Source organism: Lissotriton helveticus, chromosome 7 (assembly GCF_964261635.1).
Source record: "Lissotriton helveticus chromosome 7, aLisHel1.1, whole genome shotgun sequence".
Lineage (NCBI taxonomy): Eukaryota > Metazoa > Chordata > Amphibia > Caudata > Salamandridae > Lissotriton > Lissotriton helveticus.
Genome location: NC_136068.1, coordinates 1,243,040,962 through 1,243,113,050, shown reverse-complemented (window position 1 = coordinate 1,243,113,050; position 72,089 = coordinate 1,243,040,962).

Below are 72,089 nucleotides of genomic sequence, written 5' to 3'. Positions count from 1 at the left end.
TGGAAGCGCTAATTAGGGTTTCTGTATGAATAGTTGAATAAATGATAGCAACGAGTTCGCTAATGAAATTTCAGTTGTGATATAACCTAGTAAGGGTCACATGAGAAAGGAGTAGTAGGTTCATCGGAGCTTGAGTGATAGCAAAAGAGTTCACTAGTAAAACTTTAGACTTAGTATATATCCCGAAAAGAGTGAATGCGTCGAAGAAGTAGCAGGTTCTCTAATGCTTGAGTGAAGGGTAGGCAGAAGAGATCTATCCGTAGGGTATGAAAAGTAGACAGAAGAGGTTTACTTGCAGTAAAACAAATCTTTCCTTTCTAGACACTCGAGTACAGTGGCGAATGTTTTACGTTGTAAATTAAATAAAGCACTTGCAGTTTAAGAAAGAAATCAAGTTTCCGTTACCTTGTGAAGGAGGGAGTCAGTTGCGGAGCTGCTCTGACGTCACTGCATGCCGCCCTGGTATTGGTAGAGACAGCGGGTGGGTAGCGGAGCTGGTATTGTAAAGGAGGGGTGAGCACAGAACCGTGAGAACTTGTCTCACAAAAAGGCCGCGCACCCATTGGTCAGAAAATTTTGCAACCACCGTGGTGATTGGTTGTTGAAGAATAAAAGACGCATTTGGATTGGGAGTGATTTTGTAAACAAGGTCGCTAGTGGAAAAGTATATGTGGCATTCGTATCCTCCGGAGACTAGACCGGATCCAAGATATCTAGGGTTTGGAAAAGATCAGTGGAAAGGTCGTAAAAGCGTTATGTACGGAGAAAAGAGGAAAATGACCTTATTAAGCAAAGTGAAAAATTATTTCAAAAGAGACAAGCCTATAAAAACTAGAGAAGGAGTTGTCATCCCACCACCTAATACTCCCGCATCTTTTATGATGTTTGATAAAGGGTACCACTCTTGTGTATGGTTGGAAAATTGGGTGGAATACACGAAGAATGACAGAATTTTGGCATTTCCGTTAGATGGTACATTTAATAGCAGGATTCTATTCAATTTGAGAACCCGAATGAATGATTTGCATCCCAGACCCAGATTGACACAGTACGAAGCCTTAGAGGAATGGGAGATAGAGGCTTTTGAGCGAGACAAACCTAGTATGGACAAAGGGTTAACCAAATGGTATCCTAAAGTGAACCAAGAAACCCGAGAGAAAAGAATGAAACAATGGAGACAGAATATGATAGTAGAAGGACTGTACCCTATGATGGCACTAGGAGAACCAATGGGAGAGAAAAGGACAGAGAAAACAAAACATTTGATGACCAGTGGGGATTCAGATGACGATTATTTGGAGGAATTGTTAATGAAGAATCCACCTCCTTATAATGAAGGACCCAGATCCTCCAGTGTAGGGGATGCTTGCCTAAGACCCCCTTACCAGGAGGGATCAAGACCAGTAAGTGTAAGAGACGGCAGTCAAATACCTCCTTATCAGGAGGAGCTGAGACCTTTAACCACAGGGAACCCATTCCTGAAAGCTAACTATGGTGAGGGACCCAGTATGACGCATCCAACTGCCCCGACTTATGCCCCAACCCTGACTCCGCAAATAGTACATGAAACAAACCTGGAAAGAGTACTGCAGGAAAGAGAGCGAGAGGCTATAGCTAAACAGAGAACAGAATTCATTCAGAAAATTTCCCAACTAAATACAAGTCCTGAAGCCTTGACAATTCCAGTAACTATTGGACCAGTTGTTCCTTTGTATGGGGATAAACAGGGGTGTCCAAAGACTCCAATTATTACCCCAGCTGTAGTGCAGCCGAGAAAAGAGCCCTTAATTGTAGATGACCAAGAAAGTGAATTGGAATCTGTAATTTCCTTAATGGATTTACCGATAAGGGAACCAGAAAGGGGTTCAAGAAAGAAGAACACTCCTTTCAGTTCAGGAGAAGTACAGGTTGAGTCAGCTTCTGGTACTAGAAGTGCCACCTTAGTGACTCCTGAAGAAATCGAGAGATAGAGTCGAGAATTAGAGAAACCAAATCCTCAGCCGAAACCATTAGATATTTACAAATTAAGAATAGAATTGGAAGAACTGCTGGCTGGAAATGTGGGTTTAGACAGACTAAATACTTTTTCAGAGGAAGAATTGCTGTTTATCTGTAAGAGTATCACCCGTAATACTAGAGTATTCCATGAAAATTTAATGGATACCGCGGCTAGTATGGGAATAGATATTGGGAAATCTAAAACGTTGCAAAAACCTACAGAGCAGAGTTCTCAGACAAAGATTTAGAAAATATGAATGTATCAGGGAAAAAGGTACAGATCAGAGAATTATTGAACCTGTTGCAAAAATGGGGAGAAATAGAAAAATGGAAAGCCAGATGGGCAAAGAAAAAGGAGGAAATTAGATCAAAACAGATGGCTTCCGAGTATGTCTTAAAAGAAGCACAGAAGGCAGAAAAATTATATCCTATGCGAGAGGTGCCAGGTGGAAAGTATGTGCATGTTCCATGGTCCCGACAGGATATTGTGTCCTTTACCAATGACTTCCCGAAATTACGAGAAAAACCTGTAGATTGGTACAGACAGGTAGAGAGGTTTATGAAGGTACAAAAATGCCTTTGGAAAGATTTGGATGGTTTCTTCGATATTGTAGTTCCCGTAGATGTGTGGACAGAATGTAAAATTGCTATTGATTGGCCTAGTGAGGAATTCCCGAGGGACCCTAACACAGGGGCTCCTTCACCCGATGTAATGAAAAAGTACAATCAGGTAATGTTGCATCTGAAGGGAAAAGTGCCTGCAAAAGAAACTGATTGGACCTGAATAGATAGAACTACCCAGGATAAAGATGAAACTGTGCATTCCTATTATGAACGACTGTTACAGGTGTTCAAAACGTACAGCGGCCTAGATAACATTGAGATGAAGGACATGACCCATGTCATTTAAATGTTTGTAACAGGTTTAAGACCTGAAATTTCCCAATGGATCAAAGACAATAAAATCTGTTGGCAGTCTAAATCAATGGATGAGGTTTTAAAATACGCCAAATATTGTGAGGATGAGATGGCTGACAAACGAAAGGCATTAAAGGAAAAGGTCATGTGGGCACAAGTAAAATTAGCAGAACAACAAGAAAAGCAGTTGAGTAAAATGAATAGTAATACCCAAAATCAAGGTTCTGGGGGTGGAGGTAAGCCCAGAGTAAAAATGAGCCGAGAGGAGGCCAAAAAGAAGTTCCCCTGTCACGGGTGCGGACAGATAGGGCACTGGAGAGACGAGTGTCCACATGCACAGAATGGTAACGTCCAAATTAATGATTTAAATCCACAGGCGCAGAATGAGAAGCCAAGAAAGACCCAGCAACAGGTAAAACAGAATCAGTTGCCCCATGCACCTATACAGAATTTTAGGGGCAAAGCACAGCAGGGTGAAGACATCGAGGTATGGGAAGGAAAGGAGGGTAGAAATGCAGCAACTTCACAATTTTTGTTGAATGATACCTTCCTCTGTGATGAACCTTACTGACGGTGCCTGAGGGGGGAGGACGAGGAGTGCGTGGTTGGCACCTCCTTGCCGGTGGACCAGTCAGGGCCATACATTGAAGGAAAGGTTGAAGGAACTGATGTCACCTTTCTGTTGGACACTGGGGCTACCCGTTCTACTGTGAGAACAGCAGACGTTCCAAACCTACCCCTCTCAGGAGAAGCAATCCAAGTAGTGGGTGTATCTAATCAATTGATTAGTACCCCAGTTACCGAGCCCATGGAGATTACAATAGGGAATTTCAAAGAAATGCATAGATTTGTTGTCTGTGATTCCAGTCCTGTAAACCTATTGGGACGTGATTTGCTGTGTAAAATGAACTGTACCATCTTTTGCACACCAAAAGGCGTCGAAATTCAAACCCCAGACGAAGATGGAATATACAAATTAATGCTAATAAGACCTGACTCAGAAATTAAAAGACTGACAATACAAGACTTACCTGAAGAACTCCAACCGACAGTGAAACCAGAAGTATGGGATTTTACTGGAAAAGATGTAGGATTAATGGCAAATGTTGACCCTATTAAAATAGCCATAAAGGAAGATGCAGTTTACCCAAATACTAAACCATACAAAATGAGTGCAGAAGTGAAAGCAGGAGTTGCCAATGAAATAAAAAGATTGCTAGAAGCAAACATCATACAAGAAGTGTTGAGTAGTCCTTGCAACTCCCCGATAATTGGCATCAAGAAACCTAGTGGTAAGTACAGGGTAGTGCTGGACCTGCGCAAGGTAAATAAAATCGTTATTCCTTGCTGTCCTGTTGTTCCGAACCCTGCAGTGATTTTGTATCAAATTCCATGGAATGCTGAATGGTTCACCGTTATTGACTTGTGTCACACATTCTTTTCAATCCCGTTGCATACAAACAGCAAATTTCTTTTCTCATTTGAATTCGACAATCACGTGTACGTCTGGAATCGTGTCCCTCAGGGGTATACAGAAAGCCCCTCAATTTTCAATCAGATTCTTAAAAAGTGCCTTGAATCCTTGGTTTTACCTGGAGAATCAGTTTTGGTGCAATATATAGACGACCTCTTGGTGGCATCTAAAAGTCAGAAAGACTGTGTTGTTGACACCATTGCCTTACGGAACCACTTGGGTGAAGGAGGACATAAAGTATCACCTGACAAACTACAGTTCAGTACCTCTTCAGTAAACTATCTGGGGCACCAGATAGAGAAAGGTATCAGGAAAGTTACTCCAGAAAGAATTAGAATAATTCCAAACATGCATTTACCCAATACTCAAAAAGAGATCAGAATGTTCCTTGGAGTTGTAGGATACTGCAGACAGTGGATTGTGGGATTTGTAGTCCTAGCAAAACCTTTGATAAAAATGACAAAGAAAGGAGCAAAAGACCCAGTGGAATGGAATGAGGAAAGCATGACAGCTTTTACAAAATTACGAGAATGTCTGTTTACAGCTCCCGCATTAGGAATGCCTTATTACTCAAAATAATTTGCACTGTTTTGTGATACACGAGACAATTGTGCACTATCAGTCCTAACTCAAGAGCATGGTTTGACTAGACGTCCAGTAGCATATTTCTCTGCTACTCTGGATCCAGTGGCTGCTGGATTACCTGGATGTCTGAAAGCAGTAGCTGCAACTTGCATGAGTCTTGAACAGAGTGAATCCATCATTATGGGACATCCTGTAACTGTGTATGTTCCACATGCAGTTGTAATCCTACTGACCAGAACAAAAACCCAGTATCTCACACCTAGTCGGCTGACTAAGTATGAGAGAATCCTTGTGGGTGCAGCAAATGTAACCATTACTCGATGTAAGATACTGAATCCAGCTACCCTATTACCAAATTCACTGATTGCAGAAGCAAAGGGAGAGGTCGAGCATGACTGCATTGACCTGACTGAGTTTAGTACCAAACCACGCCCAGATATCAAGGAAATGCCCCTGCCTGTAGAAGATTTTGAGCTGTTTGTAGATGGCTCATGTCTGAGACATGAGGATGGAGGCCTAAGTGCTGCCTATGCTGTAGTTACAATATCACGTGCCATAGAAGCATCCTATCTATTTGGAGTAAAGTCTGCACAAGTAGCCGAATTGATTGCATTGGCAAAAGCCTGTAAATTTGGGAAAAATAAAAGAGTAACCATATATACTGATAGCCAGTATGGTTACGGAGTTGTGCATGACTTCGGCCAATTATGGCTGCAAAGAGAGTTCCTGACTTCTTCAGGTACTCCTATCAGAAATGGGAAAGTGGTACAGGAATTACTGGAAGCAATCCAGTTACCAAAAGAATTGGCAGTGGTCAAGTGTGCTGCTCACAAATCTGGCGATGACAATGTGACATTAGGTAATCGATATGCTGACCAACTGGCTCAACATTGTGCAAGACATAGAATGTCAGTCAATATCAAATTGGGGGGAAGCGGAAACAGCTGCCAACTTATGGTGTACAAACCTGGGAGGAATTGAGAGATTTACAGAATGCAGCAGGACCAAAGGAAAAGAGAAGATGGAGAAAGTTTGGTTGTCAACATAGGAACGAGGATGGTGTCATTGTGTTCTCTGATGGTATGCCTGTATTGCCTGATAGCTTTCTTGCTCCTATGGCCCGGCTAATACATGGAGATGCGCACATTGGTAGGGATGCCATGGTTCGTGTCTTCAGACAGACATGGTTCAATTCAAAATTCAGGAAAGTTGCAGAGGCACTCTGCCAGAGGTGCTTGACATGTCAGCAATACAATGCCGGGAAGAAAACAGTAGTTTCACTGGGTAAAATTGGGAAAGCAGAAGGTCCTTTTATAAGGTTACAAATTGATTTTATCCAGTTACCCCCTTGTAAAGGAATGAGATACGTCCTTGTTATTGTTTGCCTATTTTCAAAATGGGTAGAGGCTTATCCTGCAAAGACAAATGATGCCATCACTGTAGCCAAATTGTTATTGCGAGAACTAATACCTAGGTACGGTTTTCCAGTCACCATTGCATCAGACAGAGGTGGGCATTTTCAGAAGGAAATAATAAGTCAAATCTGTGAAGCATTCAAAATTACTCAAAAACTGCACTGTTCATATCGCCCAGAGGCTTCTGGAGTGGTGGAACAACTGAATGGCACTATCAAGTCGAGACTAGGAAAGATGTGTGAATCTACTAGCATGAACTGGATAGACGCTTTACCACTTGTCCTAATGGGAATCAGAAGTATTCCAGACCGAAAGACAGGCCTAAGTCCCCATGAGATCCTGATGGGAAGAGTAATGCGACAAGCATGGGTACAAGGACACAAACTGATAAGCATTTCTGATGATTTGGTACTAGAGTACTGCAAGCAACTGGGTGACCAAGTGCGTTCTATCTCTCACCAGATTGGGGAAGACGCCGTCGCCAGGCCAGTAACTCCAGTCCATAATCTGAATCCGGGTGATTGGGTGGTACTAAAGAAACACACCCGATCAAGTTGCCTTGCACCAAAGTGGGGAAAACCAAGACAAGTAATTCTGGTAACCACAACAGCGGTGAAGTGCGCAGGTGTGCCAAAGTGGATCCATGCCAGCCATACGAAAAAGGTAACTGAAGACGAAGAAACTGACGCTGAAGGTTGTCCAGCTGAGGGGTCTCCAGATGTTGGTCCTGAAGTAGCTGATGACGAACAACCAAGCACCAGTCAAGATGAATGGATCCCAGTAATTGACCTGACATTCGATCCAATAAGAACCAGAAGCCAAACATACTCAGATAGAGAGTGGGATAGTGAGGAGGAGACAAGAATAGAAGGAGATAATCAGATCATCGAAATCCATGTCAAATCTGATGAGGAAGAAGGTCATATAGGGACAAAACAGGCTATCGACACACCTCCAAGAACTCCTGAGACTGAAAAGGGACAGATAGAAATTAGGGCGAAAGTTCAAACGGAAGAAAATCAAAGGTTTGAAGTGCTTGAACAGGATCAGATAGAAATAGACGAATGTGTTCAGGACACAGAAATTGAAACGTTCAAAAGTCAAATCCAGCCTACACCTGAACAAGGCAAGCTTAGCAACCAGGCAGAAGAAGCTGAAACAAGACCTGGGACTAGTCAGACAGAAAGGGAAGAAGCAGACGTTGAAGCAGAAGTGCCACAACTGAACGAAAATAAAAGAGCATTAGAAGAAAGTCAAACAACAGTGCCAGTTAAAAGATTCAAGAAAAAGAATAGAGAACCAAGGTACATCAAAAGACTGAGACTAAGACTGAAAACAGTAGAGGAGAAGTTTGAGCAAAGGAAACAAGGTTCCAGTAAAACAGAGCAAACTGAAGAAAACTCTAAGCGAAGAAGTGCCCGAATAAAAAGACTGAACAATAAGTATCAGGATCCTGAATGGACTTACCTGGTGTTGGAGGAATTCGAGGATCTTGATATAAGTGACGAAAGTGATGAAGAATTGACTGCTGACCAGTCTACTGAAGAAGAAGAACCAACCTGAAGTTGCCCTGTGTAAGCAACCTGTGCAAAGTTACAAAGAGGGGTTGGAAAGCTTCTTTTGAGCGAAAATGTCTGATTCCAATGTGAATGGAAGACCTAGACGCAATTGTTGTAAAACATGCTGCAAAGTATGTGTATGTAGTGTAGCTTTAGTATTAATATTATGGATAGGACTAACAATTACTATTCCTTATATGATGAGTAAAGATACTAATTTTGACTCTACACAGACTGTGACAAAGGACATAGAAGAGCTGCAAACGAAAAATACACCACAAAGTGTAGAAGGACATGAGAAAGCACTTAGCATTAGACAAACTAAAATGGACTCAGAAGCACCAGATGAGGAAGGACTACATTATTACAGAATCAAGAACAGGACTCATTTAAACGTATTCGCAAACCTTTTAGTACATTATGTAGACGCCATGGAAATAGAAGACTGTTATGTTTGCATGAAGCTACCTACTTCTGTAGCTGAGGGAGTGACCTACCATCACTTGCCACTAACATATGGAATTTCCTGTAGTATTTTAGCTAGCTTATTCTATAAAAGAGGACCGTTACAGTACTATTACTCTAACTCAGACGTGATATTTTCTGAACTTCCTATATGTGGAAATCTGAACCCTGTACATACCAAAAGTGATGTAACACGTTATATGGGAGAATACTTTCTGACTATAGGTACCATAGATTTAGGTGAAGCACATAGAGATAACTTGACCTGTTCATTACATGAACAAGAGAAAATGTTTCTAAACATGGCAGAGAAAAAAAGAGAAAGTTTCCAAAGAAAGGCGAATGATAAAAGACAGAAAACTCCTAAGTGGGCTGAAAACATGGGAAGCACCTCAAATGGTGGAGCTAATCCTGCTTTGTTGCTGGATTTTGAAAGAAAGGGGAAACTCTGTCTTCACAGAGAAAAGACTAGTTATAATATTAACATTTTCATTGGTTCCAGTCAATGTGAACACAATTACAAGGTAATTTGAGGTTGCGGTTTCAAAAATGGGTCAGAACCTGTGTTTCCCGGAAATAATTACATATGTGGAAACAAGGCTTATTTCAAATTGCCGGATCACTGGTATGGAAGCTGCTATTTTGGAATTGTCTTCCCAAAAATATACCATGTGAATGAAATTGCTGGAAGCAATGAAAACACTAATGAATTAGTGCGGAGTAAAAGAGAAAGCGTAGGAGAAATACTAGGTGATATCTTTAGTGCATTGACACCAGCAGTGGGAGTGACTCTGAGCACACACAGAATTTGCAAATTGTCAACAGTAGTGGATCGGTTATCTACTGACACTTCTGCAGGTTTCCTGATGGTCAATACCGAAATGGTTGCGATCAGATCTATGGTTTTGCAGAACAGACTTGCTCTTGACACCTTATTAGCAAAAGAGGGCAGAGTCTGTAGAATGTTGAAAGCGCAACATTGTTGCACTTACATACCTGACAAAAGTGTCGAAATCAAAAGGTATGTGAGGAACATTACGAATTTGGAAAAAGAGATCAAACCAATGGAGGTTGACAGTGCCTGGAAGAGACTAACTGATGGTCTCTCATCTGTAGGTCATTGGTTTTCTAACATAGGTAAAAATCTAGTGAGTAAAATACTGATGCCAATAGCAGGTATGGGTTCAATTGTGCTAATTGTCGTAATCTGCTGCAAATGTCGAAAACACAAAAAGAAATATGCTATGAGTAAAAGAGGAGTGAAACGGAATGTGGATGAACTAGAATTGGAGGAACTAAATAATCAAATTTACAAAAGGGTGAAGAATTCTCACCCTAACAAAGAAGTAAAAGAAAAATTGAATCGAATGTTTGAAGAAATAGAATTGGGAAAGCTGTGAGAAGTTGGCATCTGGTTCCATTAATAGTGATGATAGTAAATATCATCAAAGAGGGGATTGATGGAGCAAGGATTTGCACGTTACGCGACTTGCTTGTACTCATGAACCTCGAATAGTGTTAATAGTCTAATGAAAATGTTTGTCTTACTAATATTGCACATTTTACACTACACGGGGTGTCCCAGTGACGCTTGCCTATGTGTTTACTAAACAATAATATCGCTTGCCACTAAAATGGCTGCCTCTTCGCGGGAATTTAGTCTGCGCATGCGTCGGTCATAATCACGTGACGTGACGCACTTGCAGTTCTGGTGGGAACTGTTTGCTCATGCGAAATACTGCTAAAATGGCCGCTTTGTTTTCTCATATGCTCCGTGCTTGCAAAGCTGCTTTCGCAAAGCCGTCCATTCCACACTTATCCTAATGCTATAGTTATTAGAAAGTAAGGGGTATAGTGTAGCTATTCATGGTATACAGTGTATTCATTTTTTTTGTATTTCTAAATTGTTTTTGCTTACTTTTCATGTACTGCATTCTTTGGGGCCTGAGGAACACTCGTGACTCCATCTTGAAAAGCCTTTCTGGTACTCGTCACGTGATGAGGGAAAGAACCTCATGATGCAGTGGAGCCCAGCCAGCTGGCAGCCAAAGCCAAGATGCTCCTGGGAACCTGAACTGTGACCCAGCTGCAGAAGCCGACTTGTACCTAAACTGTTACAATTGTATTTCACTACTGTATACTCTATTGTATTCTGTAAATCTAGTGTCATGAGAAGATAGAACTTAAGGGGTGGGTACGAAAAATGAATATTAAGTCTGGGAAAGTCAAAATCTTAGGTAAATGGTGACCTAATCCCCTCCGTTGTCCAATCAGAACTTGGGGACCCTTTCACTTGCAACATTAGTGGGTGGTACACTGACCCGAAAACAGTATAACTAGCCTAAGTTTAGCTAGAGAATTTGTCCGACTTGTCCGAATAGCTGACCTGTCACTGACTCAACGAACTCTATAGGTGATTGATACAGAGAGCTGTGGAGCACTCTGTCCGTAATTTCCACAGACTCAATCGGGGTTTGGAAACCTTAAGTGCTGGCGAAGCACTTTGCTGGGAGATTCGAGAACCCAATCTGGGTTATTGGCAGATTCCTTGCAGAGAGGGAGTAGCGCAGGCGTTCCATCCGAAGCTGCAGGTGTTGGTCGTACCCTTAGACGAATCCGGTCCTGACCCAAATCCTGGGGTTATCCTGTCCAGACTGTCCATGAGCCGTACCTGTTTGCCTACCGGCAACCTAAGTCCTTGAGGGTCCTGTCCCCGCCTTTCCCACTGACCCGTGGCCAGGGTTAGTTCTTCAATCTGTCCTAGGTAAATATAATCCATGTGGGTGTCCGTCATTCTAAACTCTTTTCTATTGTCTTGAACGAAGTATACATTTACAAATGTCATTTAACCTTCTCTCCTTAAATGAGATTTTCCATGTTTTATTAGCGTGTTCCATATTTTTCCCTTACCTTTAGTAAATGCTAAAACTGTTTGCATATATGTTTGTTCCATTCTTTCCCTTCCTATAGAGAATAAGCATATCTGGATAAATCAAATAGTCTGAGTCTCATTTCCTCTGAATTGTTAGTGAGTTTTGAAAGTCTACTTTGATTAGTATGTTCCCTTTCTTTACCCGCCTTTAGTGAAGTTGTGAAGTTCTGTTTATCTAAAATAGCGTGTTCCTTATTTTTCCCTTCCTTTATTTTTCATGATTCTAAATGTTTCTTACTCTCATACATAGTTATACAATTGTTATGATTCTCGTGATAGATAGTTTGATTGGGGTGAACCTTTGGCTCATGACACTAGAAGATAATGATGATTAGATAAGGGTCTTGAAAACTTCCCGGGTTCGTGGTTATTTACGAGTACAAAAACATTATTCAACAGTATATGGTATTTTTGTTTTGCTTACTTATTTTCACAGCTAGCTCCCTGATCCATTGGGATCATAGGTACCCGTAACAGTGGAGTGGTAAGTCGGGTACATTGGAAATACAATAGGAAGGAACAGGAATACTGGTAGTAGAGTGTAAGGTTACCCGATTGATAAATATGGAAGATTGAATTTATGGGCCCAATACGTATATGGTAAATTTGTGAGTTGGGTGACCTGCGCGCTCTATCAATAGCACCTAAAGAAATCTTGCAAAACTGTATAATTTTGAAAACTTGAATCTTAGGGGAATGCGTGGTGAGTAGACATGAGTGGGTCTCAGGAGGTAATTCTAATCAGAAGCCTTTGCTAACCTGAAGCTTTGATTAAAACCAAACATTTTCTACACATTTCTGCAAAGATAACTGCTGGAATCTGTGGGGAGCCACATAGTTCCTACCACTCAGCATATCCCCAAGACTTTCTAACAATATGCTACCTCACTTGTTGCACTCTAAACACTATTTTTTCATTGCGGGTAGGTGTGAATTTTAGGCCTTAGCTCAGCTGACACTTAGGGATATCTAGCAAACCTGTGTATTTTTTAATACTGGACAACCAGCGAAGTCCAGGGGAGTATGACTTGCATGCCTATTGTCAGGCAATTTCAACCAGAAGCCTTTGCAAACCTCAAACTTCAACTAAAACACACATTTTCTACACCTTCCTGCGGGGAAAACTTCTGGAATCTGCAGGCAGCCGCACATTTCCAACCACCCAGCATTCCCCCAAGTCTCCCAATAAAAATGCTACCTTACTTATGTGGGGTGGCCTAGTGCCCACAGCAGGAAAGGGCTGAAAAATGCAGCATACACACTTCACATTTTTGCACTGATAATGCACCCAACGGAGCTAGGACCAGCACCTATACCCACCGACCACAATAGAAATCTGGAAATCATCCTGGACAACAATTTGAATATGACAAAACAGGCAATTCAGCGAGCTCCACCTGCTGCCACATCCTGCAGATGCTGTGAAAAATCTAAAGTGGCTTTTCTGCAGAACACCAAAGGCGCCATCATGCAAGCACTCATCACAAGCAGGCTCAACTACAGCTATGCACTGTACGCTGGGATTTCCAAGCAGCTCCGGAGCATCCTTCTAACTATTCAGAATGCTACAGCAATACTCAAAATCAGCATCCCCTATCGCACCCACATCATACCCTCATCATACCTCACCTCAAGGATTTCACTGACTACCCATTCCCAAACGCTACAAAGAGCTAAACCACACTGAACCCGCATACATCAATGACCACATACAGCTTCACAATGCATCCAGACACCTATGCTCAGCCTCATTCTCATTTGCACACAACTCCCCTTTCGAAAGACCAGAGCAGAAGGTTGCTCATTCTCCTACATCACACCCAAAATATGAAATGACCCCCACAGCACATCAGAGCCTCCTCCTTGCTAATGAAGTTTCACAAGAAGTAGAAGGCCTGGCTCTTCGAATAATGCTGCAAGGACCACCTGCCTTCTCACCTGCCCATGCACCTGGATACCCTCAAGGGTGATTAGAGTGCTCCACAAATTGACATGCCATACTATACCATAACACAACATACATAACATAACATTACATAACATAACATAACACAACAATATAACAGCTCAACAGCTCATAATAGCTATGGCACAGAGAAGTCAGACTTAATTAAGAGGCAAAGTGTAAAGTATTTATGTAGTAGCAAAGTAAGTTATAAAGTAAAAATACCACACAACAAAATTCCCAAATTAATTTAGAAAAATAGTAATTTTCTCATTAAAAAAATAGCACAAAAACTACCAAAAATCAATTAATGAAACTGGATTTGTGATTTTTCAAATTTTAAATATAAAATTAGCACCAAAAAGCATTAAGTGCCAGCCACAGTCATGTGGTTGTGCTTGACTTGTATCCAGGTGCAAGTTCAGGCTGATTGCAATTGAGCAAGGGTCTCGTACAGAAACCAGGTTCAACACTGTCATAAGTTTTAGGTTCAGACTTGGTCTCTGAAATGGAAGTCAACATTTGTACGTGGGACAAGGCAATAGGTTATGGCTGTGGTAATCTGGTTTTGCTTGACTGGTATCTATGGGCATGGTAAGATTGACTGCGGTTGTGCTTGGTTCAGGCACAGAAACCAGATTTAACCCATTTGGATTTTTTACATTTGGACTTCGTCTGTGAAATGGAAGTCAAACATCCTCAATGAGACAAGACAGCAGGCTGTGGCCAAAGAGGGTCTGACTCCTCTTAAGCGCTTTGGCGGCAAACCGTTTTTAAATCCCATGTTTCGTGATATGTTAGGAGTACACTTTGACATCAGCCAATGGTTAAGGACCTTGGGGACAACACTTGTGCTCCAGCACTCCAGAAGAGGCTAGTAGCAGGGTCCAGGGCCCAGGGCAGTCCCAGTTGGAAGAGGTTAGCTGGGCAGTTGCAGAAAAGGATTCTTGTAGCTAGTTGTGTCCCTGTAGCTTGAACAGGAGGTCAGCCTTATGACCAATGGGGCCAACTTAATTGTCCTCAGTACAAGAGACAGAGCAGGTCCAGTCTTCTAGGCTATTCTATGGTCACAGACAGGAGGTCCAGTCCTCTTCTGCTCTTCCACAGCTCTAGAAGGTGTTTTCAGGAGTGTAGTGTTGTAGAGATGCCATATGTATGCATGGCACCAGCTTTTGTATCAGGCTGACAGCTGGCTCCTCCCTAACAATGGGATAAATGTTCCCTGAGGTGACTCTACCCACCTTTGCAGGAGTTCCTCATGCAGACAAAGCCACAGTGCCACTCTATACCTTAAACCAAGATGGCAGAACCTTCCTTTCTTTGGTCAGAGTTCCTGTGCTAAACTCAGGGATATGGCCAGGGAAATTAGCAATCGCTCCTCTGCAATCACTCTAAACCAGTTCTCCCACTGGTTTTCATGCTTCACTGACTGGGGAAAAATAGTCAACTGTGCCCAGATGTTAGCTAACATTTGCCTGTGATAAGGTAGGCCTCTTTCAAGTGAATCAAGTGCCTATGCACAACTAACACAACACCTTCCCACTTCCAAGTCGTTTTTCATAGCTCAGTGAACAAGTTCACACCTCATCAAGGGGGCTATTCAGCTCCAAGATGACCATTAGAAAAATCTGCACATGGGCCTTCAGAGGATTTAGCAGGGAAAAGATAACTTTCTAAAATAACCTTATCCTTCACCAGTGAATTGGGCGTGTAATAAATATTTCAGAAAGACAAAGATTAAACTATGTAGGTGTTTTGTAGCTGGAGATAGCATTAATAAATATAAAATTATATTCAAAAGCTATACTATGTAACAGCCGACCCTGCTTCAGTGAAAATATCTTTTGGGGCCATTTTACTGAAATGAAATGTTGAACACTGAACGTTTACAAGTCCTACCAGGCACCCTGCCCTATGTAAATTCTACTTAGAGATGATGTATTTACATTTAAATGGAAATATTAGCTCTGTCAAACGACGATATTTTGACAGATCAAACTAGCAGTTTAAAACTAGGCCTGGGCATAGTTTTAATTTCACTTCCTTTTCTGGCGATTTTCAGCAGCAGTAGCAGTGGGGGCTACGAGGGAGGAGAACCATGCTCGCGGGAAACACTCGCACCAGTGCCTGTGACCAGGCTACGATTAGGTGGAGGACTACGCCACCCAGAATCCAGCGGGGCAGAGAGACACCCTCCCGCAAAACACCTTGCCCAGGTGTACTTAATCGGTCTGCTAGTCCCGCCTCGCGGGACGCGCACGGGACGAGCCGGGCGAAGCCCGGGCAAAGGGCGGGCCCTCTGAGGCCCTCAGAGACCAGAGGAGTCCAGGCCTGGCCCGGTCCCCCTTTAATCAACTGCCCGGAACATCAGGCTACTTATAAATTAAGGTACTTTGACCCTTGGATTTACCATCTATTGCCTCATTGTTTATATTGTCTCTCGTTGTATGTACTAGCATTGCTCTGGTACCCATTTCGCAATTTAATATTAGAGTACCATCGGTCATGTCCCAGAGGGGTGCTAGGGATATCTAGGGAAGGAAATCCCTACCGGGAGGGTCCTTGAGGGGTACCATAGATCAATATATTACAAAGGCAGCCACAGCGCTGGAAAATAAATTGCTAATGCTGAGCGCCGTCTCTCCACAGAATTGCAAAATAGGCGCTCCTCGCTGGGTTTAATACAACAAGCCACCACTCCAAATACGACAAATGAGAAGGAAAAACTCACAAACAGCGACATTAGCATTCCTTCTTTATTTCTTGAAACCACAACAATATCTGAACCCAATAGGGCCGATACTAGCAGGGACACCACTACAGACCTTGTCTTAGAAATAATCCCCGAAGAATCCCTGATGCTTCACCCTCTAATGTCCAGTCAAAAGAACAATCCCCAGGCCCCATTACCACCTAAAAGGCCCACATTAAAGAGAAAAGGGGGTAAACAGTCAAGAGGGGAGGCAGGCTAAAATACCAAACATCTCCCGATTCCACCCGACTACTAATACTACAGGAATAGAGATTATAGCCTCAGGGCAGCCGTCGACCAGACATCAATATCCAAATCAAGATCTAATGGGGAACATTAAAGTGTTAGTAAAATCCCTATTGTTGCCCCTTGTTGAAAGAGTCAAAAGGCTGGCAACTCACCTGGGGTCAATAGAGGAAGCCATCACCACAAATACAACCCTAATGAAGGTTCTAGTAGAAGACAACAGAAAACTAACATTAGTTGCAAACCCTGGGTTGTGTGACTCAAACAAAGGAAACGAAAGACCAAATACCAAAACCGATACCTCCACTAACGGAGAAATCAATTCCCCCTATGAAGCCAAAAAATCCCCCGAAATCATCTAAGACTTCCACGGTGAAAGAAACCATAGAACACCTAAATAACCCATTGGATGCATATAGAAAAGGTGAGAGGGAGAGGCAAAACATCAGGAATTTAAATGTCCCCAAGAAGCAGCCCCCTACGTTGCAATACTGACAGGGGTTCCAGAATTGAAAACAGAGAAAACTGAGGGGTACTCGGACCTTAAAAACAAGGTAATATATTGGTTAGGGAAGAATTGACCCTTACCCCCTAATATTAACGGGGACATTTTAAATGTGAGAAGGCTAGACTGGGTAGGGCAGAGGCCCAAAGACACACAAGGTGACGTGATAATCATTATTTTCAGAGATCATAGGGTTATCTCGTTCATCAATGATTGGTACCACGAGAGTGGAGGGGAAGGGGTCAGGATACATGACCTGAGCTATTTTTATCCCGGGTCACTACTCCCCCACCAACGAAGACCATTTAACCCAAATTATAACACCTTGGGGGGCTCAGTCTTTGACATCCAGACCTCAAACAGGTTCACTGCCCTTACCAGCTTAGACGGGGTAGACTGACTTAATGATGCTCATCCCATGTCCATATGTCCATCAAATATAAAGGTTCCGCTAGACATCCACACGGGACCATTATCAAGTCTGTCAGACTTAACAAACTCAAAGTTTATTGGAGATGGGGGAGAGATATCAGGTGAGGGAGAGATTGAACAGATTTACACAGTCAATATACCTAAGATAATACCTTCCCCAACAAATTCTAAAGTGTCAATTGAACCTGATAAAGGGAGCACAACGTTGGATAGTATCTTTTGGAACGTAGCTGGACTTCAGAATAAACTCACGAACATTAACTGGAGTACAGAGGCAACACTACATAATATTATTGCTCTGCAGGAAACATGGCTGTGTACCCCAGTTCATTTGCTAGGCTACAAGACCTACTTTTCAAAAGCCATTCCATCAATATCTGGATGAGCAAAGGGGGGTTTGATAATATTTGTATCTAATACCCTAGTTGCTGACAAAATTGAAGTCTTGAAGCTGGGCTCCAATTATCAGGCTTTAATGATAGTACACAGGGCCTCCACTATTTCTGTCATTATAAATGTTTATAATAACTTGAATATGTTAGATTTAACAGAAGTTTTAAATGAGATTTCTTCCTTAATTCAGAATCTATCTCAGAAACACATCAAAAGATCGGTAACATTAATATGGGGTGGTGACTTCAAATTGACCCTGTGCAAAGATAGCGGCTTTGAAAAATGTGGCATTGAGGACGAGGATGGGAAAAATCCGACAAACTTTACACATACGAGGGACGGAGAGCACATGAACAAAATTATGGCAGCTACAAATCTAGGTTTTGCGAATGAAATAGTTGACCCATTGGTTCCATTTTCTAGAACTTTCAATGGAAGAGGCGCCAACAGTATAATTGATTTTATACTCACATTAAAAACCAATACGTCAAGATTAGGCAAATTTGAAAGTACAACGAATGCAGTTAGTGACCACTTTCCAAATACGTTTTCAGTGAGTATTCGCTCTGCTATCGCAGAGAAAGCTTATTGGAGTACCCTAGACCAGCAATCTCTCCACCTAGATAAACTAAATGATTTCTCATTAAAATGGGGTAAGATTGATAAGAACATAATAACGAGCAATGTGGTAAAGAAAGCTCTCCCCTTGCTTTTTGCTTGTTTAGATTCGTCTACTACCCCTGAGTTGGTACGGTCCAACTATGATTCCATCACTAAAATCATAGGAGATGAACTACTATGTAAAAAGAAACCAAAAGGGTCTGAAAGGAAGGGTTGGTTTAATACAGACTGTAAAAAAGCCTATTCAAAATTAAAGGTAGCCTTAACAGGAGATATAAGGCCCAGAAATGAAATAGTGGAATTAAGGAAAAGATACAAGTTAGCCCTAAAAAAACGCAAAATACAGATTAAGGACAATTTATGGAAACAATTACATGAGAGCTGCCATTTGAAAGATAACACCACATTTTGGAGGGTAGTTAAATCTCCCTTTCTTTGTGATGGTTATGATCTCCCGAAGTTGGAAGTAGCGATAGAAGCCGCCAAGTGGGTAGATCACTTTTCAAACATCTTTAAAAAGGATGACGACAACCCACTAGGCTCGAAAGAGTCCTTGAACCAAGTCAACTATCCATTACAAATAAAAATTGCACATAAAGAAGTCATCACCACACTAAAAAATCAAAACCCGGAAAGACACCAGGTCCGGACGGGGTTCCGGTAGATCTTTTTAAATATGACTTAGACCTGTGGTCCCCCATTTTAACAAGGGTACTGGAGGCAGAAATTAGCATAGGATTGGTTGAGTCATGGTCTACGTCCATTGTGGTTCCAATTTTTAAAAAGGGCGACCGTGAAAGTCCGGCCTGTTATCGGCCTATATCACTTTTGGATTCCCTTGGCAAAATTGCCGGACGAATCCTTTTAGATCGTCTTCAGATTTGGGCCTCCGATAATAAGATACGATCGGACCTACAGTATGCGTTCCGAGAAGGCTTGGGCACGGTGGACCAGGCGTTGAACCTCACTTTATTATTAGGGAAGTATGTTTCAGCGAAGGGAGGAGCTATGCACATGGTCTATGTAGACCTAACTGCAGCCTTCGACTGTGTTAATCATTCAAAGTTATGGGCAATAATTTTAGACATGGGGTAGATTCCCAGTTGGTGAACTTTTTAAGAGAACTTTACTCAGAAGCATCCGCAAGGGTTAGATATGGGGTAGATGGAGAGCTGACTAAGCCATTTAGTATAGGAAGGGGGGTCAGGCAAGGATGTGTTCTGCCCCCCTTTCTATTTACACTATATACTAATGGGCTGGAGCAGGAGATGGCCAGAGAGAGTCGAGATTTACCATAAATACGGCGCCGTCCTATACCGGCACTGTTATATGCCGACGACGCCGTCATACTGGCCAGAACCCCTGTACAGCTACAGCGCTCGCTAAACACATATTGCAAATTTATGCAGTCCTGAACCTCAAAATTAATATCAAAAAGACTTTTACAATGCATATGGGTCCGGGAAGAAACACAATTAAAAGCAAAGCAATATTTGTTAACAACTCAAGTTTAGAGACCACTACTTCTTACCCCTATTTAGGGATCTTAATTGACAATAAGACAAGCTGGGTAAGGGCAATTCAAGGTAGGAAGCTATCATTCTTAAAACCCACAAAAGCATTAGTGGCTTTTGCACAAAAGTTAGGCAAGAGATCGCCTGAAGAGATGCTAAAAATATATCAGTCCAAATGCATCAGTGTGGCAACCTACGGTTCAGGGATATGGGGTTACCTTGAAGTGTTACAGAAGGTAGAGAATTATTTTATTAGATACCTTTTGTCAGTCCCCCAGAGTACAATGACATATGGCTGTCATTTAGAATTAGGACTGGACTAAATAGTAGATATTATAAAGATCCAGCCCATAATGCTATGGCGGCGCATATGGACCACTGAACAGTGCATCTTAACCCGCTCTCTTATAGAGGAATGCATGCAACTTGACAATAGTAAAGAAATCAGATGGTTAGCGCATGTAAAGTCCTTTTTAGTGATTTAGGTCTACAGAGATATTTTACTCATCCAACCACAATCTCTGAAATACCTAGAAAAGACCTAAAAAAGATTTCACTTCACCATTTGGGAGCCCTTCGACTGGTTGAAGAAATAGAAAAGTGCTCAGTTCAACATCTGCTGACCATTCAAACCTCCTTTTCAATCCAGCCATATCTAAAGTACAAATTAAACCAATATGAGAAATTCTTGCTTACCCGTCTTAGACTAACCATATTTCATAGGCTGATCTCGTTCCCTATACAGAATGACTAGACTAAGAATCTACCACTGTGCCCGTGTGATAATATTTCACCTCAATCTTCAATTCACGTGTCCTTGTTCTGCAAATTCTACGAGGCCCCACGTAGACGATGGATTCTCCCATTACTGAGACAAAGGGAATTCGAACTTGCCGACCAGCATTCCTAGCACTTTTGATGGGCGTACTTGTGGGAGAGGCCATTCAGCTTGTAAACTGGACCATCGTCCTTTAGTAGACATTCTGTCAGGAAGGAAACTGAAATGTACAACTGCTCGAATCACTAGACTGTAGGCTAGACTCTTAGAGTTGACATTTTCTGTGGAATACATACATGTTGGGATAAATACCAGAGCAGATTGTCTTTCTAGGCTGCCTATTGAAGACCCCAATGAGTATGAATGGGAGATGGAAATTAATGAGTGTTTTATTGTCCACATCGGTGATGTTACCATATATAAGAAGGAGAGTGAATGAACAAAAGCGGTGGACGATGATGTAGTGTTAAAAGAAGTTATGCATATGGTTGAATCAGGTGGGCCGAAGGAGAAAAATTGTCAGTGGAGAGTGGCAACCTAGTGCATGCAGATAAATTGATACCCCCCTTTGTGTCTGCCAGCATATAATTGAATGGATGCATTCAGGTCATCTGGGTTCTACAGCTACCAAAAGGAGAGTTAGAGAGGATTTCTGGTGGCCAAAAATGGATAGTGAGGTTGAAAGTTTTGTTAGAAGACGTGAGAAGTGCAAAGTGAGAGATGAAGTGTTGAGAACTGAAGCTACAGTCGAATCAGCTGTAATTTGCAGCATGTGTGTGTGGATTCTCCAGGACCTTATCATGTCCTTCCCAATTGCATAGATATTTCATTGTCGTGATAGATCATTTATCCAGGTGGGTGGAGGTCAAAGATGTTAATGAACCTACAACCAAAATGTGATCAGTGTTTTCCAAGATGTCTTTGTCAGAGAAGTAATTCCTGGGGAGATCATGACTGACAATGGAGTTCTGTTTACGTCCCTGGAAATGGTATCTTTGTTGGATAAATGTGGCATTAAACATATCAGGACACCATTATATCACCTTTAGAGCAATGGTAAAGTTGAACGTTTTAGTAGAGTATTAGTTGAATGTATACAGTCCACACTAAGGGCCATAATATGATCTTGTTAGGAAAGCCCTCTGTACGACTCTGATCTGAAGTGCTTTCCAAGTGAATTGCACTGTGCGAGTCCAACCGAACGAGTATGATGCAGCCGTTTGTTGACGAACTTGGTTCACTCAGACTCCCATTGAACTATATGGTAGCCCGTGTACAGATGCATACCCAGGCCCCCTTAGCAAAAAGGGATGGGTGAGAAAAAGTGTTCCCCCTGGGGCGGGCACTCCATATTGCCTGCCACAGTGTGCATGCATGGATCAGGGGACCCATGGGCAGCCCCCGTGACCGATTCGAAGGGCTCCGGGTGATTCCGACAGCCGTTTCATCTCCCGAGACCGAGGTGATACAGCTGACCAAATCGTGCATAAAAATCGCTCAGGACAGGATTGGGTTCTGGAAACGATTCGGTTAACGCGGACGAGATCTTCGCATCGTACTTGGCCATTTGGAGTGGGTGAAGACTCGGTTGGAAACATAGGCGCCGAATCGGATTTGCACGTTCTGGTACCTGCCAGGAGGCCTTCCTAATGAGATCGTAATCTCGCCATAAGAGGCAACATGAATGTTGAGAAAGCAATTACAGAACTGATTGGGTCTCGAAGAACAACACCTCACAGTGTCATGACTAAGACCCCTTTTGAATAAATACGCAGCACGAAAGCTACCACAGAAAAGCATCCTTTTTGGATGGTTAAGCTATTCTCAAGAGACACAAATGTGGGTGAGTTATGGAGATTAGCGGAGAGCAAATCAAATGTATCCAGTTCCAAAAGAGTAGAAGTTGGAAGGAGGAGTGTGAATAGATTAAACATTGGAGATTGGTTACGTATTAAAAATCCCAGTTTGGTTGGGAAAGGTTCTTCTAGGTTGAAAGAACCGACACAAGTATGTGATCTAAGAAGGAACTCAGCCAAACTATCTAACGGGAATTGGTGGAGTACTTCTCACATAGCATTGGATCCCAGTGCTTGTAATGATGGCAAGTGCAGTTGTAAATGGTTGCATAGCAAAACCAATGTGAGAAACATGGCCAAAGTTGTGAGAAGGGGTGTTCGTCCTAAGTTTGCACCCCTTAAATGGCAGAACTTTGTTTGTGATCAAGCTTATCTTGCTGTATCTAGAATTTGGAGGCTTTTTGGGCCCATCACATTTTTTTTCCTTTCAATTTTGGAGGGGTGGGAAGGTGTATTAGTGTTCTAGCTCTTAGGTATTTTGCACTGTTATTCTTTATTCATTATTCCTCCATGTATTCCTTCTGTCATATTTATCCCATTTTGTCCAGTTCTTGTAAAAGAGATCTTTGAGCTGCATTGTTTAGTTATTACAATTGTTAGCCTACAACAATTGTTGTTGGTAATTTTCTTTCATTTAAAAAGAGGAGTGATGTAAGCTTAGAGTGCTGTGCCATCATGGAATCCTATGATGACTTAGGATTCCATGTACGACAGTTGTCTCTGGGCCCCTGTTAGAAGAGACATGACTCTCTCTATAATAAAGGAGTTCAGACCCTACCAAAGTGTGTCAATATTATCTTAACATTTTTATTGCTACCTGAAAGCTGGACCCACAATGAACTCTGTAGGTGCTTCTAAATCATAAGTTATTGGTAAACACAGAGCCCTCCCTGAGGTCAGTGCCCACATCCAGGCCAGTGCCCAGAGAGGCCAAACCAATGTCACCTCCCTAAAACCAGCCCTGGATAAACAATAGAACTTGCAAGGCACAGGGAATGACCTATATCAACACTGTTGTTTAATATCCACAGGGAACCATCACCCAACTGCCCTGTGAATCACTGTCTACTTTGACTGAACACTCCAGAAAGCCCATAGTCAGAATTGATGTGCTTTTCTGGGCTAGTGACACACAAAAGTAATAAGCTTAACAAAAAAAACATTTTTGATTATATTTGTGGTGCTACCATTGTTAAATTTCCTGCAAGAGAGCAAAGAATTATGGGTTTATAGCTATTGACTCATTTTATGTTGTTTTTTTTCTTCTTAATCCCGATGTACATCACGATGCAGATTATCTAGTGAAAATATGAGCGTGGAGAGCAAAAACCTGCAACTAGATAGACACTAGCCTCTTGATAATGGTTAAAGGAGGTATTGGTCAATTCTTCTTAAAAATGATGGAAAAATCTCTTTTAGAAGAAGCCCTACCTCTCACACCCATATTAGTGTTATTAACCAATACACAGATTTCTGCACTCATCACTGAAGAAGTGCAAAATAATGATCTCATTTTGTGAAAAGGAAAATTAATCTATTATATGTGGCTTACACTCTTACAAAGTTACTGGCAATGATAGGTTTACTGTCAAATGATACAAAACATTTTTGGTTGAGTAGTGAGGCCCTCTACCAAATTGTGTAAGGCTATCTTAGCTGGCAGGTTTAATTTCATAGTGGTATTTTAGCTAGTTTTCTAAAACTATAGAAACATCTTTTAGATCACAGCTCTCACTACCTTATTACGCTACTGCATTCTGATTATAACATGTTAGCTAAACTTAAACTCTATGGAAGTTCCCTTGCAGCCACAGTGGAATGTTTTCCTTCTCTGTATTGGAACACAAAGTTTATAACTGAAACCGTGTTTATCAAGCACACATTTGTTAGTATTACTGCTGGTAATGTCAATCTTTTTGCCTAGTGTACTGTGACTGTATTTTCCGGCTGTTGAAATTGGTGCACTTTACCCATACATGCCAGGGGTAAGGTGCCCGTGCTCCCCCTTTCAACATGCTGAAATAGGCATACTCCTGATTGGCATATTTAACCTACCCATAAGCCCCCAGTATATGGTTCAAAGTGTACCCAGGGCCTGTTAGTTAAAAGCCAAAAGTGTTCTGCAGAACTCCTTGTGCCATGCACCACCGTGACGGCATAAACATGTCACTGGATTTGCATGGGGAGCAAAAAAAACAATGGATTTAGGCCCAGATCTCTGTACTGGGGCGAATGCATGACATTGTTCTATATGGGTCCCCTTCTTCCAAATTAAATTGTTCTGCATTCTGTTCATCAATTGTTCTTTATGCATGTGTCATCCCGAGTAGGACGGGTATGCCAAGATGTGGGTCCTGTCAACTCCATGCCACTGGAGTCAAGCTATCCTGGCTGATGAGGGGTGAAACCCTGAAACTGCTTGCAGCTCAGGGAAGACCGTGCCTGGCAGTGTGGGCTGGACTATTCCCATTGGGCGGAGGATGATTTGAATATGGCTGGGTTCAAACTGGAATGGCATGGGAAGCAAAAAAAGTTGGATTTAGACCCAGATCTTTGTATCAGGGTGAATGTATGACATTGTTCTGCATTCTGTCATCAATTGTACTTTTTGCAATATAAACATGACAGCAGGCCTACCATTTGTAGCCTGGCAATGCAGTTTTAAACAGTGGTGGGTGTAATTTGAGTTATTCATTCTAGTTTAGTCATTCAGAGTTATCTAAAACATCTGCTAGATTACGCATAGTTACACAACAAGAGTAATTCTGCATTTAGCACTATTTCCTAAAGCAAAAACAGGCACGCAAAACACCCACTTGTGTCTAAAGTGGGCACGAGAAGGCATTTTACGCTAAGTAATAATGTTAAATGTGCTCCTGGGGTAGGATTTTCTCCCCAACGTAGTCCCGAAACTTAGTTCTATTTTCTTAGCGCAAAATGCACCCTTGTATCCAAAATGATATCAGGATTCAAAAGCGCTAAATGTATCAGGACATGAATATAGACCATGAGCGGTCACCCCCCACCTCCAAATTACTCTTAATTATGTGAGCAGAAATAGTTGCATTATTATCTGTAATTCCCAGTCAAAGAATAATGCAGAATAGTGATTGATTTGTCTAAGCCAGGGGGCCGACATTGCTGAACCCCGGCAACCCCGGCAACAAAAACGGCAAAGTGCTCAAGAGCCCTCACTCCCAAGTTCCAAATGCGCTCTTGCAGGTTCCTTGCCTCAACTCCACCATGAGCCTGCCCCCAGCTACAATTATCCATTGGGAGGCTTAGACAGTGTGCAGCAGACTCGGGGAATAGAATGCAAGACATTGTTGTCGATGACTTCTTGGATCTGTGATAGCCGTGATGATATCATCACTGACGTGGTGATACACAATCATGGCTGCCTGGACACGCGTTCGCCAGCCTGCCTGTGAACATTTACCAGCCAGTCACCATGCAATGTATGTTATTCTTTTTATTTTCAAATTCAACAATTAATATTGGGACTGCCACCTGCAGGGTCAGAAATTGTAGCTCTGGCCCTGTGCAAGAAGTGCCTGTGCTGAGCACCGGAAAGCACCTGCTCAAATTAAGCACTGATAGGTTAAGGGAAGTCTTGAAGGGCATTCTGTCTGTTGTATCCTTGGAGGAGTGCGATCTTCCTTCCTGCTGTTTGCAGATGCATTTGGCTGTCCTGCTTTCTTCAGTGTACCAGCTGGCTTGTTTAAAGCACCTTTGGTGGTGGTTGCTTTGGTGGGCACAACGCTGTTCGCACAGTTGATGATCCATGTGTTGAAGTTCTTGATTCCTTGGTCGAGGGAGGTAGCAGGTCGGGGTTGGAATGGTCCATTTTATTTTGGTTATTCTACTACTGCTGCAGTAGGGGGCATTCTCCAAGATTCTGGCTGTGTGCTGGTGATGTTGAAATGGACAACGACTGGTCAGTTCAGGTGAGTTCAGTGATGTGGCTGTATGTGATTCAGTTGTTGCATGGGAATATGGGGTCCAGAGTGTGTCCTGTGGTATATGTGGGGTCAAGGAGCTTGGTGATATTGGGGTCTCTGTGGTCTAAGAGGTGGGAATTGAGGTGGCCAAAAATATTTAGTTGTTGAAGTCGATGGCAAGGGGTGTAATGATATTGGTGATGGAGTTGCAGAAGCTGGGGCAGGGTCCAGGGGACATTAGATTAGATCATTAGGTATGGCAAGGGAGACAGGAGATATATTATGTTAGGTTTTCAGGCAAAACACACAAACAAAGAGTAAAGTGCAAATCAAATGTCACTGTTTGTGGTTGATCATGGCTCAGGTGCGATTTCCGGCTGAGATGGAGTGGAGGTTAAACACACCAACTAGATTGTACCCTTCAAAGATTTCACCTTCTGACATAGGGTCATAGGGTCATAGGGTCCTATTTTGGAGTTTGGTGAACAGGATACTGTCAAAAGGTATCAGAAAAATATGGGATTCACGTTGTCTTAATTTGAAGAATGAAAATTTTGTGACAAATTTGTGAAACATAATTGGGATGAACAATGGAATAACATCGAATACTTGATGAATTAAGGATTTCTCTGCGCCTTCCTCGCTGTGCAACATGTAAATAGAGCACATTTACACTCCATTTTGTTTTGAAATTATCCTCAATGTGCTGTTGGGGCAGAGCACAAACATGTCAGCACGCAAAATGTTGCCAAGGAGTATTATTAAAAAGAAACGACTAATAATATGTTGGTGTGCATTCATCATTTTCACAAAGACAGACTCCGACAACCACCACGTGGTAGAGTTTTTCTCACACGTTGCTCACTAAAAGTAAGTTGGTGAGCGAGAACTGCCAACCCCTAGTGTGATTTTTGGGCACTAGGAGGGCACCCGAGAGCTTTTCAGAATGCAGGGGGGGTCCCAAACAATTGCGATGAGAAAGCTGCTGCTCAAGTAGAAAAACTACTTGAGCAGCAGCACAAAAGCAGGACCCTCTGGTGAGCTGCGTGGTGCCGTTCGCGTAGATTTTGCAACACGGAACAAGAGCCTGGTGCTAAAAAGCAGCGCAACATGCTGATTTCCTCTCTTTTGCTGAACTCAGTGGAATCTCACTGAGTTTTCATGTCACTCCATGGAATTCCGCAAAGGGAAACTCCACTAATTCTGCCCACTTCTAGAGAATATCCTGCCCGCTGTATAATGTATAACAGGCTTTAATTGCACTTTTAATAAAGTCGATGTGACATCTTCCGTGCTTGTGAAAGAGTATCCTGTCAGCATATTATAAATGAGGCTCTTAGTGTCTGCAACGGAAATCAAAATCTTCCAGTGGGGCAAGAGCCAAGGCTGTGATCCACAAGAGCCTTTAAAAGTCAGATATATCATCATCAAGCTCCCACCGATGCCGTTATTTTTGGTGACAAAAGCCCAGAGCAGAATAAACCTGACTACTTAGGTTACTTGTGAGTTTGATACATTTCCTGCCTTCTCAGTCTAAGGTTTCACATTCTGAAGTAATCTTACACTGAAACTAAGTTGCAAACTAGAGTGAAGCCTCATACCTTTGCCACAGGTCATAGGGAACTAGTTTTAGAAGAGAAACACCTTCCAGATTAAGGGCCTGTTTTATTATTTGACTGATGGGTAGGCTTTCCTGTTTTCAGTTTCTATTTTTAGTAAATTCTGGTGGGGTTTTTCAGTGTTTTCCAGTGATTTCAATACCTTAAAAAAACTGTGGTTATCAGTGGTTACACATTTTCGTGCCATTAAAACAACAGAAACAGTGTTTTTCCGGTTTTTATGGAACTTTTTGTTTTTATTATTGCTTGCTTTCTGCACTGATATTGCATGGTATAAGTGTCGTACAATGTATATGAGGTCCAAATGCATTTTTACAAATCAAACTTATCATAGTACACCGTACTATGCACGCTCACGCTTTCCTTCTCATGTAAAGTTTTATCTGTCAAAAGGCCCTCTCAACATTGGCATTTGAGACAGGCAACGCCAAAATAGCCAGTACACAATTTGGTAACTCTGGCCACTGGCATACCTTTCCATGCCAATACTGGTGCACCTGAAGATTGTAATTCTCTGCGACAGGTTCTGCAACATATGCGTTGAACTGGGTGCATATGCTCTCAGAGTTATTGAAGCGGTCAAAAATGAGGCAGCACTTTTGAAACTCCGGAGAAAATCTCCCTTTACAGAAGGGATCTATAACTTGTGCAGAGGACCACAGTGAAGCTTCATTTACATCAAATGCCATGGTTGGTGAAGGGCTATTTCTCAAACACTGTAAAATAAAAGTTCCTGAATTGCTCCTCAACATTTCTTTGCTTACCAAGTGGCAGGCACTCGAACATGGAACATGTTGCAGTGTCAAAGGGCCATATGTTGGTAATCTCTATTTACCGATTCTTAAATACCGAATTTTACAGATTCGGTATTTATGAATCGGTAAATAGTATGTAGGAAAAAATTCAGTACATTTTACCGATTCGGTAATATTCGGTATTACCGATTCGGTATTTACCAATTCGGTAATTCCCATTCATTTCTATGGGCCAGAAGGCCCATAGGAATGAATGGGAAGCCATTCACTATTACCGATTCGGTAAATACCAAATCGATAATAGGGGGAGCATATTCAAGGGTGGCAGGATGTCACATTGACACCCCTGAATCATGCATTTGTGCACATGTGGCGCACATACATGCCCTAAGGGCATGTATGTGTGCCACATGGCACTTTTAAAAAAGCACAACATTGTTTTTTTAAAGGTATTCGATATTTACTACCAACTTATAGTTGGCGGTAAAATAACAAATCCTTAAATCAAAAATGCGCTCACTTGAGTGCTCCCTACATAGGATTTAAAGATTTGGTAATTTACCAATTCGGTATTTTAAGAATTCGGTAAATTACCGAATCCTTAAATCCAGCCACCTACATTAGAAAAAGCTAAATACCGGTCGGTAACAGGAAATTTACTGATTTTCAGCCGTTAACAACCAGTATTAAGCTACCTACATATGGCCCAAAGTCACTAAAAGTGTCACCCAGCTTACTCTCAAGGAGATGTTTCACACCTACACAAATTATGCTGAACACTTGACAGAAAGGGTGTTTTCAGACTCTAGATTTTTATTATGTCCACTACAGCAGTCATGCTTTCCTGTAAAAATCTAAGACTGCAATAGAGTGTACTTTTCTCAAATCACCATCAATATGTGACCAACAATCCTCACATTCTTGCTGTTTGCATCATCACTCAGCAAAGTTCTGTAAACGGTTGCCATATGGATAATATAACATTCACGCCCTCTAGGACTGGGAACCATTGGCTAAGTGACACAGTTGAGATGACTCTTTCTTTGATGCCACACAAAGCACAAAATGAGAAATATTTGTGTTTTAGTTCCCACGCATAGCAAAACAGTGCACCAGAGTGGACTAAAAAGTCAATAGCATTCCTCATTAGCTCTGAAGATTATAAATATGCTTTCAGATTGCCATCTAACAAGTGGCAAGGATCTCTTTTAGAGAAGCACTTCAGCTCAGGTATCTATTTATCAGGTCATCACACAACTTTTTCATATACGTAGCTAAATCACTGCAGATACCAACAATATCACTCCAATCTTTATTGAACTTGGTAAGAACTTTTGGCAGCAGCATTCCAAGTGACACTGCATTCCATGTGCTCCAAAAGTCTGGTGTCATGTTTTCACCAGTGTCCCAGCTGCTTTGTGACTGCACTCTTTTCACTATACCTTGCATTGAATGTTTAATGCCTGTGGTGTTTGGTAATTCACCTACTATCAATACTGACTCACTAGAAAAGGGGGCTGATGTATCAAGGGTTTTTACCCATTCTCTGTGGGTAAATGTGATGGTACATATTGGGAAAGCTTCTTATGAAACCTACATTTTCCTATCAGTGAAAGACTCAAACATAGCCAAAAAATCAAATATGATTTAGATATTTCCTGATCTCTACAGTTTATAAAATAAATAAACAACACCTAAAACCTGCTTCTAACCCCTGTATCTTTAGACCAAAGACGATAAACCTGAAAAATTGATGAAGAAACACTATTTTAGTGACATCCCTAGACAACAAAACTCAAGCAGAATAATGTTGGCACAGTCTTTCGTACTGCTACCTTATATAACAAAGTTACATTCTATTGGCCCATTCAGGAAGAAATAAAAATGACTCTTTCGTTCTCCTTTTCCTTTATTTGAATGGCATTTAGTTTTGGTTGTGCAGGTGTTTTTTCAGTGTTTATATGTTTACACTGTTGAGGGCTATTTCCCTTCCAGTGGGGTTTTATCAGTTATTATAGGTTTAAACCTAAAACCGGACAGCCTACTGATGGGATACTCTGTCAAAAATGTGACTGTTATTCCGGCCACCGTATTACAAGTGCATTATAGCATTATATCCTAAGACACTTATAATATAAAGGATGAGGTATTCAGATGAGATATCCGTCACATTTGTGCACCTACCATATTTCCACTTGTTAAGAATAAAATGGATAGCAACAGATATGAATGGATATGAACAGAGCAAGAAGATGATTTGTATGAGATTTTAAGAAAGAGGATATCCTAAAAACATAATTCAAGCCATGAATGAACAGACTGATGCAATTGAAAGATCCCAACTACTAGTAAAAATCTAAGAATAGTAAAAGAATCGTTTTATGTCTTAATATTCTACAATTATTGCAAGATTATGTAAGTTCATTCTAAATCACTGGTCTATATTACAGAAACTGCAGGGGGTGTTTTTCACAAGTACTATGACAGTTGGATCCACCTCTGATCGGTCTAGGGTGGACGGTAGGCTGTAGATGTATACGGGAGCCTCAATGTAATCGAAAAAACTGACAGAGAAAAAATTATGACTTTGTCAAAAGTACCTTAGCCTGCTCCTAGAACATGCTATCCTGTGACCAGTGGAAGCCCTGCGTTGTACAAAGGACTAATTGAGCCCGGTGGTCTGTCAACATTGGCTCTGGGACAAAGAAAGTGGCAATTTTTTCACAGAGAAAAGGAATAACTCGAAGAACCACAGACCCTCTTGGCCAAACACAAGTTACACCTAATCTCCCAGATCAAAATCTTTCCTTAATGTCCGAATTGCACCCTCTTTCACACTCAGAGGCGTAAAGTATGATTTCTGCCATGCCCAGTGGTGCAACCGAACAACACCTCTCACTTCTTTCAGGTACTACCAAACGGATGCTTCTAGCGGTCCAAGATGTGTCACACCCAAGGACAAAAATACCATCTGTATCATGCCCAGCGGTTCAAGTGGGGAGCCTGTACCACACCCAGGGAAAAGCGTACCATCTTTTATTTTTTAAGATGTGTATTTATTAGTCAATTAAAACCATCAACAAAATCAAACCGTTTAAAAATACATACAAAATGGATAAAATTGTGATTCGTCACAAGCGGTCCAAGTGATAACCAATTTACCCTTCCTAGCGTGCTGACTATTGAAAAAAGGTAACCTCCGCTGGAACCTCTCCGAGGCCGTCTTGCGGCTCCTCATTTCGGGCACATAAAATAGGTAACATGCCAGATTTCTGTCAGTGGCAGGGCGCTCAGGTTGAATTTTTGCACTTCTTCCTAGTTTGTCATCCATCAAATGCTGGGGGCTAAAGAGGGGATGTGGTTTCTTACCCTCTGACGGCATCGTCAGTGCGGAGCCTCACCCCATGTATTCAGCAGGACTTCTAATCAGTTGCGAGATCTGCTCACCTTCATTCCTGTGCAGATGTGAGTCCATCAAAGCAGGGTCCCTTTCCTTTTGGCCGCAGTTGGGTCAGAGGTACCAATCTCTCCTATTTGGCTCACCAAAATGTTGCTCGAATATGAATTTTCCTTGAAAAAAACAAAAGACAATAGGCGTTTGGAAAAACCGGAACAGTTAATTAAACTCTTCGGCAGGGAGCACATCTACACAAGTGAGCCTGAGTACTGTCTCAAAGTGCAATCAATCTGAGCAAGTTTTATACACTTTTTGGGTATCATAAAAAGACTTTGAGTGAAAATTGACTAGGAAAAAGAATGCGGGGCTTGTCTGTGGAGTCGTAAATACAGCCCCTGATAACAATTGCAGGTGGGCCTCGACCTTGCATGGACAAAATCTGGGCCTGTGGGTAACGTGTACAGATGTTTGGCAGAAGGGGTACTGGATCACTGGATCACTGTGTGTACTGTGTGTGTTAACTTCTTGTGGCATCTGACTATGATCTTTTGGGGATGAGCACACCCTTCTGGCCTTGTGTGGTTTATTGGGGCCAATCTACCTGTGCAATGGTGGTGTCACTGAGCTTATCTGGGGATTGGACCTGAGTTTCCTGTTCACTCGTTTGTCTGCTGTCTATGTGCTACCGCACCTGTGATGTGTCAAACAGTAACCATAGGCATATGTCATGTAGCCAGCCTGACCATGTAATTCTGAATTGGGGTTAACAGAGAGTTCATGACAGGCGAGCTTGTTAATAGTGATGCGATTTCACTCGTATATGTAAGTGTATCTTTATAAACATTGGCATACATTTTATCAATATTAACAACTGCACCCTCCTCTTTGGGCTGTCCAGGGTCTACCTTACAAGTAGCTTATATGTATTACAAAGGAAGGTTTGGGCATAGCAAAAGGGTTAACTTGTCAGGTCGACAATGCAGTTTAAAGATGCATACACAGGCTCTGCAGTGGCAGGCCGTGCACATGTTTAAAGCACTACTAAAGTGGGTGGCCCAATAAGTGCTGCAGTTCCACTAGAAGCATTTAATTTAGGGACACTGGGAAGGTAGTGCACTTTACCTGCGACTTATAAGTACATTATTTATGCCAGTCACGGATAAACCAATGTAACCATATTTTCAGAACAGAACACATACACTTTAGCAGTGGTTGATAGTGGTAAAGGGAACAGAGTCCTAACACCAGCAAAAATGAAGTCAGCAAACCAGGAGGTCGGAAGGCAACAACGTCTGGGATGCCAGGCCTCACATTGTCTTCATGCCTTCACTGATAAAAACAGCCTTTGTTTTCAACAAGGTGGTGCATTGACAAAGCTGTCCACACTTTACAAGTCATGAAGTATTATAAACTATATGAGAAAATGTTCACAGAGACGTGACACAGACATACACCTTGCACTCATTTCCAACCTAATTCAATGATTTATGAGAAAAGCTATACTCAACATTTTATTAAAAGAGAACATTTATTGTAAAATTAGAGAATCTACTCACAAGAATATGTCAAACCATGCTGATTAGGATGTTTTAATAAAGTTTTATTAACGTAGAAATCATCCTCATAAAACGAATGCACTTTTACTGGTGAAAAAAACCCTACTTACCTAAACACGTGCCATGTTGTCTCTGTAGCCGTCAGTGATTTTTTAAATTATTTGCTAACAATCATCCTCATATGTATAGAAACTTATTGCAAGCTAAATGATAACGAAAATGAAATTTGTGCATTAATGTTACCTGTATGTACTTTCAAACGTAGTTCTCAGTCATACTTATCTACCACTATTTTGTGTCATTTGCAGTATGATTTAAGCAATATGAACTAAAATGTATTAATGAACTCATATTGTTTATTTTAATGAACACGCATATTAAATGTGCATCATTGATTTAAATGTTTAACTTAGCTTGTCTCTAAATGCTTCTATTTCTACATGCTGCATTTCATAAATTGCAATGGCCATGTTCTGCTAATTCAACGATTCTTGCAGGTTTTCACATGCATTGTTAGTTGTAGAATAGATAAATTCTGTTCTAGCAAATAGATACATTGCTCAATAAATGGACCTTGACAAAGAGCACACAAGAGACCAGGACATGAATGAAAGGAGCATTATTTCCTAATTGAGTGTGAGAAGGAGAATTTGTTCCCATGTCGAGTGTGGAAATTTGCCTGGATGTTGTAGTTTGTATATCGCAACATGGAGAATGAAACATAGACCATGGATATCTATTGATGATGTGACCAAAGGAATTTCACCTATGGACTTTTTGCATTATATTATACAGTTCATTTTGGCTGAATTGAGAGATGGCTTACATTTCCCTTGAGGAATCTATGTTGGACTTCTTTGCCGAACGCGCTTTTTGCAGATTCTATGCGGAACGTTCCTTGGACTCCTCCCCGAATCCCACCATGATCCCTATCTGCTTCTTGACTAGACTTAGAGAGGCTTACATCTCATGCCCTTTTGCCCCTTTCACCTCTGAGTGTGGCTTAGGCTAACACTTATTTCTAACCACATGAAGATTCTTGACTGAGCTTCTGAAATGCTAGCGTTAGTTTTACTTATACGCCTGTGCATAGTCCCTTTTTTCCTACATGGAACTTTGATTTCTGAACTCTATAGAGGTTTAATCTAATCCCTGTGGCTTGGGCTGTGCTTGGACGACTAAAATTACTAAAGTATGGAAAAGACCAATTGAGATTGTTTTCCAAGCATTAAATTCTTATGCTCTTGTTTTGAATTGTGATTACAGAGTTGATTGTTTAATACTTGTTGGCCTTAATTTCTTCAAGAGGCTAGGCTTACCTGTTGTCATTTTGTATCTTTACAGGTTGTCATGAAGAGTGATTGTTTTAACTTGATTACTATTTGTAATAAGCAACCTTGAATTTAGGTCCTCACTGTGTAACCAAATGGGATATTCTGTTAATATTTGAGTAGATTGGAAATGGAATGCTAACTCTCTTTCCCTTCAGTGCAACAAAGAAAATTCCCATCAGAGGACCAAGATAGAAAGTAAGAAAAAGTGAAGAGATCAGAAGACAAAGTTGGGGGCCCAGAAACGCTGGATCAAAGGTATGCAGTGATCGTTTTCCACTAAGAAACGCTAGACTGCAAGTTGCTCTGCCTTTCATGCTCTCATAGTATAGTGCATTAAAGTAATCATTGGGATGTTAGGTTCTAGATAACATTTAAATGACATTTTAACAGTACTGAAAACGTTCATCTTGTTCTCGTTATTGATAACATGTATAGTTGCTGTTATTACAATATTCTGTGTAATTGTTTTAGATGGAATGAGAAACAGATTGTTTCCGTTGTCATACTTTCAACATAAAATTGTTCATTCCTCTTTGTACAGTGTGTGTAATACTTTGAATAATGAAATAAGGTTATTTGTTGTTCCAACTGTGCCCCTGATCCCTTTATGGGATTGTTAGTAACCCAAAAGTAATACATCTGTGTCAATTACGCATTGCGTAGTGTTTGCAGGGCTACAATAGCTTATCTTTTACATTCATTGTGGTGTGTTGAACCAAGTTCACCCTTGTCACCCCTGGGTGGGAAAGCACCCCTTATAGAGTTATGCCAAAGTCATACCTTAAGCAACAACCAGAGTTAGTGAGTGTAGTGCTCGGGATGAGGTGGTCCAAGTTAGCTTTGGGTAGCAGACTGAGGTGACTGTAATGTACCTCGGGGATAAGGAGTTGGTGCCAAAAGTTCATATGCCTGCCAATACTTTTAAGTGCAGTGCAAGCAGTGGATCACTATCAATGGGCAACGAGCAAAGGTTCTGAGAGGAACAGGAACCAGCATGACTTCTGAAAGGAGTCAGCTAGTGCCCTCAAGACAGGGGCTCCCTAACACATTCCACCAATATAAAGGCAGACAACCGAGAGAGTCATCGACTTGTGGCTCTAGTATACTTTGAATGGGGGGTGGAATAGGGGTTGCAGGTTCTCTAAATATATCTATGAGCCCTGCCATGTCAGTAAAATGTCTGTTAGGCAACAACCTGGAGCATACTATCTGGAATCTGGAAGGAGGTGGAACTCACGTCACACTTGGAGATGTTTGGATTGCCTGAATGGGTCTTTTATACTACACAGTCCATGACTGCCTGAGAAGGAAGTCAAGGGCCCCTGAAACCTGCAATAATGCCCCAGGCAGTTGCCAAGAGGAGTGGCTCTCCATGCCACTGGAATCAAGCTATCATGGCTGATGTGGGCTGAAACCCCGAAACCGTTCCTAGGATGCTTGTTTCCTGTCAAGGGAGAACCTGGCTTGGATGTTCGGGCTGGGCTCTTCCCAAGAGTCACAAGGTCAAGACTAATTTGCATATGGCCAGGTCTAAACTGGGGTGGCATGGTGAGCAAAAGAATGATGGCTTTAACTCAGATCTCTTGACTGGGGGTGAATGTTTTGATTTGTTCTGCATTCCGTCCATCAATTATGTGTCTTTTGCTTTCTCGCCCTAAGTGCGCCAGGTATGCCGAAAACGTGGGTCCTGGGCTCACTGTGCCACTGAAATCAAGCTATCGTGGCTGAAGAGGGGTGAAACCCCGAAACCGTTCCTAGGATGCTTGTTTCCGGTCTAGGGAGTACCTGGCTTGGCAGTTCGGGCTGGACTGTTCCCATGAGGCACAGGGTCAAGACTGATTTGCATATGTCCAGGTCTAAACTGGGGTGGCATGATGAGCAAAAGAATGATGGATTTAACCCAGATCTCTTGACTGGGGATGAATTTTTTGATTTGTTCTGCATTCCGTCCATCAATTATGTGTCTTTTGCTTTCTCGCTCTATGCTGGAATCAACAAATCTTGTGCACCAGGTATGTCCAGACATGGGCCCTGGGCTCACTGTGCCACTGGAATCAAGCTACCTGGCTGAAGACCCCGAAACCATTCCTAGGATGCTTGTTTCCGGTCCAGGGAGGACCTGGCTTGGCAGTTTGGGCTGGACTATTCTCATGAGCCACAGGGTCAAGACTGATTTGCATATGGCCAGGTCTAAACTAGGGTGGCATGGTGAGCAGAAGAATGATGGATTTAACCTGGATCTATTGACTGGGAGTGAATGTTTTGATTTGTTCTGCATTCCGTCCATCAATGATGTGTCTTTAGCTTTCTCGCTCTATGCTGGAATCAACAAATCTTTGATCCGAAAACACCAGACCATCCAGGACACTGCTGCCAGACTTGTCCTCGGCATCCCACAACATGAACATATCACCCAGAACCTACAAGAAGAACTCCACAGGCTCCCTGTCACTAAGAGAGTAACGTTCAAGCTTGTCACCCACACGTACAAATCCCTCCACAACACCACAACCCAATACCTCAGTGAAGGAGTCTCCTTCCACATACCCAAGAGAAACCTCCGCTCCGCCGACCTCGCTGAATCCCCATGCACCCGCAGAGCTAGAGCAGGTGGAAGAGCCTACTCATACATTGTGGCAAAGACCTGGAACGAACTCCTTCTACACATCAGACATTCCACCACTCTGCACACCTTCAGGAAGAACCTCAAACCACAGCTTTTTGGCTGAGTCACAGCTGTACGCGCCCTCCCCCCATCACCTTGAGACCCTTAAGGGTGAATAGCCTGCTTCAGAAATCCATGATTAATTGATTTATTGAGGAAGGTATTCTGCTAAGCACAGAAAAAGTACCCACTCTAGAGGGCCTGAAGTGGCAAGCTGAAACCCAGTCAACAGGTGATACCTTTGGGGATCACATAATCTACTGGGAGAATGACCTCCTATATTGTGAGCCTAAGGTTCCTGGACCTAGGGCAGATGGCGTGCTGGCGGTCCCCCATTGTTACAAAGCTATTTTCTGGGGTTTGGCATTTCCCTGTCAGGATATCTGGGGCAAGACAAGACCTATGCAAGGCTTGTTGCCCACTTCTATTTAACCTAGATGAAGACAGCCTCAGATGTTTTCTGTAGGTCCCCTGCCAGGCCAGTGGGAAGTCATGGAAAAAGATCAAGGCTCCCTGGGCCATATTACCCGTTGTTGGCACTCTATTTGAAATGGTGGGCATCAACATTGTTGGACCCTTGCACTCCAAGACAGCCTTAGATAACAGGTTCATATTGGTCTTGGTGGACCACTCTGCTCACTATCCAGAGGTCGTCACTCTGAGGTCAGTGACTGCACCTGCGAAGGCCAGGGCCCTTATAGGGATTTTTACCCATGCAGGGCACCTGAAAGAGGCAGTGTCTGACAGAGGCACTAACTACTTGTCAGTATACGTGAAGTCCATGTGGGATGAGTGTGGGGTAATTTATAAGTTCTCCACACCCTAGCACCCCATACAAACGGGCTTGTGGAGAGGTTCAGTGCGACCCTAAAAAGCATGCCTTCTCTTTGTATTCTTTTTGCCTACAGGGAGGTTCCACAGAAGGGATTGGGGTTTAGCCCCTTTGAACTCAACTTCTATATGGCCACCCTCTTAAATGAACTCTTATCCTTATCAGAGAGGGGTGAGGCCAAGCTCCTAAGGAATGCCCTCCGAATGTGGTCAGCTACATGCTGGCCCTTCGCCTCCAGATGCATTGCTTCTGAAAAAAGGCAAACAGCAATCTCAAGGCCAATCAAAAAGATCTGTGGCTCTGGTTTGACCACATGGCCACTCTAGTAGAGTTTCAACCTGGCCAAAAAGTAAAGGTCATGAAGCCTGTAGAGCCCAGCCTAGAAACCACTAAGGGTACTCCATGTGAACTGCCTCACGTACAACACTTTGAGAGGTCTGAAGTAAACATGCTCTAGGTGACAGATAGAGTGGAAGAGGCGAGCACTCCTCTCCCTGACCTCCTGTCTTCCCAAGAGCACAATGGGTCAGTGGAGTGTGTGAAACTCTCCCCTACTCTGACCCTAGAAGAGTAAAGTGACTGTCCCCAGCTGTTGAGGAAGATTCCCTCTATGTTTGTCCTCATCCAGGGACTCACACACCTTTGGGTCCATACCATTGACACAGTAGACAGTCCATCTGTTAAAAATAAGATTTACAAGTTGTCAGAAAAGGTGAGGGTAAGTATCAAGGACAAGCTCTCCAAGATGCGTGTGTTAGGGGCGATTGAACCCTCCAACAGTCGCTAGTTCAGCCCCATGGAGCTGATACCCAAGGCTGCCCCGCTGGGCACCACTTTAAAAATCTGGGTAGAATATTGAGGACTACATTCTGTCTGACACAGTCCCCTTTCCCTGAGCTGATAAGCTCATAGGCAGGCTGGACACTGCCAACATTCTCAGTACTATTGATCATACATTAGGGTACTGGCAGATCTTTCTGACTGAGGAGGCAAGAGAGAGGTTTGCATTTTCGAGCCTAGATGGCCAATTCGTGTTTAGGATGATGCTCTTTGGTTTAAATAATGCCCCTGCCACCTTTCAGATGTTGGTTAACATGGTTCTGGCTTGGAAGGAGGCATTTTGTGCCGCCTACCTGGACAACATAGCTTTCTAAAGCTCCAGCTGGGAGGAACACTTTTAGGAAGTGCTTCAGGCCTTTAACAGGCAGGCCTGGCTATCAAGGCCAGCAAGTGCTGGATAGGACAGGGTTCCGTGGTGTATGTGGGTCAAATGGTAGGTGGAGGCAAGGTGGTGTCAAGCACTGACCTTGTAATCCGACAGAGACACTATGTAGCCCCAGGCTGCTAATTCCCAACTTCGCGTGGATGTCTACATTCTATCCATGATGATTTTTGGCTAGCACAAGGACGAAACGGAGGAAAGAGGAGTGGATGACAGCGAAAGAGAGAGAAATTATGGTTCTTCATCAAGCCATCTGGTGGTGGGCTGTGGGGAAATGCTTTGGACTGGACACCTACTGCAAACAAGAATTAGTAACTATGCTACACTACACTATGGTGTTTCTGCCTATGTGTCTGATGATTAGCGCTCTATGTACCTGTATGTATCCCCTTTCCGCTTTTGTTGTTTTCACTCTCTCAATCTGTTCCCAGAAGATTCTAGTAGAATCGTTCAACAGAAGGAATGATAAACCAATGGTGTGTTCCTAAGTTTAAACAGTTCCCTCTCTTAACATCTACCTTTGTTCTGTGTTGATGAGGAGTGCTGAAGTACACTAGTTCAAGTGCTTAGTTCAGATAAAAGGAAGACTCTCAAGTGGCTGGACAAATCCACAATAGAGATAAACAAGGTTATATTCCTAGGCATCAACAATATCACTTTTCTATGGTACATCAAGTATGGTTTAGCGCTAAACTTTGGTGATCTCACCTGTATTACATACAAGAATTGAGATAGTGTGCGCACTGTTACTTCACATAAAAAATTGCCACCATGCACTATGAACGCTTAGTGCTATGACACCAAACGCTATAATCTGTACTGAATAGTTATTGCATGCACACACACATAAATACACAACTTTTTTAAAAGAGACACACTCCTGTGTTACGAGCAATGACAAATGATAAACACTGAAAATGTGCTCATGGTCTATAACACATAATGGTATGCACGTGGTGGTCATTGCTAATATTACACAGAAAGATATGCACATAGTAATGACTGTTAAAGAGCCAATAATGAATGAGAGCAAAAACTTGGCAAGTAGCAGATATCAAATGAATGCAGCCAAACACAAGTGCTCTATGAGCCAAAAAGAGCGCTGTATTCAAGAACGTTTCCAGAACACTCGTCAAAACAACAATGGGAATGTATTAAAGCAGTGTCTAAGCAGGCCCAACACAGCGCATTACTGCTATGAGGATTGCTGTCTTTCACTCTTTGTCCCTCAGATGTGGTTCTGTGGGAGTTGTAAAAGGGACCTCAAATACAGACCAGTATGCAGGCTCTGATCTCTGGAATCAGCTAAATGAGTGCGGGGACCAGCAAGCGGAAGTCGTCGCAGGTGCGAAGAAATGCTCTGCTGCATTAAAGAGGCTCCAGACAGCAAGCGATGCGTTCAAGAAAGGTAGTGGTTAATAAAGCCCCTGCCTCTGGCTATGCCCACTGAGACCTCGCAAAACTAGCAGGTTTAAACCTGTAAACGAACATTGGTAAAACAAGCATTGGCATAGCCATATAAACAAGTATTGGTAAAATAAACTTTGGCAACAAAGATTGGACAATGCAACTGGTAACAGATGCTCTATGTCTCTACAAGGGGTCAATTATTAACTGGCTCGCAGGCTCGACAGGTGAAGACCCTCCGAGCCAAGATCGAGTCTATCCTGGCCTAGTAACCCTCTAAAACACAGAATGAGGTGAAGGTATTCCTGGGTTTCACACCAGCACAATATCCTTGGTGCAACAACACCAACTGCTGCATGGCTAAACACGAATAAGGCCCCAAAGGCGAGACCTATTGGCTATGCCAATGTTAGTTTACGTATTATTTTGATTACTAGATGTTGCCAGCCAGTAGAAGCTGTCAGGCGAGACAGCACAGAATGAGCCATGATGTTCCCATCAAAGTATTAGATTATAAAAAGTTTTGTGCTTGCCAAAAACAGATTGATTTGTAAAAAAAATATATCCTTGCGGCATCTTTGTTGCTGCCTGTGCCGTATTTCTAAGTAATATGTGCAGGCCTCTCCGCTAACGTGTTAGTAACTAATAATATAAAAAAAGTAAAATTTAAGCCTGCTCATCAGACATGTAGGAGCTGAATGGCTCGTCTCCTTTCTCCTTTGTTAGATAACGATTCTTTAAAGCACATCTAAGAGAAATTCACTGAAGGATTTTGCAATACTTCTTAAATCATAAGCCAGAAATATGAAAAGGTAAGGATTACAAAAAGGCAGAAAAAAAACGCAATAGTTAGAAGTATAATTTCGTTGTTGTGCAGCAAAATGTCCTAATCTATGCTGCAATATCCCGGGTGGTTTGGAGAGAAACAGACCTTTTATCTTTCTGTGCCGAGCATCAGGAATGCCCATTGAGTTCAACAAAGGTCCGACTCTTTCAGATGTTCCGTGCTCTTCTTGCCCGCCTACCTTCGTATTCAGCTATTTTTCATGAGTATTCTGGAGTTGTTCTGTAAGAAGGGGTGTTGGACACGCAACCTACAGGCATCGGATAAAAAGTTGTCACCCACAATATTGTCAAAGTAATATTGTCACATATCACATTAGTGTGAACTGAAAGCACTTGTAGTTGGCTCTTCAGGAGTGGTCCAAGAGAAGGCCAGATTGTTGATATACTCTGCGTTTACCAAAGAAATGTCTATGGATGACAAATACACATTCCTTAGAACTGAAACCCGAAGAAAGTGGCATTCATGCTGCAAAACGGGAGTTGGCGGGAATTATTAGACTGAAATTAATGATAAAATGTGGAACGATCTTAGGGGCATATTACCTAGCATTAGCGATATTTATCGCTAAGCAGGGTTAGTGGGAATATTTTTATCGCCGCGCTACGACGATTTTAATCACTGAGATACCTTGCTATCATCAAGGTTTATCTCAGAAACGATAAAAATCATTCAAAATGCGTGAATATCGTTAGAAATACAGCGATATTCACACATTATCGTGACAATGCTCTTAGCCATGTTATCCACCTCCCATTGGATAACATGGCTAAGAACTGCTCTGGGCAGGTGTTAGCTTTTGGAGACTATTCACGCTTAGCGTGAATATTTCCAAAACTACGCCTTTGTAGGTAATAGGAGATAGCGATGTTAGCGACTGTTTTCAGTCGCTAACATCTTGGCACGCCCACTTTGCATGTCATTAGCGATAATTATCGCTGACATGCAAAGTGGGCCCCTAAATGCCAGCTATCGCCTACAAGCTGTCGCTAACTGGTGTTAGCGACAGCTTGCTAATAGGGCGATAAAATTAGCGCCGCATTAGCGGGAAAAAGTCCTGCTAAAGCGGCGATAATGGCCCTTGGTAATATGCCCCTTAATTGTTTAAGTAATAAACCAAATAAACTGTTTGTAAACATAGTGACTCTGTGTGTTGAACCTTCGCTATTAATCATGTGAAAGGCAGGGCACAGCTTCGATTTTTCCAAGGTTAATACCCCCTTGTATTCTTCGGAAATCAGTACTCTGAGTGCAATAAAAGTGTAACGTGATTCTCCTTTTATAGAGTTTAGATACTACAGAGATACGGTATGAACTTCCAGAGGTGGGGTATAAAGTGCTGTGTAAAGATAATCTATGTTACCTGCCCTTTTGGAGCACTGGCCGAGATTCACCTATTTCCTCTTGTAATTCCCTTTTTTAAATGAAAGATCTACACAAGCTCCATGCGAGGATGGGGGCGGGGTGGAGGAGGGGGGATGTGCGTAGAAGACCTTGGAGATAGGATAGGTGGTCAGTGTGTGTTGGCCCGAAGAAGATTTGTGGGGTTGCTGGTAGGGGTCTAGACCAAAGTCATTGGAGGAAAGCAGGGTGCAGAAATGTGTTGGAGAGGAGATGCAAAGGGGTGGGGGGAAGCTGGACAGGGGTGGGGGAATAAATAGTGTTGAGGAGAGGCGTGTGGGTGAAGTGAATTGGCCATGCGGCAGTAATAGTAATGCTGCAAGGCAGTGAAAGAGAAAGTCATTGCGATCACGATCGCTGTGAGAGCGAGTGATCACAATGATGCGCTAAAGTACGCAAGAGATACGTGAACAGCAGCGCGCGTGCTTGTGCACGTGAGCGCAAGCTGATTTCCGCTTTGGGAGCACTTCCAAAAGCCGCTATTAAATGTCTCTCCGAGCAGCGCATGCGCACTGACTCAGCGAGACCTAAAAAATAAGGGCTTAATTAGTCTATTTTCATTGTGGCATATACAGGAGTAAGATCCATAGTGCACCAGGCACGATAACAAGATGCCTCTATGAATTTCAGCGTAAATGGGTCACCTGCAGTCATTAGGCCATGGGCTCAAACACTACACAGTCCCTTGAAATATCTTCATTCATGGTTTCAACACATTCCAGCTATTTACGATATTGCTAGAGACATTCAGGTCAATTTTGCATCTCAATTGGGTTTTTGGGCTGTTGCCTAATATATTTTGGGACTGGTGGTTATGGCACTAATTAGACGAGGTGTATTGATTGCTATTTCATCAATCACTCTGGCAAGTGACTCATGTAATTTAAACTACTCCCTGTCCCTTTACTATTACGGTAAATTGCAAGGGAAAACCGAATCCTTGTGGGTGTACTTGTGTGGGTGTACTTGTAAAGCGCACTGCGACTCCATGGAGTATCCTGGCACTGAAGACCGCTGGGGAACCCGTCCTGGTTTTCCCTGTGAGATGGCCCCTTTCTGAGTATCTCCAAGGTGAAACCAGGCCTCCCCGGCGTCTGTGGGGGGCTGTTGTAGAGACGAGGCAAGCTTAATGCCCAGAGTTGCAGAGTGTGTTCCCTGGTTAGAGTAGGCACCGGGGCGAGAATTATCGAGTCCGTTTTGACCCTGGTCCACGACCCTGCCGCGTCTGAAATTGAACCCTGGTCCCGGGCCGTTCTCTGCTTACGGGTCTGCCGCCTCTAACCAGTGAGCCACACCACTTGTGGACAACCCTATCTGATCATTATGACACAAGGGATATTCAGTTGACACCATTGTATATATCCCTCAGGTAGTTCTCTTTGACGAATTTTGATCACAACTGCTGCAACTTATTCTCGATACATTTGTCATTACAGTTTCTATCCTACATAGAGTTGATTTGGTCTCCTCTCCGTTTTATGCTTGTTGCTATTATCTCTATTTTTTTTTACGCCACTCCCTCTATCAGACCAGTTGGAGTTGCGTTCGCACATTAGGCATTCTCGCTGAAGACAGCTGGGACACTTGACCTGACTACTGCAGGTGAATGGGCTCCATCGGAGATAACCCTCTGTGGTGTTTTCAGATCCCTGTAATTCTGCACAATACCCTTTATGATTAGAATTCATCTGTTTTTTTTGTGGATGTTTTTGTTTTGTTTTATATAATGCATACATGAATAAACATGTCCTGATCATTTATGCAAGTCTGTTTTGAGAAAAATGTGTTGCTAGGTGTCACTATGTCAAAATTGACAACTGCTCGGTATATTTTTTAGGTTCCCTAACAGGCACCACCGGTGAATCCACAACTTGAACCCTTGGATCACTTGTTTTGTATATATAGTAGGAATGCTTAGTTTGGTTATTATTTGCACATATCTTTACACTCATGGCAGTAGCTAAAACAGATCCTGAAGAGTGCCACAACACTTCCGAGGTCATTGGCCGAAACATTTCGATAACTGTCTTGTATGACTGGATCTAATGGGTTCCGTCGTACCATTTATTTTAATTCTAGCACAAGGAGGCCAGAATAAATGTCATGTGGTGAACCTTGTAGCTAGTTTTAATTCAAACTTTTACCTGCACTGCACCCCTCATGACACCCTCCAAGCTCACTTTGGGTTTTAGTAATAACCCCTCTAGTACAAAAAACATCCCTGTGCTCCTCATTAGCATTAGCAGTGAGGAGGTTGTAGCCTGCACCATGACTAGGTTAAATGGTGCGAGGAGGATTCCCAATAATGAAGCATGCCACCATTGGTGGTGTTAGAATACAAATGTTTCCACTTACACATTATCCTATGTAAGTTAGCATTTGCGTCACCATTTTCTATTCAGACGCCATTTTGAATCATGATCGAAACTGATCCTTTGCTATTTCTGAGAAAAGACCTCTGCTGGGTTTCGTGTCTCCAAGGTTGGCCTTTGCTTCACTAATGAATAGACTGTTCTCATTAGCGCATACCTTTCTCACTAGATAAAGGCCTTCTCCCACTAGTCTATTGGCGGACCTGACTGGAATAACCTTTGACTTTGCAACTTTGTGTAAGATATGAGCACTGAGATTGTTTTTTCTTGCATTCCATTGCTTTGCAGCACCTGCCTGGAAAATTTCGGTTATGAAATGTACATAATCTATCTTTATGCTTGTAAATTTCAGTCCCTCTGCAGCACTCCTAGCAACTGCGCAGATTGGGCTCTGTTCTGAGTGTATTTTGAATAAACAGTTACTGTTTTGTAGTCTCTACTCTCTGACCGACTCTTCATTTGGTATGGAAGGCTGAGAGGTGGTCATTAGTGACCCGGGTGACCCAAAATTTGCCACTTCCTTCAGTTGGTGCCCAAACAAAGACTCCTTTGGGTGATTGATCCTTCCCCTTCCGCAGACGGGGGTAGGTCGAGGCCATCGTCGGTTCGGACTGACGGTTCAGGGACCCCTGCATAAGGAGTATCGATTGTTCGCAGCTGCCCTTTCCGTCCTGCAAGACGGTGCCTCGCCCAGTGGTCATCCTGACGGTAGGCAGACAAAATATCGATTTTTAAATATCGACATACAATAATGTCGATGTTTAAATATCGAAGGGACAGAATACAGAAGGTAAGTAATATCGATATTTTTATTATCGATGGGACAGAATTTCGAAGGTAAGTAATATTGATGTTAGTAATATCGATGTTACTAATATCAATGTTACTAATATCGATGTTAGTAATATCGATGTTACTAATATCGATTTTTATGTATATTATTATGTATTTGATATGTTTTTTTAATGTAATTTGAGTACATTTTGCATTTTAGTTCTGTAGCGGGTTGTGGGTGTATAGGGGAATAGGGTGGGAAGTAACTTAAAGATACTAAATTAATTATACATTTTTAGGAATTATAAATTAATTTTAATTAATTGGTAATTAATTTGTATTAATTGGTAATTAATTTTAATTAATTGATTATTGATAATTATGTTCTGTAGCAGGTTATGGGTTTATAGGGGAATAGGGTGGGAAGTAATTTAATTATACTAAATTAATAATTAATTTTTAGGAATTATAAATGAATTTTAATTAATTGGTAATTAATTTTTATGAAGTGATAATTCATTTTAATTAATTGATTAATTGATAATTATCTTCTGTAGCGGGTTATGGGTATATAGGGGAATAGGGTGGGAAGTAATTTAAGTGTCATTAAGTAATAATTTATTTTAACACCTGGTGGCCCACAGCGCTGGGCTCAGCACCAAAACCCATGGACCACGCATGCAATCTGGGATTCATCCTGGACTTCTCCCTCACTATGACCAAGCAAGTCACGCCGTCTCGTCATCTTGTTTCAACACCCTGCGCATGCTCCATAAAATCTTTTGGTGGATCCCCACTGAAACCAGAAAAAACGTCACCCAGGCCCTCGTCACCAGCCGACTGGACTACGGAAACGCCCTATACGCAGGAACCACAGCCAAACTTCAGAAACGACTCCAGCACATACAGAAAGCCTCCACACAACTCATCCTCGACATCCCCCGCCACAGCCACATATCCGCCCACCTGAGAAGCCTGCACTGGCTCCCCGTCAGCAAGAGGATCACATTCAGGCTCCTCACCCACGCACACAAAGCACTCCACGACAATGGCCCAGAATACCTCAACAACCGCCTCTCGTTCTACACCCCCACTCGCCAGCTACGCTCTGCCAGCCTCGCCCTCGCCACCGTCCCACGGATCCGCAGAACCACCACCGGAGGAAGATCGTTCTCCTACCTGGCAGCCAAAACATGGAACTCCCTCCCCACACACCTACGACTAACCGAGGACCACCTCACCTTCAGGAAACACCTCAAGACCTGGCTTTCCGAGCAGTAGCGACCCCCCCCCTCCAGCGCCTTGAGACCCTCATGGGTGAGTAGCGCGCTCTATAAATGTTCTGATGGATTGATTGATTGATTAACTAATTGTTTTTGTTAATTATATTATTGTATTAATTATTATTTGGTACTTAAATAGTATTATTGGTATTTATTATTAGTTTATTTTTACTTAATTATTTATTGGTAATTATGTTTTTAATAATTATGTATTGGTATTTGTAAATAGTTTATATTTATTGTATAATTAATTTTTTTCATATTTTAAAATATGAATTTATTTATAAGTATGTTATTTTTAACTTCTACAATATCCAACACTTTCCCTATTGTTGCCCTCTCTGGAGTGGGAATAGTCATTTTTACCCCTACGCTATGGGACACTTTCCCTACTGTTGCACTCTTTGGAGTTGGAATAGTAATTTTTACCTCTACGCTATCCAACACTTTCCCTACTGTTGCACTCTCTGGAGTTGGAATAGTAATTGTTACCCCTACGCTATCCAACACTTTCCCTACTGTTGCCCTCTCTGGAGTGGAAATAGTAATTTTCACCCCTACGCTGTCCAATACTTTCCCTACTGTTGCCCTCTCTGAAGTGGGAATAGTAATTTTCACCCCTACGATAACCAACACTTTCCCTACTGTTGACCTCTCTGGAGTTGGAATAGTAATTTTTACCCCTTAAGCTATCCAACACTTTCCCTACTCTTGCACTCTCTGGAGTGGGAATAGTAATTTTTACCCCTATGCTATCCAATACTTTCCCTATTGTTGCACTTTTTGGAGTGGGAATAGTAATTTTTACCCCTACGCTATCCAACATTTACTTACTTTTTTTAATTTGTTTAACATTTTTATTAATTTGTATTTATATTATTATTTATGTGTATAGATGTATTTGTAATTTATAATATTTTTATTAATCATGTTATTAAAATTATTTTTTAAAGTTATTATTAAGGAAGTATATAGTATGTATTATATGTACATGAATAATTATTTTTTTATTAAATTATGTATATTATTTATTCATTTTAAATATTATAAAATATGTTTAACTATGTTTATTACATTAATAAGTATTATTTATTTTATATTACATATTTTTTTATTTAAAAAAACATTTGTTTTTTAATTACGAAATTTTTGACATCAATATGTTTTTTTTCAATATGTTTGTACTTACCTTGTTGGAGATAGCATGTCGATATTTTTGAAATCAACATTTTTGTTGCAATATTTTTGTAGGTCGATATTTTGAATATCAACATTTTGTCAGACATTCAATCCTGACTGGAGTCCTGAATGGCAAAACCCTTGCTTTGGTCTGAAGAGATACTATTGTAGATCATATGGGCTGAAACATGTCGACCGTTTTCTCAAATTGAGCAGTTTATAATTTATACTGCTCACTGCACTGCTTTTTAATCCTACCAGTGTGAGCATGTGAAAAAAGCTTCTGTTTTTGCTGACACTAGGTGGTTTTATATTCACGATTTTCACTCACCTTCTTATTCTGTTGCGCTGCGTCCTCACCCTACCAGACACTTTCCATATGGGATTTTAGCATCCATAGTAGCATTGCGCTATTCCAGAAAACATCCCAGAGCTCCTTCCTCTCAGTGAGGGAGTTGTATCCCTCAATGGGACTAGGTATTCCCACTGGGAGGAGAAACCCATGTGATGAAGCATGCCACCATAGGTGGGTGAGGGTATTTGTCCTAAAAGGGATCTCTCCCCAGAGGAGATTTGATGAGATACCAACTTGTCCACTCTCAGCTTGCTTCCATGGGTACATAGACCCAAGGGTATTGTGTGTTATAAATAAGAGAAAAGCAAGAAGCAGGAGTGAATGTGAAGATAGGAGGTTTTAGTTGCATATTGATTAAGCGTGGGGGCAAAATCCGTTCCGCTTGCAGATTTTGCAGATTTTTGGCTATTTCGGGATCTGCGAATCTCGCGAATTTGCCGAAAAATTTGCAAATCCGCTCGCGGGCGGATTTTGGGCAGTTGAGTAGAGGTATCCCACAAACCGGTGGCGTCTTCTTGGATAAATATGAAGGGCAGGGTTCATTCTGGCACGATGCTCCCGTCACAAAAATTAAACTTCAACAGGAAGCACTTACAGATATAAATAAAGCAGGTGCCTGAGTTGAAGCTCAAGTTCAGTAACGCATTTATCAGCCCAAAAACAATTGTGAGCTTTGTCGAGGCTGGGCAGGTGTGCTTTCTCCCCATATCTAACGTCGAAAATTAGCTGTGGTGCTGGATAGAGGCCTTTGCATCCTTCACTTTCACAAGCGCAATCCCGGTGCAGTTTCTGTGACCAGGAGCTTCTTTCTACTCATCTAATGCTCTGATCGGTCTCTGACCTTTTATTCACACAAGAGGCATGTGAACTCGCATAGAAGGCCCGCCCGTTTGGCCCCGCCCACACACTAGCGGTGTGCACCGTCTTCCAGCCATTTACCCACTATGATGGACAGCTCACTCAAGGGGCCTCTGCGCCCTTCGGCGCGATGGCATTGTAACAAACACATGGTCACTAGAGACAACTCTTCTGGCACTTTACGCAGCTGTTGTGTGGAAAGGCACTATACATTTACCCAACGAGGTAGCACTTACTGATTAACCAGTAGAAAGTACTCCAGTTGAGTAGAGGTATCGCACAAAATGGTGGCTTATTCATGGATAAATATGAAGGGGAGGGTTCATTCTGGCTCAATGCTCCTGTCACAAAATTTAAACGTCAACAGGAAGCACTTACAAATATAAATAAAGCAGGTGCCCGAGTTGAAGCTCAAGTTCAGTAAAGCATTCATCAGCCCAAAAACAATCCTGAGCTTTGTCGAGGCTGGGCAGGTGTGCTTTCTCCCCATATCTACCGTCGAAAATTAGCTGTGATGCTGGTTAGAGGCCTTTGCATCCTTCACTTTCACAAGCGCAATCCCCGTGCAATTTCTGTGACCAGGAGCTTCTTTCTCCTCATCTGCTGCTCTGATCGGTCTCTGACCTTTTATACACACAAGAGGCATGATAACTCACATAGAAGGCCCGCCCGTTTGGCCCCGCCCACACACTAGCGGTGTGCACCGTCTTCCCGCCATTTACCCACTATGATGGACAGCTCACTCAAGGGACCTCTGCGCCCTTTGGCGCGATGGCATTGTAACAAACACATGGTCACTGGAGACAACTCTTCTGGCACTTTTTGTATTTACTGGGGCCTGTGCACTTCGTTTTTTGGCCAGAAGGGGGAGTAAAGCTTTATTCAAACAGTATTGTTAGATTTCGAGTTAGTGATGCCTTTACCTGCTGAAGTCCAAAGTTGTGGATTGAGCCTGTCTGTCTCCTAGGAGATTCTGAACAGGAGCAAGCAGCTGCCCAAACCCCACCCCCAGGCCAGCAGACCATTGGCTATTCAGCTACCAGGCAAGTCTGAGCCCTCCTCTCACACCTGCCCAGGCCCCTGAAGGCCTTGCTGGGTGCACCCCAAATCATTCTCCTCCATCTTGTGAGTTGCAGCCCACATGTGCCCCATATTGCTTTGAGCAGAGTCCAGGAAGTGGTAAGGAGACAGACTAGTGCTGTCTCTTCCCAAGACAAAAAGTTGTTTAAAAAACGATTTTCACTTTCTGTGTTTACTGTCTATGCCTGTGGTTGTTACAGTTAAAAATTGTAGTTTTATCCTGCCTGTAATTGCATATTTTATCACCTGTGTTGTGTTTTAAACGTGTGGTTTTCCCTGCCCATGATTGCCTTCATTTAGTGTGTTGAATTGTGGGATTTGCAGTCCAACCTCTGTAGTTTGTCCCTCTAATTCCTTGGTGACAAATCTGTTTTCCCTCCAAATTTCTCCTTTGCTCTGTGCTTAGGCCTGTGTGCTCAAACAGTGCACCCCCGCCACCATTTTGTGTTCACAAGCCAGTGAGGCCAGCCCCCCTGCTCCCCCCCCCTAGCTACAGGGACTTTCTACATCAGAGGGTGCTTCTGTGAGCTGTATTTACTGGGGCCTGTGCACTTCGTTTTTTTGGCCAGCAGGGGGAGTAAAGCTTTATTCAAACAGTATTGTTAGATTTCGAGTTAGTGAAGCCTTTACCTGCTGAAGTCCAAAGTTGTGGATTGAGCCTGTCTGTCTCCTAGGAGATTCTGAACAGGAGCAAGCAGCTGCCCAAACCCCACCCCCAGGCCTGCAGACCCTTGGCTATTCAGCTACCAGGCAAGTCTGAGCCCTCCTCTCACACCTGCCCAGGCCCCTGAAGGCCTTGCTGGGTGCACCCCAAATCATTCTCCTCCATCTTGTGAGTTGCAGCCCACATGTGCCCCAGATTGCTTTGAGCAGAGTCCAGGAAGTGGTAAGGAGACAGACTAGTGCTGTCTCTTCCCAAGACAAAAAGTTGTTTAAAAAACGATTTTCACTTTCTGTGTTTACTGTCTATGCCTGTGGTTGTTACAGTTAAAAATTGTAGTTTTATCCTGCCTGTAATTGCATATTTTATCACCTGTGTTGTGTTTTAAATGTGTGGTTTTCCCTGCCCATGATTGCCTTCATTTAGTGTGTTGAATTGTGGGATTTGCAGTCCAACCTCTGTAGTTTGTCCCTCTAATTCCTTGGTGACAAATCTGTTTTCCCTCCAAATTACTCCTTTGCTCTGTGCTTAGGCCTGTGTGCTCAAACAGTGCACCCCCGCCACCATTTTGTGTTCACAAGCCAGTGAGGCCAGCCCCCCTGCCCCCCCCTAGCTACAGGGACTTTCTACATCAGAGGGTGCTTCTGTGAGCTGTATTTACTGGGGCCTGGGCACTTCGTTTTTTGGCCAGCACGGGGAGTAAAGCTTTATTCAAACAGTATTGTTAGATTTCGAGTTAGTGATGCCTTTACCTGCTGAAGTCCAAAGTTGTGGATTGAGCCTGTTTGTCTCCTAGGAAATTCTGAACAGGAGCAAGCAGCTTCCAACTCCCTGGCCAGCAAACCTTGTCTGAGCTTGCTGGGACCTTATATGGTGTGCTGGTGGTTGGCACATGTGTACACTGATTGATGGTTGTATCTGGTGTTTCTATTGGGTTAGGGTTAATGTCCTCATTGGTTGGGTATTTGAGGGTTCTGACTGGTTTCTCGGTCTGTGATTCAATCATTGCAGGGTTGGGACTAGGGCTAGGGTTCGGATTTCTATAGGAAGTAGGGACTAGGGCTTCCTATGTTATTGGTTGTTGGGAGTAGTGTGGGACTAGGGCTAGGGTTAGACCTTCAATTGGAAGTAGCTATTTAGTGCTTCTGGTGTGATTGGTTGTTGGACCAGGTGTGGGACTAAGAGTAGGGTTAGGCTTGCTATTGGAAGTAGGGACTAGGGCTACCTGTACCATTGGCTGCTTGGACTTGGATTGGGACTAGTGGTAGGGCTAGGGCCTTTACTGGACGTAGAGATCAGGGTTTTTGAACTGATTGGGTGCTTGGACTAGGGTTAAGATTGGCTGCAAGGTCCTGGTCTCCTATTGGTTCTAGAAGTTAGGGCTAATGTTGTGATTGGATAATGTTAGGGCTAGGGTTCCCATTGGCTGAAGGGGTCACCTGATTACTAGGGCTACAAAAAAGGTCAGGCTTAGGGCGTCTCAGCAAAGGGCGGAGAGGACAAGGGTAGTTGCCTGTTTGAGCCTGTTTGAGACTGATCGGGACTAGGGACAGAAATGCTGCCCTTTTTCTCATAAAAAAAACCCCTTCACTCTTGTATCCCTCCACTATCCTTTTTTCTATAAAAATTAACAGACTAACATGTTCACTTCTCGAATTCCATGTTCCATATTCAACTATACTAATATACTGCCCAAATAACTGAATAACATATCTACTACTCAAATTACTTCATATTTATACTATACTAATTTTCAACACTAATCCTTTATGGGTTCCGGAGGGGCGTGCTACTCGCCAAAAAGCGCTTCAACACCCATCAGGGGTAACAAGTGCTATATGAATGCAAATCTTTCTTCTCCTTTTATCCATCCGCTATCCTTCTCACTCCAAGTAACAGACTAATATACACCACTGAAATTACCTCATATTTCATCTATCCTTCTGCTATAATTCCAAATCCAAATAACTGACTAACCTATCCACCACTTAAAATGTACTTGCATGTTTCACTATATTAATTCAACACTAATCCTCTGTGGGTCCCGGAGTAGCGTGCTACCCGCCGAAAAAGCGCTTCGACGCCTCGTCAGGGGTAGTAAGCGCTATATAAATGCAATTACAATACAATACAATACAATTTAAGCAGCTGTTGTGTGGAAAAGCACTATACATTTACCCAACGAGGTAGCACTTACTGATTAGCCAATAGAAAGTACTCCAGGTGAGTAGAGGTATCGCACAAAACGGTGGCTTATTCTTGGATAAATATGAAGGGCAGGGTTCATTCTGGCTCGATGCTCCTGTCACAAAAATTAAACCTCAACAGGAAGCACTTACAAATATAAATAAAGCTGGTGCCCGAGTTGAAGCTCAAGTTCAGTAACGCATTCATCAGCCCAAAAACAATCTTGAGCTTTGTCGAGGCTGGGCAGGTGTGCTTTCTCCCCATATCTACCGTCGAAAATTAGCTGTGATGCTGGATAGAGGCCTTTGCATCCTTCACTTTCACGAGCGCAATCCCCTTGCATTTCCTGTGAACAGGAGCATCTTTCTCCTCATCTGCTGCTCTGATTGGTCTCTGACCTTTTTTAACACACAAAAGGCATGTGAACTCGCATAGCAGTCCTGCCCGTTTGGCCCCACCCACACACTAGCGGTATGCATCGTCTTCCCGCCATTTACCCACTATGATGGACAGCTCACTCAAGGGACCTCTGTGCCCTTCGGCGCAATGGAATTGTAACACACACATGGTCATTGGAGACAACTCTTCTGGCACTTTACGCAGCTGTAGTGTAGGAAAAGCACTATACATTTACCCAACGAGGTAGCACTTACTGATTAGCCTGTAGAAAGTACTCCAGTTGAGTAGAGGTATTGCACAAAGCAATGGCATATTCTTGGATAAATATGAAGGGCAGGGTTCATTCTGGCACGATGCTCCTGTCACAAAAATTAAACCTCAACAGGAAGCACTTACAGATATAAATAAAGTAGGTGCCTGAGTTGAAGCTCAAGTTCAGTAATGCATTCATCAGCTCAAAAACAATTTCTGGTGAAGAATTGGCTTGGTAGTTTGGTCTGCCCTGTTCCCATGATGCACTGGGCCAGGGACAGACTAATTTGCATATAGCCAGGTTCTGAGCTGGGATGGGGCAGTGAGCTAAATAACGGTGATGGATCAAGCCCTGATCTTTGGACTGGGTAAGAGTGGTCTGCTTAATTCAGACACTCTGTTCATCACCACCCCCTTTTCTGAATCAAAAACAATTGTGAGCTTTGTCGAGGCTGGGCAGGTGTGCTTTCTTCCCATATCGTGTTTGTAAAAAAATTCCTAGGCAGTAACATACAAGAAAACATGTGACATAAGGTAACAGCAAGAAAAACCATAAAGAAATAAAATAGATAGCACCATCAGTTTAATAAACACATTAAAAAACATACAGTTTATAACAAATATAAACTGTCTGTTGACAGGGCATAAAAAACAAGGAATTATACAATTTAATACAACCAATAATCATCAGCATGTAAAAAACCTAACGATTTTATTCAAGGTATCCAAACAAAGGTAGCAAATAACATTGACGCGCATTGCGGCGTGGAAAACGCCTTCTTCAGGAGCCACACGGAGAAAAATTTGTTTAACATCTGAAACATACATAAAAAAGAAAACACCATCACAAAATTATTTTTTTACAATGTTATATCAAAAAATGCACTCAATTCTTTTCAGATTACAATAGTACATTAATGTATTCATAAAAACAAAAGGAACTTTCTGCTGTCATCTTAATTCCTATATATTACATCATGTTTTCCAAAAGTAACATTTGATATAACCTAATATGCAAAATAATGATGAGTACCCAAAACGTCAGATACAAAATAGACAAGAAAAGGAAGGAGTGTGAGAGAAAAAAGGATATTAAAAAACATGAGAAAATACACAGATTATCAAGACAGTATTCATTTCTGGAACATATATAATATATGGCAAACAGGATATAGGTCGCCAAGCAATTCAATTTGGTAATACCCTGTTGACCTAATCAATCCCCAAAGGTAATAGATTACTAACCACATTAAAAATGTGCAGTGATTTCATCTCAAGGTAAAATATTAATGCACTCACTCTTAGTTAAAAGATCATCGGATATAGGAATGCCCTCCGTTTAATTCCATGGATAAGGAGGAAGCAGGAATTGATATGATCCTGATTCTGTAGTAATCAATATAATACTATAATTAGGTATACTCTATCCTTACAACCATTCATCACGAGTTAAATAATATTTTTTCAAAACAATGAGTGCCCCAATGGATGTAAACATGCAAGTGGACTCTCTGTAAGGCTACTAGCTGTATTCTGTACCCAAATGGGTCAGCAACCACGAGATAGGAACGGACTGTTGATCGCATCTGCGGTCAAATCTTAATCTTGGATAATACAGTGCTTAGTGACCGCATTGTAGTATAGTTAAGATCTGGCGAGAACATAAAGGATACCTATTGACTTGGTATAGATGACTTTTAAAATATGTAAACTATGCTCACTAAAGCACGACCAGCTGTGAGGTACTCCATAGAATTAACCTGTTACCAAGGACTAACGGATATTTTGTCCTGGCCTAAGGGACACAGAGATATATTAAAAGATAAAAAACAGTCATTTAGGGTTCATGCACCTTAAAGATACGGTTGGGGCGCAAACATTCAATTCGTCGTCATCACCACCGAACAGAGCGATACACCTCCTGCACAGCGAGAAAAAGGATGTGTATCAAAACCAATTACACATATCTAGTTACAAACCTAAGTATTTCCATACGGAACATACAGGACAAAGTCAGAAAAAATAATCAATATTCAAGGTTTGTCCCACCTTAAGGATGTCTGTAGTCAGGTATGCCTCTTGGTGGCTAAAAATAAATACTTGGGTCGCTTGATAACGGGTGCAAGGCGCTACAAAAAATAACGTGCCAATTCCTGAAAGGAGATATAATAATTAGAGGTAAATCCTAGCGTCCCCGGGGGATTTCAGTAATTAATGAGAAAAGCAATAAACTGAATTTATTACCTTAAAAACAAACGATCTCTATCATTCTAAGCGACGCGGTGCAGCCGATACTTGTACTAATAAAAATGGAAGCGGTGGGTTAACACAGTTTCCTGTAGATATTCACGAGTCTGTTAATAAAAAAATTGTATAGAAACATTTGGTGGGCACCTATTTTTGTATGGATCCCTTATAGCAAGAGTTTCCATATATTATATGGGTCTTGCAAACAGACTAATTCCGAGATTTCCAGAGTCGAGTTACTGTTTCAAAAGGACGCTTACCGTCTAAAGATGAGACGTAATAATTATGTATGGTTTCAAGGCCACCGGCGTCAAATCTGGCCCAGGATAAAAGCGAATGAACAACCTTTCCTTTGGGCGGTGCAGTTTAAATAGCCCGCCATTCTAACAATCTCCACACTCGGTGGAGCTATCATGGTAATAAAAAGGGTACTCATTCAAATGTGTAACTAGAAGTCAACGATGGACTTCAGGAACTTAGAACAAAATGGTGTCGGCCGTAAAAATAAGAAAAGGACTAAAAATAGAAAAAAATTATATTGCAAACGATGAACAATTACACTCGCGCAAAAAAATAACTTGTATGACGAGTATATATAACGAGTGTGTATGATATATTCCCTATTTGTAATGTAGGGCTTATCCCCTTAAACAACGCCAAATGACACGTACAATTAATAATTTAAAAAGATAAATGACAGCCAAATAAATGCCGTTGTTTGCAATATTGGCATGCCAGCAAGTCCCTCGTATGTGGCAATATTAATATAGGTGGTCGCATTCATCAGCTCAAAGACAATCGTGTGCTTTGTCGAGGCTGGGCAGGTGTGCTTTCTCCCCATATCTACAGTCGAAAATTAGCTGTGATGCTGGATGGAGACCTTTGCATCCGTGACTTTCACGAGCGCAATCCCCTTGCAGTTCCTGTGACCAGTAGCATCTTTCATCCTCGTCTGCTGCTCTGCTCAGTCTCTGACCTTTTATACACACAAGAGGCATGTGAACTCGCATAGAAGGCCCGCCTGTTTGGCCCCGCCCACGCACTAGCGGTGTGCACCGTCTTCCCGCCATTTATTCACTATGATGGACAGCTCACTCAAGGGACCCCTGGGCCCTTTGGCGCGATGGCATAGTATCACACACATGGTCACTGGAAACAACTCTTCTGGCACTTTACGCAGCAATAGTGTAGGAAAAGCACTATACATTTACCCAACATGGTAGCACTTACTGATTAGCCAGTAGACAGTGGTAAACAGTCTATTTGTGCAAATCCGCGAGTTCACAAATTTTTTCGCAAACTCGCGGATTATTTTGCAATTTCGCGCGAATTTGCGGACCACAAATCCACAAAAATCGTCATACTTAATATTGATAAATCTTATTTGGCCCAAGAGGAAACAAATAATTTTGTGGACGAATTGTTAGACACTCGACCCTTGCTTCCATATGCCCCGCAGAGGATATACCCCACTGTTCCCTTACAGTCGCAGCATTCTGTTGTATCTGCTCCAACTGTTCCCGTATCTACTGTTGTTGTTTCTATGGCTTTTTCTTCATTGTCATAATGTGACTATTAGCACACCTACTGTCTTGACTCCTGTATCCTCTGCTCGCTCCCTTTTGGTAAAAGTGCCAGCGACGATTGTACCGGTCACTTCTTTTGCTTCTCCTTCCATGGTTTTTCATCCCCCGGCGTCTTTGAGTCTTGAGACGCCAAAACATGGATTTGAGGATAAAGACTGGATGAAATTTAAAAAGTGCATGGGCCTCTTAGTGTAATCTGGGTTGGGAGATGAAGAGAAAAAGGGAATAGCTAACCATGCTGCGCAATGGGTTCGTAATTTTATTTATAGTTTGGTGGATGTCTGGGAAGTCATGCAAGAATTTGAGCCTTTTATACAGCCACATGCCCTTAAGCATATGTTCGCTATGTTGATTAGTCTTTGGCAGCAACACTTTGGGACAGACGCCTAAAATTGTATTTGATATTAGAGATTGTGTGTATGTTAGTGATTTGGAGCCAGGTCAGTTTTTTGGAAATCTTACGACTAAAATTGCTTACAGGGGAAATTTGTAAATTTGTAAGACGGTATCTCAGTTTCGATGCGGGAGGTTCATTGTATATATCATCCAGAAATACCAGAGTTAACGGATCATCATGGTACTGTCACCATACCGGGTATAGCTGACTGTTTTCAGGAACAATGGGTTTATATATGTGGAAGAGAAGTGAGGTTCTGTCCCTTAAGACTCATTTGCCTGATCCTAGGAAAAATCCTACTGCTTATTATAAAGAGTTGACCAAAGCTGCCTTTTCTACTGTAATAATCTTCTTGTTCCGGTTGATATTTGGAGACATGTTCATACTCAAGATCATGTTGCTGAGTTGGTTGGCACCTGGGAGCAGATTAAGGGATGGGATCAGGAAAGGAAGCCAGGTGATAAGTCCCGAGCTGAGATTCTTGAGGTGCCCGGTCGTATAATTACATATATGCATTCTCTTATTCCGCTGAAGAAGTGGAGTTGGGATAAGTTGACGGCTTGTTGAGAGAAGAAGGATGAAAGTGTATCGGATTTCTTTACCCGAATCGAAGATACGTTTTTGGACTATAGTAGACAGGATATGTCTATCGAGGGAGGAGTTTGGTTGTTTGTTGACAGATTTGTTTCTAATCCGCTTCCTGAAATTGCGACTTGTTCACAGGCATCTGAGAGTACTTTGATCCACCTCTTCCCCCTTTGTTATTTTGAATATGGCTCAATACTATGAGCATCGTGATCAGGAAGAGATAGAGAAAACAGATAAAAAACATAAGGAGTTGAAGACGAAATTGCTGTTACAGCAAGTGTATAGGGGGACTGGTAAGGGACCCAGTGGTCTTTCTAGATAGCTTCTGCACACTAGCAGACATCCCACCACAACACCTTTGGGGCCGAATCAGTGTACATACTGTAAGGATGAGGGCCAATGGCGTCTCGAGTGTCCTGTGCTTTTGCAGAAGGTTGCAGTCCTATAGGACCGGGTTCTCGTGAATGAGGTCGTGGTACCGATAGAGCTCAGAATGTTGCAGTCTCACAGGGTCATTCTGATAACAATTACTTTGATGACCTTCACGATGGACAGTATTATCATGATGATTATGATACGGATTAGGTGACAGGGATGTCTTAAAGCTAGGATACCCACGGACAGAGTGAGGGACCAGCATTGATACCTGTCGATCAGTGTTGTGCTTATGTCACTGAGGATTTGCAAAGCCCAACCAAGGAATTTTTGGTGGACACAGGTGCAACAAAGAGTTCTGTTTCTCGACAGATGGTCCCTGGGGCAGCTCTGTCTGGCCATAATAATGTTTCGGTAGGAATTGCAGGTGTACCGGTTGTTAGCCCCATTTCTCGACCCCTTGCATTGACTGTTGGCCCTTATACTGTGGATTCTCCGTTTTTGTGGACCTCAAATTGTGAAGAAAATTTGAAGGGTTTGGTTTTGTTGAAGAAATTACATGCTACTATTTATTGTTCCCCAGCAGGTGTTTATATGACGAAGGGCCCTGATGTGGGTGCTAAACAGTGTTTGTCTCAAGATGCACCCCTTTCTATTGAATTCGCTGATGTGCCAGCCACACTATGGGCAACAGGTGACACAGATGTGCGGTTGTTGCACATACCGCCAGTTTCCATACAGGTCAAAGACAATGCTATTTTGCTGTGCATTCCTCAGTATAAGATTCCTCAGGCGGGAGAACAAGCCCTTTTACAGATTCTTCAGGATTTGATACAAAAAGGACTAGCTGAAGAGACTTCTGCCAATATTTGTAATAGTCCTATTCTTCTGATTCTTAAACGGACACCCTCAGGTTCCTCTGATGATGAGTTCTCCAGTTTCCGGCGGTTCCTGATATTACCACACTTTTGACAATGATTCCTTCAACTGCTAAATTCTTTTCGGTTATTGATTTGAAAAATGCATTCTTTAGTATTCCTATTCATCCAGATAGTAGATATCTGTTTGGGTTCACCCTAGCTGGTAGGAGATTTATGTTCTGTCATGCTCCTCAGGGCTACACAGAGAGTCCAAGTATTTATAGTCAAGCTTTAGAGAGTCAGTTAGATTCCCTTTCGCTTCCCTCAGCGAATGTATTGGTTTAGTATGTTGACAACTTACTCATCGCTTCTGACACAGAACAAGGTTGTTGAGACAGTATAGTTAAACTGTTGCTGCATTTAGCCCATCATGGACATAAAGTTTCACTTTCCAAATTCAAGTATTGTTTACAGGAGGTCACCTATTTAGGTCACCTACTATTGAAGGAGGGTAGGAGGTTGACCCCGGAGTGTATTAGTACTATTGTTAAAATGCCCATTCCACAAACTCAAAAAGATGTACACGCTCTTCTAGGTATCACATCCTATTGTCGCCAATGGATACCCAACTACTCCCTACTAATCAAACCTTTGCTTGTATTAACAACGAAAGAAGTGCATGAGCCATTGCCCTGGATGCCTGAATGTCAGCAGACTTTTGAGCAATTGTAAACCGTGCTTTGTTCAGCTCCTGTGCTTGGTACACCTAACTATGGCAAGCCGTTTGTGCTTTACAACCATGAGATGGCTAGTTGGGCGCTTTCTTTCCTAACACAAACATTTGGGGAGGAGCAATGGCCGTGTGCTTATTTCTCTGCTGTAAAAAGAACAATTGATGGACCACTGACTCTTTGTCAGTGAAATTGCTACCACCCTCGCAGCTCCACCATTGAGTGAGGCCTCCCCCAGCCCCTGCAATCTCTAGTGTGAGTGTTCAAGGCCCTTCTCCACCCACAGGGTCACCTGCACCACATCCCTGGTGGTTCAGTGGACCTCAGTCTCCCTCTTCCCGCTCCGCTTTCCACTCCGTTTTTTCACTCCTTTTCACCCTCTTTCCTGGATCTATTTTTTCTGAACTTTTTCTGCTTTCTGCACTTTCCTGTGTTCTGCTTGTTTCTCTTTCCCCATTTAATCCTACTTTCCTCCTTTCCTATCCGTTCTTCCCCGCCGCTGCAGCCCCGCAGCCCCTCCCCTGCACGATCAGCGCGACCAATCCAGCTCCCCTCCCCGCTCCCGCCTCCCAGCTGTCCAGCCCTCCATAACCCCTACTTAAGGTCTGCGCCAGTCCGCGACCTGACCGCGACCAGTGCAAGGAATGCTGGATCTTTGCCCCGCCAATGCTATGACCAAGTTGCACTCCATATATTGAACCTGAGCAGCAACAACAACTGCAAGCAGGCCTCACCAACCGACACCCATGAACCCTTCAGCTGTCACCGCTGCTGGCACACCAGCAGCGAACTTATCCCCACAATTTTTGTAGGGTTCTGGAGTGGCTATCAGTACGTATGGACTGTTCTTCCTCCCCAGTCACTGACCCCTGTTGACGTCCTTGGATAGGGTCTTTGTTGTTGTTCTATAACTTGTGAGTGGAGGGCGACCCTGTCTGTTCTTCCCTCTATGCTTCAATTGTGGTTTTGACACCTGCAGCACCGCCAAGAACACAGACCCAGCACAACCCACCCACAAGAATACAAACGAACCGAAGACCCTGCAATGCATCCTCCTCAACGTTCGATCCCTCCAGAAATGCGCCACCGAAATCTGGGACCTCCTCAACAGCACCACCCCGGACATAGCATTGTTCACCGAAACCTGGACCATTAGCACCTCGGGACCGGACATCGCCATCGCCATCCCCAAAGGATACAAGATCTCCAGGAATGACCACCCCACCCGCCTGGGAGGAGGAATCGCCATCGTCCACAAATCCACCCTCCGCCTGAGCACACTCCCCGACAAGCCCACAGACCTGATAGAACACCTTCACTTCAAGATACTGGCCAGCCCCATCGCCACCCTCCGAGGAACCCTCATCTACCTACCCCCTGGACCCCGCGGACCTGTTGCTAACTCCATCACAGATATAATTTCCCCGCAGGCCATCGCATCCACCAACTACACCCTGCTGGGAGACCTCAACTTCCACCTCGACAACCAACTGGACCCCAACACCACATCCCTCCTGGACAACCTCCGCAACGTTGGTCTCCGCCAGAACATGACCAAGCCGACGCACTCAGTAGGACACACCCTTGACCCCTCTTCACTACAGGAAACTCCATCACATTTAGCTACACCACCGAAACTCCCATGGACTGACCATCGTTGCGTCCACTAGACCTTCAGAACACCCACCATCCATAGACACTATCACCTGCTCCCACTAAGAAACTGGACCAAAATCACCGATGACCAGATCACCTTCTCACTCAACAATTCCACCCTAACCATTATGGAAAACGATGATCCCAACACCGCAGCCCAAACCCTGCATAGATGGATCTCGGACAATGCAAACACCATAGCCCCCTCAAGAAAAACAACAATACCTGCGCCAAGAAAGCCAGATTATTTAACACTGAACTTCAAGAGTCCAGACGTACTTGCCTAGCCTCGAAAAGGCCTGGAGGAACACCAAATCCACAGAAGCCCACAACAACTTTAGAGCCGCCACCAACGCCCACCACCAACTCAACAGAGAAACGAGGAAAAAGCGATTGAAGACAGAATCTCCACACACGCGCACAACAGCAAAGAACTCTTCAACATCATCAAGGAGTTCGCCCAACCCACCACGAGTCTACTGACATCCCTCCCTCACAAGACCTCGGCAACAGACTCAGCACCTTTTTTCACCACAAAATCAAGAGCATCTACGACAACTTCGACGTAGACAACCAACACACTGAACCCTCCCCAACTACCCGACACCTGGAAACCAGCAATTGACAACAGGACAGCCCTCACCACCGAAGACACAATGAAGACAATGGAATCAATCCACGCAGGGGCTCCCACGGACCCCTTCCCCCACCACATCTTCAAGAGAGCTGCCGACACCATGCACCCATGCTCTGCCACACCATCAGCCACTGTCTGCCAATTGATTTGTTCCCCGATGACTGGAAACACACCAATGTCAACCCCCTCCTGAAGAAGCCCTCAGCAGAACCCACCAAGCTCAAAAACTACAGATCCATCTCCCTGCTCCCATTCCAGCTCAACTCATCGAGAATGCCATCAACAGCCAAATCGCCACATTCATCGAAGAGCACAACATCCTCGACTCCTCCCAATCCGGCTTCAGAAAAAAACCACAGTACGGAAACTGCAACAGATGACATCCGCACCCTACTGGGAAAAGGAGAAACAGTAACCGTCATCTTCCTCAACCTCTCAGTGGCGTTCGACAGTCTCTCACAGCACCCTAATACACAGACTCTACAATGCAGGAATTCAGGACAAGGCCCTAAACTGGATCTGCTCCTTCCTCTCTGGCAGAACGCAGGGGGTCAGACTCCCCCCTTTCCTCTCGGACCCTACATCCATCACCTGCGGACTCCCCCAGGGCTCCTCCCTCAGCCCGACACTCTTCAACGTCTACAAGGCTTCACTCGCCCCCATCGTCAGAACCTACGGACGACACCAAACTCATCTTCTCTCTATCCAACTGACCCAACACCGCCAGACACAACTTTCTAGAAGGCATGGAAGCCATCGCCAAATGGATGAAAAACTGCTGCCTACAATTAAACACCCAACAAAACAGAAGTACTCATCATGGGCCCAAATCCCGACACCTGGAGCAACACCTGGTGGCCCCCTGCCCTCGGAAACCCGCCAACTCCCATTGACCACACACGCAACCTGAGACTCATCCTGGACTCCGAGCTCAAAATGGACCACCAGATCAACTCCTGCTTCCACACCCTCCGCCTCCTACATAAGACCTTCAAATGGATCTCCCTCGAACACAGAAACACAGTCACTTACACCCTGGTCACCTGCAGACTCGAGTACGGCAACACACTCCATGCCGGAATGAACAAAATCCTCATCTGCGAGGTACAGAACATCCAGAACGCCATTGCAAGGCTGGTCCTCAACCTGCCAAAACACTGCAACATCTCTTAAGACCTGTGCCCACTCCAATGGCTCCCTGTTGAGGCTGGGATCGCCTTATAGATACTCACCCAAGCACCCAAGGTCCTCCAAGACACAGGACTAGCATACCTGAACAGCCAACTCAAATTCTGTGCACCCCAAATGACCCTACAATCAGCCCAGCTCTCCTACATGTGGTCCCCCGCACCAGAAAGACCAGATCATGTGGCCACTCCTGCTCCTTCTTCGCGGCCAGAGCCTGGAATGCCCTTCCGCTTCACCTCAGGCAGACAACATCGCTCCCCATCTTTTTCAAGAACCCTCAAAACCTGGCTGTTCGACAGGCCCCCTCCTAGATGGACTTGAACCAGTACCCCCCCCCTCTCCTAGCACCTTGAGACCCTTACGGGTGAGTAATCGCACTCAATAAACACCTGATTGATTGATTGATTGATGGACAGAATGCAGAACAATGTCATACATTCCCCCAGTACAGAGATCTGGGCTTAAATCCATCGTTTGTTGCTCACCATGCCTTTCCAGTTTGGACCCAGCCATATGCAAATCAGTCTTGACCCTGCACCCAATGGGAACAGTCCGGCCCAAGCTGCTAGGCCAGGTCCTCCCTGGATTGGAACCAAGCATCTTAGGACCGGTTTCGGGCTTTCAGCCCTCATCAGCCAGGAGAGCTTGACTCCAGTGGCTTGGAGAGCATGGGACCCAGATGTGCGAAAGCCCTCCTGAGTTGTCTAAGAGTGGTTGCGGCTGTGGCCACTTCAATCAGACAATCGACTGGACTTGTGCTTGATACTGGCCTCACAGTCATGGTACCCCAAGCCGTAGACATGCTCACCAGTGCACGTCTTACTGGCAAAGAATTGACATTGCTTGCCAAACATATTACAATTAAAAGATGTGCTATTCTGAATCCAGCTACGTTGCCACCCCTCCCTTCTGAGAATGATGCAGTTTATACACAAGATTTTAAGACAAAAGGATGGGTAGACTTGACTGATGTTCCCTTATCTGACCCACAAGGGGAACTATATGTCGATGGCTCTTGATTTAAGTTACCAGATGGCACTATGATGGCAGCCTACGCTATTACCACATTGCAAACTGTGGTAGAGACATCATGGGTCCCCTATCAGTCGGCTCAAGCTGCTGAGTTAGCTGTCCTTATACGGGCTTGTGAATTGAGTTAGGGGCTAGTTGTCATCTATACTGACAGCCAGTATGCCTTTGGGATCAGGCATAATTTGGAGCAATTCTGGGCTGAGAGAGGGTTTCTTACACAAAAATCCAGTATGGACACCTCATATTGAGGCTTTTGTCTGCTTTGACACCCCAAGAAATTAGCAATAGTAAAGTGTAGTGCCCACAGGAAGGTGACAGATGATGTAGGTAGGGGAAATGCTGTTGCTGATCAGACAGCTAAGGAAACTCCCCTGACAAATATGAAAGAATGTTGGTAGCAGGTCCAGCTGCTTGGGTTCCTGAGGGTGTCATGTTTGAAGATACCTTTGAAAGTGTAAAGATAAAACAGTGAAGCCCCAATAGAAGAATTAGGAGTGTGGCAGGAAAGTACAGCACAGCTGAATGAGGAAGGATGTTGGATTGATAGATCAGGAAAACTGAGATGGATGTTACCAGATGCATACGTTTTTCCAGGGGTTGCTATGGCCCATTGTACAGCTCATGTTTGTGCAAAAGGCATTTGTAAATTGTTAGACCCTGTATGGCAGAATGATAGCATCTCTAAGACAGCTGCACACTTAGTAAAGTACTGCATGGTACGCATGATGCACAATCCTGGGAAGGGTACCCCTACACCACCCGGTAACTTTCCACCACCTACTTTTCCTTTTGAAGTACTTCAAATGGACTACATTGATTCAGAGAGATGCAATAATCTTAAGTATGTGTTGGTGGTTGTATGTACATTCAGTAAACGGGTTGAGGCTTATCCCCCCAACGATAATACAGCCATTACTACTGCAAAGATACTCCTGAAGGAGTTCTCTCCTTGCTTCGGCTTGCCCCGAGTGATTTGGAGTGACAACGGAAGTCATTTTAATGCAAAAGTGATTAAATTGATTTTTGAGGTTCCTCATGTGAAGCAGAAATTTCATTCTGCCAATCATCCACAGTCAGCGGATTTTTTGAGAACTACAATGGAATTCTCAAACTGTAATCGACAAAAATTCAAGAGACGACAGAGTTACAGTGGCCAGACACTTTACTATTAGCACTTTTGTCAACAGCTCATTCTAGAACAGGATTGTCATCGTATGAGGTCATGTTTGGATGCCCGGCAAATGTCTGGGGCATTCCGCACCCTCGTCGATTCTCTGATAATGAGTACCCTGTGTTGTTGGATTATCTTGGCCAGTTAACAGACAGTTTACGTTCTATTCACCAACAGGTGCAGGTGTCCCTGCCTTCTACACCAGAGGGACCTGCCACGAAATTCTGCGTGGTGGTTTTGTTCTTCTCCTGAACTTTCAGCGAAAGAAATGTTTGTAGCTGCGCTGGAAGGGGACAGAGCAGGTTCTATTGGTGACATGTACTTCTGTAAAGGTGTGCTTGCCGTAAGAATTGGGTGCATGCCATCCATTGTTGGAGGGTGCCTCTATCTCTACCCTATGATCAGTGGGTCAAGGATGGAATCAGGGACTCCGAGTGGGAGCGGGTGCCTCGGTTTGCCCCATTCAGTGATGCCCAGCTAACATGGATGCAGACCGATAAGGAAAATGACAATGTGTTGAATGCAGCTGTTCCTCCAGAAATATGAGCTATCCAAGAGAAGTTGTCCTCGGATCCTACAGTGCCACCAGGTATAATTTGCGCCCTTGGCTGAGGGAAAGTGCATCAAAGGAGAAGAAAGATTAGTAATGGATGGACTGTGTAAGATAGGTTGTACTAAATTATAGTACTACCGGAGTTAGTTCAAATTGGTGAGGGACTTTTGTGTCGTATGAGCAATGGACAGGGGAGATTGAATTATACCTGGAAGGTATACCACCCTGATCGATGTGGGATACAAGCTTAGGACAGAGCAAGCTCCACTGCCTGTGCACAAGAGCGCCAACGTGTTGATGGACAATAGGTGCCTGTACCAGTGAGGCTCTGACGGACACTGGGAACTTGTATATTTCTTTCGCATTTTGCTCCCATTTCATCATTTGTTATGCATCCCTTTGGCAGAATGATTGCTGAGGAAGAGCAGCCAGTGATTCTTATTGCCCAGCATAATATGGTGTGGACCCTCAAACAGAAAATAAGATGTGTTGCTCTTGTGGTTTTGATGCTAATAATATTGTGTGGGGTGTCATGGGTTTTGGAAAATGATCAGGATGTGCAGCTACGAGCTAATGTTAAAGTTATTTTGCCACCAAGAAAGAAAAGGACAGCCCGAGCAATGTGTTTTTAGATGCACACAAGAGATTCTTTGGAGAAGGGACCGCTTGTTACCCCACTGAGTCTGTCACTAGTTTATGGACTGCATACCCATTATCTCTTGTGAATTCTATTTATACTCGTCCACCCCAATTTACAGAAGTGAAGGGAGTATTTGGTTTTGGCTCTCCAGGTCGTTAACTATATTATAGAAAGCCACTGGGAATGGGTTATCCAGGGTGGGATAACAATAGATATTGCGATAACTTTTACATGGAGATTAGAATGTCAGGCTAGTGGGTTGGCATTTTAGAGAATTGATAGTTACCCAGGAAGCTGGTTATTATCCTGCTTGTTGCCCCATCGTGAATAGTACGGCCACTTATTTGTTTATACATTTTTCTGGAATAGTGTTGTACAAAGATACAATGCCCCTGGTGAATGACAAAGATCCGAATACGTTTGGAATGAACACCAGATATGCTGCAGTAGATTACGAAGGACCAATTTATGCACACCGAGGTTTTTATTCTTTGTACTTTTTCTAATGTTCATATTAGTACTGAAAATGTTGCCCTTGTGATGGTGTTGCCCTTAGGTGTGCCCTGTAATTACGCTAAGCCCAATGTCTGTTGGTTTTAGAGGACTTTGACCAAAGAATTCTGTGAGGGAGTGATTAATATAGAGGTCAATAACTATAGTGATGGGATTACCTTTGGATTCATCCGTTCTTCTAGTTTTACTTTGGGTGGTACCTCTATGGACCGGGGAGAGAAAGCCAGAGAATATTTTGGGTGCTTTACACGACATCCCTACTTAGATGCAAAGTATGCGAATATATTCAGAACAAACCAGATATGTGGTTGATGTTATCTCAGGCAAGAGTGGTGGTGTATGGGTGGTAGTGGGAGACCAGTGTGTGGCTGGGATCAAATATATGGAAAAGAATATTACTAAACACATATTAGATATCCACGAGAATATCAAGGGAATGGAAAGCAGAAATTGGAGTTGGTATCTTTTTGGTGGCTGGGGTTGGATTCTTGAAAAGGTGATTTACGTGGTTGTGATATTGGTGCTTTGCTGTACCCTTATTCAGTGCCTTCCCTTCTGCTGCTCCTATTGCGCCACCCTTCTCACTCCTAAGAGTAAAAAAATGTATTCATACCAATGCTGCAATTATGGGGCAGAAAGATATAGACGACCTAATGCAGAGAGATGAGGGTATTTTAGAGACCTCTTCCCTCCTTACAGTTTCCCTTCCCGATACTGAGAATATGAAATGTTCATAAGGAGTTATATTCATGGTCTTTTTGTTTTCGTGATTTTACATTTTTCTTTTTGTTTTAGAAAATGTTTTAGTTCATGCTAAAAGTAGGGTCTGTTAGAATAGAAATGTTTCCGCTTACGCATTATCCTATGTAAATTAGCATTCTCAGCACCATTTTCTATTCAGACGCCATTTTGAATCATGATAAGCTAGTCCTTAGCTATTTCTGAGAAATGGCCTCTGCTGGGTTTCATTTCTCCAAGGTTGGGTTTTGCTTCACAAATTAATAGACTGTTCTTATTAGCACATACCTTTCTCTCTAGATAAAGGCCTTCTCCCACTTGTCTGGTGATGGAGCCAACTGGAACAACCTTAGACTTTGCAACTTTGGGTAAGATATGAGCACTGGGATTGTTTTTTCTTGTATTCCATTGCTTAGGAGCACCTGCCTGGAAAATTCCACTATGGGCGGGCTCTAGCCCAGTTACGAAATGTACATAATGTATCTTTATGCTTGTCGATTTCAGTCCCTTTGCATCACTCATAGCGACTAGGCAGACTGGGCTCTGCTCTGAGTGTATTTTGAATAAACAGTTATTGATTTGTATTCTCTACTGTCTGACCCACTCTTTATTTGGTATGGAAGGCTGAGAGGTGGTCATTAGCAACCCGGGTGACCCGAAACGGGCCACTTCCTTCAGTGGGTGAGGGGAACCATCCTTAACCCCTTCGACGCTCATGACGAGCTGGGCTCGTCATGGCGTAGCCTCCTCGCACGCTCATGACGAGCCCAGCTCATCACGTAAAGTGCGATTTTAAAAAACCCAGCGTACGGGCGGAATTCCGCCCGCACGCATGCGGTTAAAAGGGATTTCCCCCTTTGAGTCGGCCCTTTTTGTGTTTATTCTTTTCATAAGACCCAAGGGCTCTTTGTGTATTGAGTCACTAAGGAGTAGACCAGGGCAGCACTTTTTATCTGCGATATAGGTCAAGGTGTGCAGATCCTAACTGTTTTAAGGAACGAGTCAAAGAATTACAATGAGTCACACACCTAAAGCTGCATGCATGACTCTAAAACAGGAAACATGTGAAGCTGTAAAGGTAAAGCTTATGACTGAGTTTGATTGATTGAATTTGCCCCAACTCCCATTACAGTATGGTAGAAATACAGCTGTATCTGGGTCAAATAATTACATGTATCAAATATGCGTGCCACTCTCCCTCACCCTTATAGAGGGGCAGTGTAGAAGCCAGGTGCTACTGCTAACATCTCTGAAAGTGTATCCTGTATCGGGGGAAAACATGGCGGCCGCTTGCTAGGGCGGCGCGCTCGTCCTTGACGAAGGTTCCTGAGGACATGCCCCAGAAAATGAACTAATCGCATTCGGCTATTTCAGACGGGCTAGTGGTGAGACGGCAAGCAAGGACGCTACTAATTATCTGCGAAAAACATCGAGACGGTGGTGGTTTTGAGCGGGCTCGGCAAGCGGTAGTGAGGGAGAGTGAGCTGGCGGGCGGAGCTCCGGGAGTGTTGTGCCTAGCTGAGCTGCTCTGAGAAGTGGCGTGAATTGAATCGGCAAGCGGCAGTTGAGATCCTGAAGCTACAGAGCTCCCAGAACACAGCAGTGGATAGGGCTGCCAGTGTTAAGGCAAAAGCCCGTTTTGAGTTTATCAGAGTACTGCAAAATTTACACGATGAAAACACTCTACAATGTCAGAGATGGCACATAATTAATTTTACGGGAAATCAACTGCCTTAAACAGCTCGTGCTGCCGGTGTCTTTAAAAATCGGGACCTTGCCTGGCGGTAGGTGAGACGAGCGGAGCGGGCTCGGGTCAGGCTACACGTAGTACGGCGCGGCGCGGTGCTAGCGCTGTGCGGGGCCGAGAGTGAAGAGTGAAGAGGAGGCAGACGGGAGCCTGGGATCTTTGTGCCAAGATAGGATTCAAAGCTCGGCGGCGTGGAGGCAGCCTGAGCTTTTGGAACCAACAGTGCTGCATTAAGATAAATGTGGATAGAGCTGCCGATGTGTTGGGGTCAGGTTTTCCTCCCTGCACCCCACCGCTGGGGCGACACAGCCGTGGAGCTCCGAAGAAGCAGAAGGGCAGCAGTGTATGGTGTCTCTGCAAAAAGAGTGGCAACAACCATTTGGTGCGGTAAGGGGGACCAGCAGGGGGGGAAGGTGTTGAGTGCATCGAGGGGTGAGGCTCAGCCTACTGACGGTCGGGGCTTTACAGATATACAGGACTGTCACCCTTTACAGAATCTAGACCTTACACCCAGAGTCTTCAGATTTAAGGCACAATTTCAAGCCTCTAGCCAGGCACCTAGTGAGACTTCATACAGAAGTACCGCCAGAACGCTGGGGAAGCGGAAGGCTAAGGGGAAAGGAAAAGGCAGCAATAAAGACAAAGAATCAGCTGCCCCTGTGGGTCCCA